Below are 70833 nucleotides of genomic sequence, written 5' to 3' on the forward strand. Positions count from 1 at the left end.
CGTCCCGCAGCCTCCTGGGGGCCGGGGGCCACTGCCGGGCCTGCAATTGCCGGGGGGTGCTGGGCTCAGGCAGCGCCCGGCGCTGAGCCCCGGCTGCCCCACAGCCCCGGCCCGGCCCCGCAGCTCCCCACAGGCCCCCAGCCCGTGCTCCCGGTGCCGCCCCTCTGCGCCCGCTCCTGCCGCTGCCCAGCACAGAGAAACCCCCTGCAATCCTGACCTCCTTGTGTGCCTGTCCTGGCAACCGGGGATACAAAGGATCTGCAGCAGCTGCCACCTTTAGAGGATAAAATCCTGCTGAAAAACATCCCCATCCTCACTATTTTTCTCTTCCCCCTCTTTACCATCCTTCATTTTTTTTCCCAGATAGATTGCTCCTGCTGCTTCTTGCCTGAACCATATTCCTGCACGCTGCCCTTCACCCAATCCCTTCCCAGCACACCAACAGCATCCATCCCCTGTTGTCTAAATCCCTTCTGAACTTCCCTTATTGCCCCCCGTGGGTGTCCATGTCCTTGATTACCTCTGGGAGAATGTGCAAACTCCCTCAACATGCTCCCAAGGGACCCTTCAGAGATATTTTGGGATCATCATCCCTTTGGCCAGGATCCCTTCCTGGCTTTCCCTTTCTACCCTCCATGTGTGCCCTGCCATGTTTAGTCCCCGAAGATGCCACTGTAGTCACTGCTGAGATTTTCAGTGCTCTCTGGCTGCCGGCTCTTCCCAGCCCCCCTGATCTGTCACTCGTCTGTCTCCTGGCCCCAGCGCCCCCCTGGAGGGGAATTTGGGGAGGTGGGAGGGGGGGAGCGCCAAGGCCGGGCCCCCCCGCGCTGTGGTGGCGGCAGCGGCTGCAGTGGCGAGCGAGTGCGGGCGGGAGCGGCCGAGAGCCCAGCGCTGCCCCAGCCCGAGCTGCCCCAGCTCCATCGCTGCCCCTGCGCTGGGATGCTGTGGGTTTGGGGGGAAGAGGGAGCCGGCAGTGGGTGCTGGGCCTGGGGGCAGCAGGAGAAGGGAAGAAGATGCAGGGTTGGAGAACAAAATGGTCAAACGATGCATGTGGGAGGGGCAGGTGGGAGTGTGCGGAAGGTGGAGGAATACTAGGAGGAGGAGGAGTGTGACAAAGACTGGGGACACAGGAGGAGGAGCAGAAACAGTAAACAGCACAATGTTCCACTCCTCCCTTTATCTGCAGCCTCTCCCCTAATGCCAGGAGTGTTGCACCTCCACATGCAGCAGGTTAGCAGAGAGAGGGATCCATGATTTTCAGAGGGGTGAATCTTGGTGTTTCTGAGCTTTTTTGGGCTAAAAGTTGGTGCTTTGGTTTTTTGCACGGGCTGAATCTTTATATTTGGGAGGGGATTTTGGCTGAATCTTGATGTTTGGGGGATTATTTAACTGTGTTGTGTTGTTTGGAGGATTTTTGGGATGAAGCTGGGTGTTTTGGAGGTTCTTACAGACACAACATGCCCAATGACTTCCATGGATGAGCTTGGGCAAGGAGGAACTCCCTGCCTAAGGCCCTCTTCTCTTGCTTTTCCCCAAACCAGGATATTTCATTCCCAAGGCGTTGGCAGATGGAGGAGGCAGAAAAGCCCCGGAGATCCCTCTCGAGGAGGGGCTGCAAACCCAGCCCAGGGAGCTGCGAGGAGGAAAGACCCTCCCTGAGCCGGGAAGGTGGCCGGACATCCAGGCAGAGCTCAGAGCTGGTGGAGAAGCCTCCTGGAGGGGAGAAGCCCCACAAGTGCTTGGAATGTGGGAAGGGTTTCAGCTACAGGTGCAGGCTGATCGAACACCAGAGGATCCACACTGGGGAAAAGCCCTACAAGTGTGGAGAATGTGGGAAGGGTTTCAGCCATAGCTCCAACCTGATCCCGCACCAGAGGATCCATGCTGGAGAACGACCCTACACCTGCTTGCAGTGTGGGAAGAGCTTTGGCGACAGCTCCAGCTTGAGACGACACCAGCGCATCCACACTGGGGAGAGGCCCTACGAGTGTCCCAAGTGTGGGAAGAGGTTTCAGACCAGCTCCAATCTCCTCCTACATCAGTGGATTCACACAGAGGAGAGGCCCTTCCGTTGCCCTGACTGCAGGAAGGGCTTCAAGGAAAATGGCACCTTCACTGACCACCGGTGCATCCACACTGGGGAGAGGCCCTACGAGTGTCCTAAGTGTGGGAAGAGCTTCTCAGACAACTCAGTCTTGACCAAACACCAACAGAGGTACCACTGAGGGAAGCCCTGTGAGTGCCCCGAGTGTGGGAAGAGCTTCGTGCTCTGCTCCAGCTCCATCCCCCATGGGAGGATCGGTGTTGGATGATCCCCAGTGACCCCCGTTGGGCAGAGCCCTGGTTATCCCCGTTGGGTGGGGGAAAGGTGTTGGAGAGATTTCTTTCCCTTCTCCTTGTCCCGCTGTGATTTGGTTGGTAATAAATTCCCTCGCTGTGCCCAGGCTGGCTCTGTTGTTCCCGTGCCGGTGCTCGGGCCGGGATCTCTCCTGTTCCTTCTCTCAACTCCCGGGCCTCTCCTCAGCCAATCAGAGAATGCGATGAAGAAGATTCAGCCAATCAGAGGGAGCAGCTGTGATTACTCACCTCTTGCCGGGCAGACCCGCAGCACCCAGTGTTCCCCACCTGGGCAGGGTCTGCAGCGGCTGCTGGGACAGGAGCTTTGTGGGCAGAGAAAAGGGGGTAACACTGAGCCAGGGTTCCCCAGGGGGAGCACACAGGCTCTGGAGGAGGGGGCCCACGACTCGCTAGGACCCCCTCTCGCCTTCTTGCACAGGTAGAAGCCGAACTTCAGTGCCAGGAAGATGAAGCCCAGCACGGAGCCCCCAATCCCCATCAGCACCTTGGTGTCGATGGTGTCTGGCAACATCTCTGGGGGTTCACAAGGGTCAGAACCCCCCCAAAATCTGTCACAGATACCCGAAACCCCTCTAAGCACCCTCCCAATTGCCTCCAGCCCACGCAGGACCCCTTAAAATCTCCTCCCAGTCTCTTTCCAGCACAACCAGCCTCATTCCAGCCTCTGATTTTCCATCCCTGATCTTCTTCCATCCCCTCCAGGCTCACTCAAATCCCTCCGAGTTACACCCAGCATCCCCAGACTCCCTCCCAGTGCCCACCAGGACCCCCGGAACCCCATCCCACCCTCCCCAACATCCTTCTGACTCCTCAGCCATTCTAGAACCCCCAGCCTTACTCCCAGTTTAAACCAGGCTATCTTAAACTCTCTCCCTGTTACTGCCAGCACACCTCAATTCCCCTACCAGTCCCCCCAATACCTCCCTCACTCCCCCCCGCTGTGGGGTCCGGGCCGTGCCCCAGTGCCGGCTCAGGGGGTGCTCCAGGCTGACGTGCTCCACCTGGAGCTGGAGCTGACCCCGTGCCGGGGGGGTTTCCAGCAGCACCAGGAGCTGGTAGAAATCCAGTCCCTATTGGGGACCAGGTCGGTGGCCACCACATGCCCTGAGAGCTCCTGCTGGAGCCACCTGGAACCAGCTCAGCTGGATCTCGACAGGGCAGAAATCCATCACGGAGCAGAGCAGACAGCCGGGGCCGGGCTGGGAGATCGAGTGCCATGGTGAGATGGATACACTAGGGGACACTGGGAGAGAGTGAGGACACACTGGGATCAGCTGGGGGGAACTGGGAGAGGGCTGGTGTGGCACTGAGAGGGACTGGGAATGAAACTGGAGAGAATGGGGAAACATCGAGAGAGAGTGGAGTGGATTGGGGCAATGGGTGATAGGGTGGTGATCGGACTAAAAAAGGACTTGGAAATGGAATGGAATGGCTGTGGACTGAGAAGAATTTGGAGGGACTCTGGTGACACTGGGAAGGACTATGAGGATACCAGGAGAGACTGGGATGGACTGGAAGAGCCACTGCAGTCACTTGGGGTGAGGGGGCAGGAGGCCCCAGGGATGGGCACAAGAAGGGCTGATGTGTCTCGGGTGATTCCCAGGGAGGTTTTGAGGGGCTCCAGGGTCATTCCCAGGGCAGGGCCCGAGGGGACACGCTCTGCCCCACGCTCACCTCTGCGCTCCACGAGGAACGGGCTGGACAACTCGTAGTCGTGCCGGCAGTGCCTGTCCAGCGCAGCCCGTCTGTACTCCATCCATTGCGGGTCGCTGTTCCAGTGCCTGACAGCCTTGTCCCCAAAGGAGGTGTCCCCACGTGCAGCCCCACATCGCTGCCCAAGTGCAGGAACTGCTCCCGCTTGGAGATGTTCCTCTCCACGAACCTCAGCTGGTCGGTGCCGTGAATGAAGTGACACTCGGCCTAAACCATCTCCTGGAACAGCGCTGTGTGTGCAGGACACAGGTCCGGGGGTGTCCCCCCAGCAGCCCCCCAGCAGCCCACAGTAGCCAAGAGCTCCGGGGCCCCCGCCACACGCCCCATGGCCAGCGCCGGGCAGGGTCTGACACTTCCCCCCTGCTGGAACCCTGGAAACTGAGGGGTTTGGGCTTTCTCTGCTGACAGGCACTGACCTCCAGGAAAACACTGCTTTTGACCTGAGGCTGTGAAGAAGGTTTCCAGAACTGAGTGATAGAACTGGGATCACTGGTGTGCGGTTTCAATAGAAGTGTGCAGTGTCACGTAGTGGAAAATTAAAATTTGTGATTTTAAAATGTAGTAATATATATTAAACAAGATGGAGATTTTAGGGTGGAGGTTTCTTTCTTCTTCACTTTCTTCACGGGTATAGGTGGTACTTTTGTAATTGGATAGAAAATTCCACATTGCAGGTCACGGGTGATTGGTTCTTGGGCTATTATGGTGTCTTTTTTTAATTGGACTCATTGGCCCTTAAAAGGCCTTGTAGAGAGAGGTACGTCACCATTTTTAGCCTGTTAGCTGTAAGTGCTGTAGAACTCACTGTAATATAGATAAGAATTAATAAATATCTGAGTCCGAACACGAAATACCGTGTCTAGAGCATTTAATCTCGACTCTAGAAAAAGAAAAAAGAAGATAACACGCAATAGCCCCCTCCCCAAATTCTCCTGGCGGGGGGCGCTGGGGGCGGGGCGCGGGTGGAGTCCAGGTGAGGAGCTCTGGGCGCTCTGGGACTGCCTGAGGAGTCATCAGCGCCGCGCGCTCTGATTGGCTCAATTATTTTGGTGCCTTCTCTGATTGGCTGAGGAGAGGCCCGGGAGTTGAGAGGAGGACCGGGAGAGATCCTGCCCCAGGCTAGCGGTGGAAGAACATCCAATTAACAAGGCATGCAGATAATTTCCCAGTGGTGCCCACACTCCTGTAGGAACTAAATGCACCGAGGATCTCACGAGGGTCACCAACTCTCTGGCGGCCAAATCCAGCCCTGCGCTCCCTCCGGGTGCGGGCACTCTGGGAAGGGCTCAGCTGCGGGTCAGATGGCCGGAGAGTGGCTTGGTGGTCACCTCGTGTGTGAGGCAGTGATGGGCTGGGGAGATGCGTGGACACTGCAGATCATCACTTCCAAGCAAAAATCATTCCAGGAAGGAGTAACAGCTTCTGACAGAGACCAAGTGTTGCCACCAGGTGCTCCTGCCAACAGCCGCCTGCAGAAAGGAGCACACACACCAATGCACGTGGGCTTTGGCTGTCCTCTGGCAGAGAAGTCCCCAGGGGACACAGGTCTCTGTGGCAGGAGCAGGCACCAGCATTGGCAGGCCTTGGGGGCGGCAGGTCTCCTTTGGCAGGGACTCTGCCACACCTGCTGATTTCACTGCTCCCAGGGCTCAGAGCAGCATTCGTGCCCTGGGCCATACGTCCCGTGTCTGTGTCACACTCCTGTGTGTGTGACGGCCACCCAGCACCGGGTCTTGTCCCAGAGCGGCCCTGGCAGCTGCTGTGGAAGGCCCCGATGCCCTTCCTGCTGCAGCTGCATCGGCAACCGTGGGGGCTCCTTCTGCTGCCCTGAGCAGGCAGAGCAGAGGAGCATCTGCTTGTTGTTTGAGCCATTCCTAAAATTCCTGTTGGGCTGTCCTCGAACCTTGGGGGAACGTCTTCCTTGCAAGCTGGGCCACTTTGGGGGGAGGGTGGGGGTCCCCAAGGCACGTGGAGGTGTGTCCTAGGGCTCTTTGTGACACAGTGCACCGTGGTCACCGTGCAATAGGAAAGGGACAGAGCGTACAAGGGTGACCCTTTGTGACACGTCGTGACATAGGTGCTGGCGGTGACACGGTCACACCACAGTGCTCGGTGCACTCGTCGGGACAGGACGGAGAGAGCGGTGCTGTGAGGAGCCCCCACACAGCCAGCTTGTTCCCTACTGACCCGGAGCTTTTCCAAAGCGTTTCCTCTGCAGGTGACCTCGAGGACAGACTGCAGGACACGGTGTCCTGTAGCCTTCCCAAGGCTTCTCTGTTGCAGCTGCCTACAAGGCACAACTGCAGCACCTGCTCATCTGGAGCTTTTCCGAGACATCTCTCCTGCAAGCAGTCCCAACTCCATACACTGACATGGAGCAGACACCACCCAGAGTGCCCAAGCTGGCCTGGGTGAAGGAGGAGGAGGAGGCTGCAGCTCCCTCAGCACAGCAGCCTGAAGAGCTGGAGCAGATCCAGCTGCTGCAGGAGGGTGAGTAGCAGAGCTGGGTCACAGGGCTGGTGCCTGCAGCCAGCTTAGCCCCATCCCATCCCATCCCATCCCATCCCATCCCATCCCATCCCATCCCATCCCATCCCATCCCATGCCATGCCATCCCATGCCATCCCATGCCATCCCATCCAACATGCCCATGGATAGGACAGAAGAGGGGCTGGGGCTGAACCCCCAGGCAGCCACACCCCATCCCTGGAGCATCCCAGGGCTGTCCCTGCCTGGGAATGCAGGGCTGGCCTGTGTTCTCCGGCCTCTCCCACAGCCCCTCAGCCCTGGCTGCGCTCGCTCTTTGCCAGGTGCCGCCATGGACCCGACACAAGAGCAGGACCCTGCCCGTGGCCGCTTCCGCAGAACAGCGCAGGTACTGCAGCCATCCCCACCTGGGCTGGGCCTGCTGTCACTGCTCAGCCCAGCACCGTGCTTGGAGCACTCCATGGATTCTCCCTCTCTTCCTGCCCTTCTCCTGCAGATGATCTATGAATTCATCATGTGTATTTGGCGGGAAGAGACCACCGGTGTGGGCACTGGGCTCTTGGCAAACTTTCCCCTCTTCACTGCTGAGACCGGGGCTGCCATGCTGGATTTGCTTGTGGAGAAGGGGGTCTCCAATCCAAAGCAAGTAAGCAGCCTGTGGCCAGGAATTGTGTGGCGCCTCAAGCCAGCTCTGCTGGGTTCCTTCAGTCTTTGAGGCCCAGCCCAATAGGGTGGGAAGGGCAGCACTTCTCAGGGGAAGCTGGGGAACCTGCTGCTCGGGCAGGTGTCCAAGTCTCCCCGGGCCTTCTGCAGGTGCCAGCCATGGTGAGGTACATCCACAAGTGGCTCACGGCCAATGAGTCTGCTGGGCACAGGCTGGACAAGGCCCTTCTGGAGCTGACCAGGGAATACCCCTGTGATGTGCTGATGACTCTCTTGCGCTGGGCCCCATCGGGTGACAGGTACGGCAGCCCCACCTGCCTTGAGGGTTTAGGGTTCCCCGGCCCGTTACCCTGTAGAGCCTGTCCCTGGTGACTGCCAGACAGGGGGACAGTTCCAGGAGCCTCTGGCTCCTCCGTTTGCCAGTGCTGCCATGTCAGCCCCTGAGTGTGCTGCCACGCTCCCTCCCTGCCCCTCAAGATGCCTGCACCCCCGTGGGCTGGCTGGGTGCTGCCAGCGAGGGCCGGTGGGCAGAGGCAGGGCTGACGGCCAGCGCGGGCCCCTGCAGCAGCCCAGGCCACAGTGATGTGGCCCAGACCCCCCTGACACAGAGCTCTGACCCCACAGAGCTGCTACGGCCATGTGGGGAGTGATCATGTCCTCCACTGGGACTGCGGAGCCGGCGCTGCAGATACTCCTCAATGTGCTGAACGCCTGGCCAGTGGACAGTGTGTACACCTCCGATGGGGACAGCACAGGAGTCTTTGCCCTGGCTGTGAGTTCCTGCAACTGACCTTGGCTTGCCCCTAGGCCACCTCTCCAGCAGCTAGCTCTCTGTCCTCCCCCCAGCTGCATCTCTCTGCCTCAGGCACTGGGCTGAAACCTGCCTTAGGGCAAAGGTTCAGGGGCACCAGGCTGGGTGACCCCGAGGTGTCTCCCCGGCCTCTCCCTGGCATGCTCGGGCCCTGCCACACGGATGTCTTGGCACTGAGTGTTGTCTCTGGGTGGTTCATTTTTTGCAGGCAACCGTGACACTGTGGAGGGTCTTCAACCTGACCTGGTGCCCACCTATAGTGTTGGAGTATTTTCCCCGTCTCCTTCTGTGTCTGCTCTTCCAAGTTTACATCAGCGCACTGGATACGCCAGAGGAGGTTGATACCTTCTGGAAGGGGTGCCAGGAGCAACTGGGCCTTGCCACCAACCCCCAAAGGTGCTCCATCCCAGTCCTCCCAGTCTCCCCATCCCTTCCAAGGCAGGAGCCAGGGCTGCCAGCATCACCTGGGCTTTGCTCTGCACACAGGTTTGCAGTGCAGACCCTGAAGGTCCTGCTCTGCCGAGTGCACTGTGAGCGTGTTGTGGTAGCCATGGAAGGCAAGGCTGGCTGGGACACGCTGCTCTGTACTGACACCCACCACTATGCAGTGGGACTCCTGGCCAGGTGAGACCCCCTTCTCCCTGCTGCCCCCGGCACTTGTGCCCAGGGTGCCCCACACAGTTCCCATGGGCAGGGGTGAGAGGGTTTTGTCACAAAGAGACGCACGAGCAGACTGGAAAAGGCTGGCAGAGGAGGGTGCCCGGGAACAGCCGCCTCCCAAAGCGCCCACGGGGTGCTTGGGAAAAGACCAGAGCTCCGTGGGTCACTCCTGGGAGAGCTTTGCCCTCTCGGCTCAGGGGCAATGATGCCTTTTCCCCCCACCAGGGAGATGCGCTGTGTCTCCATGATCTGGTGTTGCAGCTTCATCTCCTGCCTCTTGGAGCTCCCCAGCCAAGACATTTCAGACTGGCAGCTGCCTGCCATGGCGTTCCTTGTGGAGGTGAGCCCCATGGGCAGCACAGCTGAGCTGCCTCCCACCTCTCTGCCCTCTCACAGCCGCAGCTGCCTGGGACGGTGCCCGTGCCCTGTGCTGCTGCCTTGGCTCAGGCCTGTGCAGTTCTGAGCTCCTGCCAGCTGGGCACCCCGGTCACTGCTTTGTGCCTTTCAGGTCCTGGGCTTCCTGGACATCAAAGAATGGGGTGACAGCCTCCTGGAGATCATGGCAAGGCGCCTGCAGAGCACGTCCAGGGAGATGCGTCGTCTGGTGCTCAGAGGCCTCGTGCAGCTCAGCAAGGACCCCTCGATGGTGAGAAGACAGCAGCGGCTGAAGCTGTGCGGGCAGCGTGGGGCTGGGGAAAGCAGCCCCTTGGGCTTGGCTGGGCTTTGGGAGCTGTGGCAGCTGCTCCCAGCTCTCCTGCGTTGCTGTTCAGCTGCCCGAGTGCTTCAGGACAGTCCTTCGGCCCCTGGGCTCCACAGCAGCAGCAGCAGCAGCAGCGTGGGCTTGCCCTGCCTTGTCTTCCGTGCAGAACATTAGAATGTACAGCCTGACAGAAAGCCTTGTGGACCTGTTGCGGGATGCAGATGAAGACATCGTTGAGATGACCGTCGCGGTGCTCAGCTTTCTGCTCTCGCACAGACACCTCGCAATACCCAGCCCCATCGCCCTGCGGCTGGCTGGCGCGCTCTGGCCACTGCTGGACAACGTAAGGCTCTGTGCCCCCAGCCACGGCCACTGGGTGCTGTCCCCAAGTGTGGGGCCCCGTGGATTTTTGGGGCTGTGCACAGAGGGGCCTGGAGCAGCTGATGAGGAGGGCTTTTGCTTCCTTTCCAACAGGACAACCGCCATGTACAGCTGCTCTCCATTCGCCTCTTCCAAGAGGTGATGAGGTTGGTAGCGGCCAAGGGTAAAAAGCCCCTCAAGATGCTTGTGAGCAAGAGCCTGCTGCCACTCTTCTTCAACTGCCACGATGAGAACATGCGTGTGGCAGAGGTGAGGACTCCTGGGCGCTGCTGTCCTCCTGGCAGGGGGCTCAGCTGTCTCCCTGCACCCGGGCACCTCATGGGCTCCAGCCTCCTCCTGGCCTTGGCACAGGGAGGCAGGTCCTGTGCCCTGGGCTGCCGTGCCATCTCTGGGTCTCTGCTGCTCTGCAGGCCTCTTGTGAAACGCTGCTTTCTGCACTAAGCTTCCTGAAGAGGAGAGATCTTGAGCAGCTGCTGATGGCGGATCAGATGTGGAGGTTTGGCGAGTGCTTGGTAAGAACGCTGCTCCCCCTTCCCTGGGCTGCCCACGCGGGCTCTTCTCCAGGCTCCTCTGGCCCCAGGGCCGGAGCTGATGGAGCCCCGAGCTCCATCAAGCCCGCGCCTTGCCGGGCCCTCTGCCCCGCTCAGGGCTGTGCGGGCAGGGCAGGCCGGGGCCAAGGGACAGAGCCCGCGCCAACCCTTCCCTCCGTGCCCTGCCGCTCTCTCCAGCTGGCACAGGACAGGAGCCGAGCGGCCGAGCTGCTGCGCCAGGCGCTGCCGTACCTGCGGAGCCCACAGGAGCCCCTGCGAGAGGCGGCCGTCAGGTTTCTTGGTGAGCCACAAGCCCGGCTCCCTCCCCGCCCCGCCGCAGCTCGGCCCCAGCCCCGCCTGCTGCCCCGGCAGCGCCATCCGGGCCGGGGCTCTGGAGCCCCGCCTGCCCTCGGCGCCGCTGCCGCCCTCTCGCAGCCGTGTCCTTGGGCGTCAGGATGCGGCGAGGGCCGGGCCTGAGCCCTGCAGGGGAAGGCGCTGCTGTGGCCGCAGGGCTGGCAGCGCCGCTGCGGGGCAGCTGTGCGGCTGGGGCCGTGACAGGCTCTGTGTTGGCAGGGATGGCCGGGCGGTTCCTGAGAGAGCAGCAGCGAGAGTTGCAGCTCGTGCAGGGGTGAGTGAGGCCAGCGGGCTGTCAGCGGGGGCTGGCGCTGGCAGCTGCGTTCCCTGCCCCGGCTGGGAGGGCTCTGCTCCCTGCGCGCACGAGGGGCGGCGTGGGCAGAGCACAGAGACCTTCCAGGGGCCTGCGGGAGGGACATTCGTGGCCAGCGCCTTCCAGCTGATCCTTGCTGTCTCCTGCTTCCTCCAGGCTATGGCAAGGGCAGCCGTGTGGGAGGGATGGGGCAGGAGGGTCTCCCCAGGTCCCTGCAGATGCAGGCTCTGACTGTGGCTCTGTTCCTCTCTCTTCCAGCCCTTCAGGACATGACAGATGACACCAGCCCTGCCATCTCATGCCTGGCTCTTCAGACTCTGTACATCACCAGAGCTGTACAGAGCATTCCCTCCTCCCGACTCCAGCAGATGCGAGATGGATTCCGCCGCCTCTGGAAGTCACGGCCTTCCCTGTGTCGCAGGGCCTGGTTGTCCTGCGTGAGCAGTGTGGAGAACTGATCCGGGAGGCTGCGTCTGCTGGGGCCACCTGAGCCTGCAGGGAACACCTCTGCTCTGCAAGCACTTTGTTTCACCCCATTGTAGGATTAGTAAATTGCTGTTGTCATACACAGAGGTCCAGGAGCTTTCTTTTGGTGCCCCGAGTCTTCAGGCCAATGGGGAAGAGGGCAAAAAGGGTGCTTGTGCTCAGTAAGTGGGCCAAGCGTGCGGTGTGGAAAGGAAAGTGGCCAAAAGGCCCTTGGCCTTTGGTGGTTCTGTGGAAGCCTTAAGGCTTCTGACAGAGCGGGCGGGCAGAGGCCGGAGCTGCGGCGGGGATCCCTGAGAGACCGGTCCCTGGAGATGGCCAGCACCCCTCTGCCAGCCTGGAAGCGCCATCTGTGTCCTGCCCGTGTGTTGCTGGCTGGATTGCTGAGGGCTCTGAGGTGCCTCTTGATGGGGCTCCTCTGGAGCTCCTTCAGCAGCCAGGCAGGCCTGGGGGAGGCGTGGAGGGCACGGGACAGTGGGAGGCCATGAAGGGCTGCGGTGCTGCCAAGGCCTGCCCGGAGAAGGCAGTGGGAAGGCGTGAGGGGGATGCGTGTGGCGCTGGGTGGCGGGAGGCTGTGATGGGCCAGGAGGACTTGTGTGGATGGGTTGGTGGGAAGCCCTGAGGAACTGGGTGGCAGAGGCCATAAGCAGCCCCCAGACAGCCACCTTCTTCCTGCCAGCCGGCTGCTCTGGCGCTTCCCCGACGCGTCTCTGGTGCCCGTGGCAGAAGCCCTCGAGGCCTGGCCTCAGCAGGACGGTGGGGACAGCCCCGAGGTGCCCAAGCTGCTTTGGCCAGGGACAAGGAGGGGCAGGGAGGGACAAGGAGGCCCTGCTGGAGCACGGCCACTGGCTGCTGCAGGCGAGGAGCAGTGGGAAGTGGCAGCGCTGGCGATCAGCCCGGGTCCCCAGAGCTGTCCAGGCCACTGTGCTGTGTGGCCAAGACTCCCCTGACACTGAGCTCGGGACCCACAGAGCTGCTGCCACCATGGCAAGAACGATGTCTCCTGGAGCTGGCCTGTGGAGCTCCTGCTGTCAACGTGGCTCTGGACACCAGAGAAAAATGACCAGAGTGTGCACAGGAACAGCAGCACCCAGAAGGCTTGTACCTCCTCAGGAAGACATGCACACCAGACAGGATGCCAAAAGAGAGAGAGGCTGGAGAACACAGCCCAGCCCTGCATTCCCAGGCAGGGACTGCCCTGGGATGCTCCAGGGATGGGGTGTGGCTGCCTGGGGGTTCAGGCCCAGCCCCTCTTCTGTCCTATCCATGGGCATGTTGGATGGGATGGGATGGGATGGGATGGGATGGGATGGGATGGGATGGGATGGGATGGGATGGGATGGGATGGGATGGGATGGGATGGGATGGGATGGGATGGGATGGGATGGGGCTAAGCTGGCTGCAGGCACCAGCCCTGTGGCCCAGCTCTGCTACTCACCCTCCTGCAGCAGCTGGATCTGCTCCAGCTCTTCAGGCTGCTGTGCTGAGGGAGCTGCAGCCTCCTCCTCCTCCTTCACCCAGGCCAGCTTGGGCACTCTGGGTGGTGTCTGCTCCATGTCACTGTTTGGAGTTGGGACTGCTTGCAGGAGAGATGTCTCGGAAAAGCTCCAGATGAGCAAGTGCTGCAGTTGTGCCTTGTAGGCAACAGAGAAGCCTTGGGAAGGCTACAGGACACCGTGTCCTGCAGTCTGTCCTCGAGGTCACCTGCAGAGGAAACGCTTTGGAAAAGCTCTGGGTCAGTAGGGAACAAGCTGGACTGATGTGGGAGGACCTATGAATTGGGGGGGATGGGTGCAGGGTTCCCAACTTCGGAAGGAAACTGTGAGGTCACTGCTGAACTAGCGGGACATCATGTGTTGGATAACTCTAAATTTTGGTGTTTGTAGTTGAGAGAACCCCACCTTTTGGGGAGTAGACACTCCTGAATTGGGAGACTGTGGGAGATAAGACCGCAATTTTTGGGGATCAATGTGGGGAAGGCAGTGGGGGGAACCCCAATTTTAAGTGAATGACTGTGGGGGAGCCCCCATTTTACCCTGCCCCATACTGGGGCGTCCCTCTGGGGTTCTCCCTGACCCCCCTCTTCCCCAGATGATTTTGGGGGTGCGCCGGGCCGGGGGCTTCACCCGCTGGTTGGGGGTCGAGTGCTCGAGTGCGGACGAGGCGCTGGCGGCTGCTGGGGCTGGGGCTGACATCGTCCTGCTGGACAACCTGAGACCCCAGGTGAGCCCCAAAACCTGAGGGGGGCCAATAGTGGTGGGACCCCAAGTGTGGGCTGGACCCCAAAAATGGGGGGTTAGATTCTAAAAATGGGGATAAACCCCAAAAATGGGACACAGGGGACATCCCGGGGTGAGGCTACACCAGTAAAATGGGAATCTGCTGTAAATGTGGGCCACCCCAAAGATTCGAGGGATAATCCCAATTTCGGGGGAGTCAGAGGATTGGATAATCCCAGTTTGTGAGGTTTTGGGTGAAGGGACCCTTAACTTGGGGAGTTTAGGTGGGGGGACTGTAATTTGGGGGTCAGGGGTGGGCAAATGCCTGGATTGGAGGTGTTGAATAGGAGGCCACAATTTTAGGTGGTTCTGGGTGGGGGGACAGCTATTTGGATTGGAGAGCCCAAATTTGGGGTTGTTCTGGAGGTCAGTGGTGGGTGGTACCCCCAGTTGGGCAGATGTTGGGTGGGAATCTATTTTTATTGAGTTTTTATTGGGTTTAATCAGGATAACCCTTGATTTGGAGGGGTTGGAGGTGGACACCCCAATTTTGGAGCTCAGTGGGTGGAATAATCCCTGAATTGGGGGTTTCCTGTGGGGGAGGTCCCAAATTGGGCAGATTTGGGCCAATTTGGTGGGGGATTCTGCACTATGTAGCATCCAGTATACATCCATATGTCCAGTGTACCCCCAAATTTTGGGGAGGGGGTGCTCCCTGCTAACAGGGTGTCCCCCCAGGAGCTGCACTCGGCTGCGGCGCAGGTCAAGGCTGCACATCCCGGAGTGACGGTGGAGGCCAGCGGGGGCATCGTTTTGGAGACCCTCCCCCAGTTTTTGGGGCCCCACATCGACGTGGTGTCCATGGGGTGTCTGACCCACAGTGCCCCCGCCCTGGACTTTGCGCTGCGGGTGCTGGAACCCTAAAATCCATCCCCCTGACCCTGAAAACCCAGCCTAGGACCCCAAAATCCATCCTAGGATCCTAAAAACCTACTCTGGAACCCCAAAACCCAACCTGAGATGCCCAAATCCATCCTGGGGAGGGTGAAACTCACTGTGAAACTCCAAAATCCACCCTGGGAATCCTCAAACCCCAAAGGCCCCCCACTAAGGGGTCTGTGAAATCTGGCGCTGGGACCCACAAAATCCATCTTGCACCCCAAAATCTATCTTAGAAGTGCCTAAATCAACCCTGGGACCCCAAAATTCCACCCTGAGGCCCTCCAGAACCCACCCTGGGATCCCAAATCCCCCCTGAGACTCTACAAAGCCCAACCTGAGGATCCCAAATCTCCATCCTGGGCTACTCCCACTCACCTCCCCCCTCTAAGGTGGACCCAAAATTCCACCCTGAGGTCTCCCCATCCCCCTTTCATCTTTGTACCCCCAAATAAACCCCTACCTCACCTCCCCCACTTGTCCCCCCAGTTTTTTCAGGGGTCCAAACTCCAGGCGGGGTGAGGGTCCAGACCCAGTTTGAGGATTCCAGACCCCAGTTTGAGAGGCCCAGGTCCCAGGGTGGAGAGCTGAGACCTCAGTGTGAGGATCCCAGATCACGCTGGAGGGCTGCAGACCCCGGTTTGGGGGTACCAGATCTCAGTTTAAGACTCCCAGACCCAGTTTAAAGAACCCAGATTACAGTTTGAGGGCCCCTGACCCCAGTTTAGGAGTCCAGTACCTGAACCCCCAATGTGAGGGACCCAAACCCCAGTTTAGGGGTATCAGATCTCAATGTGAGGGTCCCAGACCCACCAGCAGCACACCTGGCAGCACCATAACACTGGGAATTAGGATCAGAGGAGAAGTCCTGCTGTAAATCACAAAATCAGGGTCTAATTCCTGGCCTGATCCCACCCACCCCATCACACCTGTGTGCCCACCTGCCCACAGGTACCTTTGGGATGTCTTAAAAGAAATTTGAAAAGCAATTACTTAAAACTTAAAAAAACTAACTTTATTTACAAAACTATAGTTGGCTTGGCAGCCATAATCCTTAGGACAAAGTGATCTCCAGGCTCAAGGACGCCTGTGTGACCCTTCAGACTTAAAGTGCTGCCCCAGTCTGGGGCTGGGGTTGGATCCAGCCACACCCAGAGCCTTCTCTGAGAAGAACCCTGGGAAGTCAAGGAGTCCTTTCTGCACCTTGTGAATCAGCAGGAGGGTGTCCCTGATCAGTCGAGCCTGAATGTCCCACTCTGGGCACAACAGGCCCCCAGCTCAGCAGTGCCAGCACCACAGAGCTCGCAGGGACTGTCCCGGTGTCCTCTGCTCCTTCGGCTCCTCAGGATCGAGCTGCTCTGAGCTGCCAGACAACGCGTGAGTTCACACCCATCTTTCTGCAAGGCCTGAAGTTCTGTGACCAAAACAGAGCCGAGATGAGTTCCCGTGTTTGTAGAGACCCCCCCAGTCTCCCAGCCCTCACTCCCCACTCCCCACTGAAATCCAGAGCAGGCAGCTCCTCGCTCTGGTCCTGGGGATGTCACACGATGGTCCCTGGGCACAGAGCTCTGTCAGCCCCTGCTGTTCCCCAGCACGATCCCAAAGAACCAGGGACCACCAGCAGCCTGGATGTGGCACTGGGCAGGGGCTGGGGGGGACAGGGGCTGCCCAAAGAGGGACCCCGGGCTGGGGCTCATGAACCTGATGGTCCAGTCTTGCACACATTGCTGAGGGTCCCTCAGGTACTGCAGGCTCTGATGAAGGTGCTGCTCAGCCCTGCTGCTGTCCTTTTCCATCTGGAGCGACCAGAAAGATGTGGCATTGTCACACATCTTCCAGGTGGCTGGAGCAGCCCCTCCTGGCAGCAGCCCCATTACCAAGAGCCCTCCTCCCTCCCACTGGGTGCAGGAAGGGGAGATGGGACTGGAGGAGAGCCCCTGGGGCTCTGTTCTTGAGCCAGGAACAAGGATGCAGCTCCAGGCTGTGGGGTCTCTTCCCCAGGCCCAGCTGCAGAGCCCACGGCCCAGCACAGTCCCTGGGGCACATCCTCACCAAGCAGTCAGCCATCCTCCAGCTCTGCCCTGTCTTCACCACGTGCTTCAGCTCCTTCCACTTGAGGAGCTCTGCGATAGCAAGGACGGCATTCCTGGAGGCCTGTGGGACAGCAGGAACTGGGAGATGGCTCCAGGGCCTGGGAAAGTTGACCTGGGGTGACTCTGCCTTTAGGGAGCTGCCAAAACATCCGGGAATGGCCCCCAGGTACAGGGATTGAGGCCCAAATGCCTGCTCTCCAACACCTTTGGGGACACACCTGTCCACACCTCGGTGTCCTGGCCTGGTGCTGAGCCCTGCTGGAGTGGGCAGGGCAGGTGCTGGCAATGCCAACTTGGCTCTGCAGGGACCCTTCCCTGGGCTGTGCTTGGGGAATGCTGCCCAAGGCCTGGAGCCCCAGGGGGGGTCAGCCACCCCTCTCCGTGTCAGTGCTCAGCCTTGGCAGCAGTGCCTGGCCCACCCTGGGGGCCTCGTCATTCATGGGGAGGATGAGCAGGGCCAGGACACTGCACGCAGTTCTTCATCCACTTCTTCCCCTTCCCCAGCCCTGCCCTCAGCAGCCTCTGAAGGAGCGCATGCAGCGCTCCCACACCCAGCTTTCCTCCTGGAAGGAACGAGGAAAGGGGAGCTTCAGGAGCAGCAGCTCCCTGCCCATAGTGATGTGGAAAATGAGGTTCACTTTCCTGGTAAATTTTACAAGGTTTAATTAAAAAAAAAAAAAAAAGACAAATAGGAGACTAAGACAGTAAAGCAAAGGGTTAATGTGGCTGGGTGCTGGGCATTCAGCCAAGGGCACACACTCAGAAAACACTTCCTTAAATGCATCAACATGTTGCATATTCATTGACCTTCAGTATTCAAAATCATCAACCCCAACCTACAAATCAACTTTTTTTGTAGCCATCCTGTCCTACTTCCCATCAATAAATTCCTTCCCTGGAGTTCTGGTTATCTTCATCCAGACAGGATAATCTAATGTCTTGGTTTAATTTGAATTTTTGAATTTCCTGGCCAACGCACCAAATAATGTTATAGTTTTGATTTGCCAATTTAAATATACTCATTTTCTGCTGTGAGACAGAACCAGGAGCAAAAGAGCAAGGCAGGCCTAGAACTTAAAAGGGTATAAAAGACTTTATTAACTACACAAAGAAAGAGAAAGAAAAGCAAATTCAGAATAAGATCTTCAGACCACTCTTTCCTCCCCTCTCCCAACCTTCATAACAACAAGACAAACATACAAAAAACTACTTCAGTCAGTTCCCAACTTAAATAGTCCTTTTCAGTTCACTTTGGAGAGAGAAGTTTCCTCTTGTCAGGCCATCGGGACTTCACCACAAGAAGGGAAAAAACCAGTCCTCTCATGGCTTCACTTTCACGATTCGCATCCACCTGGGAAAAGAACTTACAAATCATGAGGCTCCTCCCATTTTCACAGCTTTCCCGAAGCTGTGCTTATGGGCCATGTTAAACTCATGGGGTATTTACTTTAAAGAATTAACTGTTCCAAACCATAAATTCTCTTCATCTCTCCTTCTCTCTGTTCATGCTTCATCTCCAGGAAAAGAGATCCCCTTTTCTCCTGGGGGTGAAGGATTCTCAACACAGCTGCCTTTGATTAACAATCTATCAAATGGAACATCTCCAACCCCCCCATGTCTTTCTCCATGGTTTAGAGGAATATTCAATGTAACGTCAGTTCATCCCTACAACGTACAAAAGGATTTTCAGCCATCTTCACAGCATCTCCTCATTCTCCTTCTAAAGAAACTTAGCTCTTTCATTTTCTCTTCTCTCTCTGGGGAGGATTGGAAAGTCTGCAAGTCTTATCTGAGCACTGAAAGAGTTAAGATTTCACACAGGGAAAGCAAGGCTGCAATGCTGGAGCTGTGCCAAGATTTCGGAAACCTCAGGCCTGGCTGGAAAAGGGAAAGAGGGGGAGCGGCCGGGATCTCAGTCAGCCTCTGTGGGCCCAGCCCAGCAGTCACTGCCATGATGCTGAGCCATGGCCACCCCTCCTCCCTGCCGGGCCATGCCAGCTCCCCAGACAGGGCCCGGCCCTGCCCCCGGCCAGGCCCGCAGGCCTGCAGTGCAGCCAGGCCGGGCCCTGGGACCGCCACTGCTGCTGGGAAACAAAGAGAGCTCTTTTCCAAGTCACCCCCTTCAAAATGTGTGTTCATGGAGCGAACTGACTTGCTCCAATTGGTTATTCAGGCTGTCAATAACCAAGCCAGCCTTCAATTGGTCCCATCAACTCACAGAGGAAGTTTTCTCATAGAGAAAAACCTCTGAGTCCGTTCTTTACCAGGTGAAAGCAGCACAACCCCTGTCCCCCACGGCCACCCCACTACCAGTTGTTGTGTGGGAGGAACCCCCCATGAGCCCCCCAAGGGCTTGGGTACTGCCCCAGAGCAGATCCATCCCCAGAGCCCCAGGGAATCACTCCAGGGATTGAGTGATGAGGACACGAAGGGACCCCCATGGAACCATCCTTTTTTTGTACCAGACACGACTTTCCCTCCATCTCCCATGGTTCCCTCAACTCAAAGACCACTGCCAAGTCAATTTGGGGGTCTCAGCCCCCTCCCTCACCCTTGGGGTGTCTCAGACCCCTTTTTGCTCTTCCACTACTTCCCCATCATCCATCCCAGTCCCCACGCATGCCGGGTTTTGGGGGTTCCAGACCCCTCTTGCTACCTCTGGGGGTCCCATCCCTCCCTTCTCTCAATTCAGGCACCTCGTGGCAGCTTTTTCCTGAGAGGAGTCCCTGAGTTACAGGATTTTTGGAGGGGGACAGCTCTGTCTGGCTTTCCCCTCCATGTTGTGGCCTCTCAGCTGCCCCTGACACCCTGGGGGTGCTGGGATTTCCCTGCTGGGGACAAGGACGTTCATTCCCTTCCAGGAGCCCAATGCCCGGCTGGGGCTCCAGGGCAGGGGGTCCTTGAGCAGCTGCCCCAGAACCTCCGCCAGGGTCTCCCAGCGCAGCCGGAGCCGCTCGGCCTGGGGTCCCCAAAGGCCTCAGCGAGCCCCAAGTCCCTGCCAGGAACCCTCAACTCCCTCCAAGCCAGCATCCCCCACAGCCCCTGCAAGTTCCCCCCATGGCACCGGCCGTGGCCGTGTCCCCACATGTCACTGGCCATGTCCCACCATGTCCTCACCCATGGCTGTGTCCCCACCATGTTTCCATCCCTGTCACTGTCCCCCACATCTCCATCCACGCCTGTGTCCCCCCATGTCCCCACGAATGGCCACGTCCCCCTCCATGTCCATGTGTCCCCATGTCACTCTCCATGTCTGTGTCCCACCATGTCCCCACCCATGTTTCAGTTCAGTGTCTTTATTTTTACCCCAGTGTTGGATGTTTTAAAGGGATGAAGAGAAATGAAAAGCAAATCAAGGCCCAAAGAAAAGGATTTCTGTGTCCATGCTGGCTGACGATCCATGTGCTTGGGTGGAAGGAAGAACATTTTTCAGAGGGGTTTCCACCCCACTGCCTCCAAAATCTTGGTCTTTGCCCCAATCCATCACCATTTTGTTGCGGGAAACACCCTTGGGTAATAGGAAATCAAAATTTTGAGATCACTGAGGTTGGAAAAGACCTCCAAGACTGTTCAGTATCCCTGGATGCCACCAGAAGATAGGACTGAACAAAGAAGATTTGCTGGCGTTGAAAGTCAACAAATGTGCTCTCCCCAAGGAATTCCCAGTGTCAGTTTGGATCCTGAATGGACTTTCTGCCCTTACATTCATCCAGGTGCACACAGGAAGCCAGGAAGATGCAGAGCTCCCCCAGCCAGGTGTCTTACCAACACGGATCACCAGGGCTCTGCCCAACGGGGGTCACTGGGGATCATCCAACACCGATCCTCCCATGGGGGATGGAGCTGGAGCAGAGCACGAAGCTCTTCCCACACTCGGGGCACTCACAGGGCTTCCCTTAGTGGAGCCTCCGTTGGTGTCGGGTCAAGTGAGAGCTCTGTGAGAAGCTCTTCCCACACTCAGGACACTCGTAGGGCCTCTCCCCAGTGTGGATGCGCCGGTGGACAGTGAGGATGTCGTTGCGGTTGAATCCCTTCCCGCAGTCGGGGCAGCGGAAGGGCCTCTCCTCTGTGTGAATCCGCTCATGTAGGAGGAGATGGGAGCTGGTCTGAAACCTCTTCAAACACTTGGGACACTCGTAGAGCCTCTCCCCGGTGTGGATGCGCTGGTGGCTTCTGAGGTTGGAATTTCGCCGAAAACTCTTCCCACATTCCAAGCAGGTATAGGGCCGTTCCCCTGTGTGGATCACCTGGTGCTCCATCAGATAAGAAATAGTGCTGAAGCCCCTCCCGCATTTCCCACACTCGTAGGGCTTCTCCCCAGTGTGGATCCTCTGGTGTTGGATCAGCCTGCACCTGTAGCTGAAACCCTTCCCACATTCCAAGCACTTGTGGGGCTTCTCCCCTCCAGGAGGCTTCTCCACCAGCTCTGAGCTCTGCCTGGATCTCCGGCCGCCTTCCCGGCTCAGGGAGGGTCTTTCCTCCTCGCAGCTCCCTGGGCTGGGTTTGCAGCCCCTCCTCCTGAGAGATCCCTGGGACTTGTCCTCGTCCTCCATGCATCCACGCCTTGGGAATGACAAATCCTGGTTTGGAGGAAAAAACAAGAGAGCACCTTGGGCTGAGGGTTCCTTCTTCCCAAGTGCAACTCAGGAAGTCATTGGGCATCTTGTGTCTATAAGAACCTCCAAAACACAACGATTCAGCACAAAAATTATCCAAACATCAAGACACAGATAAAAAACTCAACAAAAAGCAAATTTCAGCCCACATCCCTTCCAAAATATAAAGATTCAGCCCCTGCAAAAAATCAAAGCACCAACATTTTATCCAATAAAGCTCACAAACACCAAGATTCACCCCTGTGAAAATCATGCATGGTCCTCCTCAGTCACCTGCTGCATGCAGGGGGAGCAACGCTCCTGGGGCTGGGGCAGAGGCTGCAGATACAGGGAGGGGTGGAACATTGTGCTGCTGCCCATTTCTGACCCTCTTGCGGTGTCCCTGCTCTTCCTCACACTCCTCTTCCTCCCATTATTCCTCTTTCTCCTGCACAATCCCACCTGCTCCTCCCACGTGCATCGTTTGACCATTTGGTTCTTCAACCCTGCTTCTCCTTCCCTTCTCCTGCTGCCCCCAGGCCCAGCACCCACTGCCGGCTCCCTCTTCCCCCCAAACCCACAGCATCCCAGCGCAGGGGCAGCCATGGAGCTGGGGCAGCTCGGGCTGGGGCAGCGCTGGGCTCTCGGCCGCTCCCGCCCGCACTCGCTCCCCACTGCAGCCGCTGCCGCCACCACAGCGCGGGGGGGCCCGGCCTTGGCGCTCCCCCCCTCCCACCTCCCCAAATTCCCCTCCAGGGGGGCGCTGGGGCCAGGAGACAGACGAGTGACAGATCAGGGGGGCTGGGAAGAGTCGGCAGTCAGAGAGCACTGAAAATCTCAGCAGAGACTACAGTGGGATCTTCGGGGACTAAACATGGCAGGGCACCCGTGGAGGGTAGAAAGGGAAAGCCAGGAAGGGCTCCGGGCCAAAGGGATGATGATCCCAAAATATCTCTGAAGGGTCCCTTGGCAGCATGTGGAGGGAGTTTGCACATTGTCCCAGAGGTAATCACGGACATGGACACCCAGGGGGGCAATAAGGGAAGTCGAGAAGGGATTTAGACAACAGGGGATGGATGCTGTTGGTGTGCTGGGAAGGGATTGGGTGAAGGGGAGTGTGCAGGAATATGGTTCAGTCAAGATGCAGCAGGAGCACTCTATCTGGGAAAAAAAAAATGAAGGACGGTAAAGAGGAGGAAGAGAAAAATACTGAGGATGGGGATGTTTTTCAGCAGGATTTGATCCTCAGAAGTTGCCAGCTGCTGCAGATCCTTTGTATCCCCGGTTGCCAGGACAGGCACACAAGGAGGTCAGGATTGCAGGGGGTTTCTCTGTGCTGGGCAGCGGCAGGAGCGGGCGCAGAGGGGCGGCACCGGGAGCACGGGCTGGGGGCCTGTGGGGAGCTGCGGGGCCGGGCCGGGGCTGTGGGGCAGCCGGGGCTCAGCGCCGGGCGCTGCCTGAGCCCAGCACCCCCCGGCAATTGCAGGCCCGGCAGTGGCCCCCGGCCCCCAGGAGGCTGCGGGACGCCCCGGCCGCTGCCCGGCCCCGTGGAGCTGCCGGCCCTGCCCGCCGGGGGGGCCGCGTTTGGACACTGCGGCAGGACAGGCACCGGCTCTGGGATACGGGCTGGCCACGGCAGCCACAGCACAAGGAGCAGCAGCACGAAGGAACAGCTGGGAAATGGGCATTGGACGGGCAAGGATCGAGATCCGCTTTTAAGCATTTTCCTTGGGTCACTGCAGAAAGGAATGATTTAGCAGAAAGCTCAGCAGCTGTCAGAGGATGAGCACCCCCAGGCACTGAGGGGGCTGCAGGAGGGGCAGAAGAAGCCCCTGGAGCACTTGGTCACAAAGGCACAGCAGGGGAATGCAAGAAGGGATGAGGAAAAGGCCAAGGGGAAGGCAAAGGCCATGGCAGAGTTTCTACAGCCCCTCAGGGATGAACCCCAGGGCCCAAGGCAGCCCCAGCACCCAGGGGCTCTCACATCCTTACACCATCTTCAACCAGGTGCCCTCCTCACACTGACATCATTCAGTCCTTGATGGCAAAGATGCTTTCTGGGGATGCCCACTGACACAGGATGGTAAACTGGATTTTGCCTTTGAGTGGGAACAAGAGGTAGAAGGGAAAATGGAAAAGACATGGACGGTCCTTCTGCAGGGATGCATGGAAGCACCAGCCTTATTGGGACAAATCTTGCAGAAAATATCACAAGAATTTACCCCACCCCCAGGGACTGGGTTAATGCAGGATGTGGATGACTTGCTGCAATCAGGAGGACAAGAAGTGGTAGAAGAAGCCTCTGTGAAATGGCTGAATGTTCAGGCTAAAAAGCATCTTTGATTATTTGAAAAAACAGCGCAAATGGTGGAGAAAAAAGTAAAATATTTCGGACATATTTTGACTCAAGGTTTGTGGTGTATTAACCCAGGGAGGGACCAGGGAATCTCAGAAGCAATATTACCCAGCACTAAAATGGAACTGGGACAATTCTGAGGATTAACAGGGATTTGCAGAACCTGCACTGAGGATTCTCTGTTCCAGCAAGAATATTGTACGACTTTTTAACCCCAGACAGCCCTAGTATTATGGTATGGACATAAGAAAAAGAACAAAACTTGAGAAAATGAAAAAACAAAGTGATTGACGCCACAGCCATGGCTCTACCCGAGTCAGAAAAGAAATTGGAATGGGATGTGGATGTTACATAGGGCCATGCCAAAGGAATTTGGAATTCCCGGCTGCAGGAGCAGCATGGGAGGGCACCACTGACCCTGCACTGAAGGCAACGCAGCAGCAGCCAGGGCTCCACATCGGGCCAAGCCCCTGGGCCTGCCCACAGATCCTCTGCTGAAATCCTCTGCCTGGGCACCCTCCTTTGGCATCTCCACACACTGGGGCCAATCCTTGCTGCCACTGCTGGAGCTTCGCTGCTTTCTGTGCCTGCACTGCCACAGCTGCTGGGGAAGACAACGGCACAATTCCACTCTGCCCCTCAGTTACACTCACACACTGGGCTGCCCGGGATTCCATGGTCAGAAAATATAGCAAGCTAAAATTATTAAAAATCTATTTCTCTACTCAGGCTTCATGTGCTTTGCATTGGGGAAACGAATTTTAAGGATATTTCTAAGGAATGTTCCTCCACTCAACAGAGATGAGTTTAACATCTCAACAGACTGGGAATAGCCCAAAAGATACTCACAAAGATAACGACCATTAAGGCCATCAGCAAACATCAAGGAACACCCACCCCAGACACTGCCCCTGGCATAGTTGGAGATGCCTGGTCTGCAAAAGGATAAGAAGGAAATCCAGGAGTGCAGACCTAATTAATATAGAGGGGAAGAAATCCGGGGCCGATAGGAAATTAAATACTTAGAATTATATAAATTGGAAGCAATGAACATAAAACCAATGGATTTCTATAGGTTTTGAATGTAAAAATTTAAGGGAAAATCTAGTAAAACTCACATCTCATGGAATGATTTTCTCTGCACACCCGGGCTATGTGTGGCTGAAATTATTTCTTTTGCACATCCTGGCCAGAATCAAGTAATGCCTTGATTCTCTAACAGTAGAAATGGTGTTGAAGAGTTTTGGGTCCTCCCGCAGTTTTGGTGACAAGATTACACCATTAGAATGTTTTTTCTTAATAATCCTACTTTTATATTTTCAGTTAAGATTGGGCCAAGGGTGTGAGAACACATTTTAGTGTTAGGGGAATAAGCAGAAAAAAATCTTTATTCCTTTGGGGATTTTTTGTGTATGTTTATGAGTGGCTGTTAGTGATGGCAAAATTTTGGTATGGAATTTGTAATGTTCACCGTTCACCTTTAGGCTGCATTTGGCAAAACCAGAAGCCCTGTAATATTTAATAGAATCTTGTTTTAAAAACAGACCAAAAAAGAAAAGCAGCGGGAGGGGGGAGGGGAGAGAGGAAGGAGAGAATATGTGAGTCACCTGATGGGCTTTCAAGAGATGCTTGAATTGGGAAAAAGGGGGTTGGATCCCCAGAGGTAGCAGGAGGGACCTGGAGCTGTCCGCTTTGAAACTACACCCCAAAAATACTGAAAATCAGGGATTCCTCACAGAAAAAAGCTGTCAGGAGTTGTCCAAAAAGAGTGAAAGAGGGGATTGGGAACCCGAGATTGAGCAGGAGAGGCCTGGAACCCCCAAAAGCAAGAACGGGGCAGGGGGTTTGATGTTGGAATGATGATTGGGAATGGGCCAAAGAATGGGGAAAAAGAGGGAGCTGGGACGCCCAAAGATTGGGGGAGGGGGCTGGGAAACCCACATTGAGTCGTGAGGGGTCAGTAGATTTGGGGAATGATGAGAAAGGGGGGGAGAGGGGAGGGAAAGGTGGAGTTGGGATGGAAGAAAGGTGGTTCCCTGTCCCTTAGCACTCGATCCCTGGAGCGATTATCTGCGGATTGGATGGGGGGGCAGATCCGCACTGGAGGGGCCCCCTGCCCATCCCAGTGTGTCCATCTCGCTGCTTCCCTCGAGCTCCCAGCCCGGCCCCGGCTGCCTGCTCTGCTCCCTGATGGATTTCTACCCTGCCCACATCCAGCTGAGCTGGTTCCAGGGCCAGCAGGAGCTCTCGGGACATGTGGTGGCCACCGACCTGGTCCCCAATGGGGACTGGATTTCTACCAGCTCCTGGTGCTGCTGGAAACCCCCCCGGCACGGGGTCAGCTCCAGCTCCAGGTGGAGCACGTCAGCCTGGAGCACCCCCTGAGCCGGCACTGGGGCACGGCCCGGACCCCACAGCGCCGGGAGGGGCTGGCAGGACACGGAGGGGATTGGGGGTCCTGGGCTTAACGTGGACACCCTCCCTGGGAACCCTCTTCCCGCTCTCCCATCTCCCTTTATACCCCCTCTCCCACCCCTTTCCCACCGCTCCCGTTCCCGCCCCGCTCACCCGAGAGAGCTCCTCGCCGGCAGCCGAGAGATGGAGGAGAAGGAGCAGGAGAAGGAGGATCAGGAGGAAGAGGAGGGGTAGAGGAGGAGCAAGAAGAGGAGGAGGAGCAGCGAGAGGAGGCAGCCCGTGCGTCCATCGCTCTCTGGATCTGCAGCCCCTTCGCGCCCGCAGTATCGGCCCCCCCGTATTGTGTAGGTGACCGGGGAGGGGGACCTCGCCCCGAATATCTTGGGCGGTCCTGGCAGGGTTTTTTTTGAACAGGAGAGGGATATTTGGAGCTCACCCGAAGTATCTTTGGGTCTCCCTGTTTCTTTTTTTCGGGAGGCGGCGGGCGGAGCGATGTTTGCATCTTGCAGGGCTCCAAAGCTGTCCCGAAATCCCCTTTTGGGTCCCCGGGTGGTTTTTTGGGGATGTCTGGGTGGTGGCTGCAGACAGAGCCCCGGCGGTGGGTGGGGGATGGAGGTCCCCGGAGCCCCGTGGGGATCGCCTGGGACTGGCAGGGCGAGGGGAGCAGCCTTGAGGGGGGAAAGCGAAAAGGGGAGAGCCCCGGGAGTGCCAGAGCCTGAAATGGGGGCCTGGAGAGGGGGGACCCCGAGAGCCGGGAGTGAGGGGAGCCTGGAGAAGGGATGAGCCTGGAGACGGGGAACCCCTGGGACACCAAAGTGGGGACCCCAAAGCCTCCCAGGGCTCTGGCCACGCCAGGGGCTACAAGGCCACGAGGCCGGGGCTGCTCCGGGCCGCTTCCAGGCTGTCCCTCTGCTCTTGGGTGCCGGGGGTGGCCCTTTGTGACACGGGCGTGTGTCAGGGCCCTCGGTGATGCAGGACATTGTGGTGCTGTCATGAATGAGAGCGTTTGAGATCGCTTAAAAATCGGTGACAAATGCATGAGCAAAAGTGAGATTTAATATTAAGCAACAAATTACAATAAGTTTGTTGGCAAGATTCACTCCACTGCCTACAGGACAGGTGAGGCACAAGAAGGCAAGAACAACACCAAATAAAATCCATGCAATCAGAACAGAAATTAACTGGGAACTCTCTAGGGGAGTGTGGGTGGGTGTGTGCTGTGTTTAGGTGCATGCAGGGATTAAAAGGAACACGGCTTAAAAATTTTACAACTCTAAACAACACTTTAACTTCTCCCTTAATTTGTCACTTAACTTATACCTTAGCCCCAGCAATCCAACAGAGGTACAACACTGAACTAATACCTAGCTTAACTTATAACTTAACAATTCCACAGAGCAATAACACTTAGTAGCATTTAACCTAACTTACAGCTATAACTTCCAAGTTGTACTTAGCAACTTAATACAAAAAACCCACTTATGAGTTACATTTAAGAACGTAGCAAAACATTTAGCATTTAACAGCATTTAAGTATGTTCATAACTATAACTGAACCTTGCTTACAGGCCTAACTTAGATATCCAAGGTACTTCCACATCTAGGAAAGCTGTATTTCTCCCAGATTTGCTATAGCATATGTGCAGGGGCACACACAGACAGGAATAGTCAATGTAGGCAATTCACCTCAGAGCTCAGTGAAATCCTCCCTTCAGATGTTTTTGCATCTCCCACTGGCCGAAGGATGGGGCCTTGAGCAGTGAGGGTATGGGCCCAGGACACGTCGTGTTTCAGCGATCCTCCAGGCACAGCAAAGCCGAGGGTTTGCTGGCTCTGAGAGGCCCCTCAGAGGGAGACTGCTGGTCACAGCCCACGGTGGCCCAGGAGAGCTCAAAGGTCTCCTTTTGGATTTCTGTTGATAGAGAGTGGGCTCCAGTCATAACAATGTTTCATCCTGGCCTCAGTTTGGGTGGGACTTTCTCTAGGAGTGGGGGAATGCATCCCCACACTGGGATCTCAGGGGTGCCCATGGCCTGGGTGACGCTGGCCCGATGCCAGGCACCCACCAAAGCCACTCTGATCCTGCTCCTCCAGCTGCAAGGGAAGAGAAAGTTTAACCAGGAACTCCAGGATCAGATTAAGACAGGACGAGCAAACACACAAAACAGCAAAACGGGCGTCACAGACACAGCCTGGGCACAGCGAGGGAATTTATTACCAATCAAATCATAGCAACAGAAGGAAAAGTGAGAGAAATCTCTCCAACAACTTCCCCCCACCCAATGGGGTTCACCAGGACCACAGATCACCAGGGCTCTGCCCAACGGGGGTCACTGGGGATCATCCAACACTGATCCTCCCATGGGGGATGGAGCTGGAGCAGAGCACAAAGCTCTTCCCACACTCGGGGCACTCACAGGGCTTCCCTTAGTGGTGACTCCGTTGGTGTCGGGTCAAGTTAGAGCTCTGTGAGAAGCTCTTCCCACACTCAGGACACTCGTAGGGCCTCTCCCCAGTGTGGATGCGCCGGTGGACAGTGAGGTTGCCATGTTGCTTGAAGCCCTTCCCGCAGTCAGGGCAGCGGAAGGGCCTCTCCTCTGTGTGAATCCGCTCGTGTAGGAGGAGATTGGAGCTTCTCTGAAACCTCTTCCCACACTTGGGACACTCGTAGGGCCTCTCCCCACTGTGGATGCGCTGGTGGTATCTCAGGGAGGACATCCACCCAAAACTCTTCCCACATTCCAAGCAGGTGTAGGGCCGTTCCCCTGTGTGGATCACCTGGTGCTGGATCAGGGTGGAGCTGTTGCTGAAGCTCTTCCTGCATTCCCCACACTCGTAGGGCTTTTCCCCAGTGTGGATCATCTGATGCTGGATCAGCCTGCACTTGTAGCTGAAACCCATCCCACATTCCGAGCACTCGTGGGGCTTCTCCCCTCCAGGAGGCTTCTCCACCAGCTCTGAGCTCTGTCTGGATCTCCGGCCGCCTTCCCGGCTCAGGGAGGGTCTTTCCTCCTCGCAGCTCCCTGGGCTGGGTTTGCAGCCCCTCCTCATGAGGGATCTATTGGGCTTTTCACCATCCTCCATCCCCCCACGCCTTGGGAATGAAAAATCTTGGTTTGGGGAAAAAACAGGAAGAGAGCTCCATAAACTCCTTGCCCAAGTTCATCTCCAGAATTCAGGAGGACTGGGCATGTCATGTCTGTAAGAACCTCCCAAACACCAGGATTCAGAACCAAAAACCTCCTGTCTTTGTTTGAAAGATAGGGGTCTGTTAAGAAAGGTTAAGGAACCTCTCTTTACAATGGTGAATGTAAACCCCCTCCCTCCAAGTTATTTTAATTTTGAAATTAAGGGGCTCTCAGGGAAAGATATGGGAATAGAAATTACAGTTCTTTACGAGGAAAAATTAAAATGGAACTACAGAATTACAAAGAACAAACCCAAAACACTGACTGAGTCAGAATACAACCTGACACTCTGTCAGTCAGGGTGTTGGTAGCAGTCCCATTAAATGGTGGCTGCAGTCCTCCTGGAGTGACAGATGTGGTTCAGGTGAAGCAGTGCTCCTGTAGACGGGTGAAGTTTTGCTCCAAAGGTTCAGTGATGATGCAGAAATCCAGTGGAAAAAGGTGCCTTGGTGTTCCAAATCTCAGATTTTATCTAGGTTGGAAAGGCTTGGCTCCTCCCCCTGGCTGGAGCATCTCCCAATGGAATGATGGAATTTTATCAGTCATGCAGTGGGACTCAATGGCCCATTAACAGAAGATATCTTCCTGGAGGAAGGATGGGTTGTGGAAAAGATAAAGAACACTGCCCCACCTGGTTTTAACAGATGGCCCATTAGCAGAGGATATCTCCCACAGAGATAAGGATCACTGTCCCACAGATGGTGATAGAATTTGTACTTTTGGTCACATCCTGTGACCTAAGACACATCCCCTGCTCGTCAGGGCCACCAACAGCTTGGGGCATCTGCTTTTTTCTACAAATAACACATGGTATCTATGGATAACATCCAGAGGCAGTTTTCATACTGTTGTGCCTTCAACAGGAAGGGCTGAAGATTCTTCCCATGCCCTGTCTCATCCTTTGCTCTTTTGATTTTCATACACCTGGGTGCTGGCTGAATCTCTTCAAAGAACATTTTTAACACTGCTTGTTTTACCCTATGTATCTAGAAGAAAATAATATTATTCAGTTCAGACTTAATTTTTGTGTGGTTGGCCACTCACATTTTGAACAATTAATATTCCATGGTACCTCTTGCCTTTTCCTTACTATCAATCTCCCTGTGTACTGCACAAGAAATATTCAGAGGAAAATACAGTGGCAGCTGAGGCTTCTGGAACTCCCAGAATACTGAGCCTGCAGAGGAGGCAAACAGCCCTGGCAGTGCCTGAGGGGACTTCTCCTCACAGACTCCTCTCAAAGTGTGTCACTTCAGCACGGGAAGGCTTTCAAACCTTTGCCTGTCCTTCCTCCTGTGATAAAATTTAAGGCTCCTCCTGAGAAAATACTGAGCTACAAACAATTCTCCATTCCTCAACAAAGCTACTCAGGTGCTCAACTTAAGAAAGAGCAAAACCAAAGGTGGTCAGAAATTTCCCATCAAGGCCTATTTGCAGAGAAACTCCATCATATGGGAGCAAATATTTATTAGCATCAGTTCACCCAAAAGAAACCCAACTCTGTATTAAGCAGAGTTTTAAACTAACTTGAATTCTTTTTCCGCTCATATCAGCTGGACTGGTTTGCTCCTTTTTTATCCTAGAGAGAATATTAGAACGATTTGCTCTTGACAGGACTCCTTGGGTGGCCCCCAGGCCTGGCTCCTCACCACGCCTTACCTGGGCTGTTAACGCAGCCTGTCAGCACCACCTGACTTTGGCAGCCTGTTCAGGCCTCGGGCACGGCTGGTGCCACGGTCCCCTCTGGTGCCACGGTCCCCTCTGGCTCCTGGCGTGTCCCTGCTGCTGGAGGAGCTCTGCTCGTGCTGCTGCCTGCGTTCAACAACGCCGGTCCTGCTCCCCAGGCAAAGAGAGACCAAAATCACTGCTTTGGGCAGCTCGTTTGAACGAGTTGAACACTTACTCATCTCTAACACAGACCTCTTAACACCCACACACCAACACCAGGAAGTCACCGCATTTACAGAGGTGAGGAAGCCTGAGCGGCATTGTAGCACATTGGGTTTTTTATTTAGTGGAATCATTCCCTCTATCACAAGCCTTACTTGTCAAACTGGATTGTGCCATGCTATTGTCTTGCTTGTCTTAGAGAGAAACCAGGGAGAAATTAGCTAAGGAATAAAACCACACTTGGGGCTCGGGCTTGGCAGACCAAGGGAGCAGGGCGGCACCTGCCCGCTTTGCCCGAGTCCCTGCTCCTGCCGGACAAAGGCGGACGCGGCTCCGTGCGGGGCGAGCCGGGCGCTCCGTGCCGGGGCCGGGGCCGAGCGCTCGGGCGGGCGGCGCTCAGGATGCTCGGGCAGCGCCGCGGGCCGGGCGGGCGCGATGGAGCCGCCTGAGGGCTGGGACCCCTCCGGGCGGCCGGCCCGGTGCACGCAGTGGCTGCTCAGCGCCCTCGCCCACCGCTACGGGCTGGAGCGCGGCGTGGAGAACGAGATGGTCGTGCTGGCCAGCGGCCCGGAGCAGTCCCTGCAGGAGATCTTCCAGCAGCGGGACTGCGCCGGGCCGGGCCGCATCCCCGGCGAGGAGTCCCGCACGCTGTGCCGGGCGCTGGCGCCGGAGGAGGCGGCGGAGCCCGAGGAGTGCGCGGGGCTGTGGGACGGGCTCTGGGCCGAGCTCACCTTCCGCCAGCTCCACGCGCGGCTCTGCGGCCACTTCAGCACCCGCGCGGGGCCGCGGCTGCCGCTGCGCCGGGAGGGCGAGCACATCGAGAGCCACATCCGCCCGCGCAGCCCCCGCCGAGCCCGAGCGGCGGCCGCCGGGGCCCTGCTCCCGAGAGCGCTGCGAGGAGATGGTGGCGCTGGAGTGGGCCGAGGAGCGCATGGCCGAGCTGCAGCAGGAGAAGGGCAGCCTGCGGCAGCTGCTGGAGGACGTGCGGGCCGCCCTGCAGAGCAGCGATGCGCGGTGCCCGGCGCTGCGGCTGAGTCCGGGCCGGCTTCTGCACCGCGCTCCCGGCGGCGGCTCGGGTGGCCCCGAGCGCTTCAGGAGAGATGCTGCTCTCGCAAAGTCAGTGTTTAGAACCCCTCCACCTCCGGACTGAGACCGAAGTTGCTCGTTCATCCTCGGCATTAACTTTCCAGCAAAGTTTAGTTACAAGGGAGGCTTTTAGGAGAAATGTAAGGCATCGGTGTGCCATTAAATATATTTGTGATGAGCACTGTTCAAAGTGTAGGGGAGTTCAGCTTAACAAACCCACGTGTACAATGCTGCTGCTGCTTCTCCTGCACGTGCAGCCAGGATGTGCTGATAGCAGATGCTGGGTATGCACTCCTGCAGGGTTTTTCCTGAAGTAAGAAAGAACTTTGGGATTCTTCCCTGCACAAGCACGTGCAGTGCCTCAGTCATAAGTGCCTCAGAAATAGCAGAAGTGTGTCTTCTTCAGAGTGTGGTCACAAGGGTTCAGAGTTGGAGCCAGTTCTGCGGGCAGGCTGATGAATAGTCTGGGGCTCCTCTGCAGAGCCCCATTCATTCTGGGGCTGCTTTCTGCTGGTTCTGCTGCACTGGCTCGAGTGAAACACACACCCAATTAACAGCAGTTAAATTACTCTGGCATGAAACAGTGGGGAACAGGGAGAGCAGTGAAGGGCAGCATGGACCAGTTGTTCTGGCAGCTCTGACGAGGTCTGGTTTGATACAGCACTCACAGAACTCTGCTCCACCTGTGACACTTCCACTTGCAGTAGATGACTGTTCCTCTGCACAATATCCAGCAAGGCAGGTCAAAGACACTTTTACCATTTTCATCTTCAAAAGGGAGAGGAAATCAGCAGCAAACATGAAGTAACCAGTCAGAGCTCCTGGGCAGAAACAAAAGAACAAAGAGTGATGGAAAAAAACAGGTGGAGCAGGGATCCTTATCTCTGTGAGAGATATCCTCTGCTAATGGGCCATCTGTTAAAACCAGGTGGGGCAGTGTTCTTTATCTTTCCCACAACCCATCCTTCCTCCAGGAAGATATCTTCTGTTAATGGGCCATTGAGTGCCACTGCATGACTGATAAAATTCCATCATCCCATTGGGAGATGCTCCAGCCAGGGGGAGGAGCCAAGCCTTTCCTACCTAGAGAAAATCTGAGATTTGGAACACCAAGGCAGCCCTTCCCCACTGGTTTCCAGAGGACAAGAGCTACCAGACCTTTCTACAGGATCACTACTACAACAAAACCACTTCATCGGGACTGCTACCACCACCCTAACTAGCGGGGAGTCAGGTTGTATTCTGATTCTGTCAGTTGTTTTCTTTTGTACTATTGCATGGATTTTTTTTCTCTTATATTTTTCTTATGAAATTCTATTTCTGACTTGGAGTCTTTCACTGGTTTTGCTTTCAAACCAGCATAATTTTGTAGGGGATTTTGGCTGAAGCTTGATATTTGGGGTGTTTTTGATCCCTGTCTTAAAGTTTGGGGGATTTTGGTTGGGAATCTTGTTGTTTGGGAGGTTATTAGAGACACAAGATGCTCAATGACTTCCAGAGATGGACTTGGGCAAGGAGGAACACCCAGTTTATGGAGCTCTTTTCTTGTTATTTCCCCCTAAACCAGGAATTTTCATTCCCCAGGTGTGTGGGGATGGAGGAGGCAGAAAAGCCCCGGAGATCTCTCACGAGGAGGGGCTGCAAACCCAGCCCAGGGAGCTGTGAGGAGGAAAGACCCTCCCTGAGCCAGGAAGGCGGCCGGAGATCCAGGCAGAGCTCAGAGCTGGTGGAGAAGCGTCCTGGAGGGGAGAAGCCCCACAAGTGCTTGGAATGTGGGAAGGGTTTCAGCTACAGGTCCAAACTGATCCTACACCAGAGGATCCACACTGGGGAAAAGCCCTACGAGTGTGGGGAATGTGGGAAGGGCTTCAGCAACAGCTCCAGCCTGATCCGGCACCAGGTGATCCACACTGGGGAACGGCCCTACACCTGCTTGGAATGTGGGAAGAACTTCGCATGGAGCTCTGACCTGAGAAAACACCAGCGCATCCACACAGGGGAGAGGCCCTACGAATGTGCAAAGTGTGGGAAGAGGTTTCAGACCAGCTCCAATCTCCTCCTACATGAGCAGATTCACACAGAGGAGAGGCCCTTCCGCTGCCCCGACTGTGGGAAGGGATTCAAACGCAACGACAACCTCATCAGGCATCGGCGCATCCACTCTGGGGAGAGGCCCTACGAGTGTCCTGAGTGTGGGAAGAGCTTCTCCAGGAGCTCTCACTTGACTCAGTACCAACGGAGTCACCACTAAGGGAAGCCCTGTGAGTGCCCCGAGTGTGGGAAGAGCTTCGTGCTGTGCTCCAGCTCCATCCCCCATGGGAGGATCGGTGTTGGATGATCCCCAGTGACCCCCGTTGGGCAGAGCCCTGGTGATCCGTGATCCTGGTTATCCCCGTTGCGTGGGGGGAATTGGTTGGAGAGATTTCTCTCTCTTTTCCTTGTGCTGCTGTGATTTGGTTGGTAATAAATTCCCTCGCTGTGCCCAGGCTGGCTCTGTTGTTCCCGTGCCGGTGCTCGGGGCGGGATCTCTCCTGTTCCTTCTCTCACTCCTGGGCCTCTCCTCGGCCAATCAGAGAATGCGATGGAGAAGATTCAGCCAATCAGAGAGGGCAGCTGTGATGACTCACCGGTTGCCGGGCAGACCCGCAGCACCCAGTGTTCCCCACCTGAACCCCACCCTCCCCGCCCAGTCACGATCCCCCCGCGGGGTCCCCCCAAGTCCTTTCCCAGTCCCGCCCCACAATAAACGGGACTGTGTCTAACTGAGAAGCTTTACTGGGAGCAGCCAGGCGGGGTCAGAGTGACAGCGGGGCTGGGGAGGACACACGACCCTCCCCCAATATCAGTGTGGGGACAAAGCAGGGTGTCCTGGCTGGGCTCGAGGCAATGGGCAGGGTCTGCCGCCACTGCTGGGTCAGGAGTTCTGTGGGTGGAGAAAAGGGGGATGTCACCGGACTGGGAGCCTCAGGGGGAGCACATGCGCGCTGGTGGAGGGAGCACACGACTCCCTAGGACCCCTCCCTCTTGCACAAGTAGAATCCGAGCCCCAGTGCTAGGAAGATTGAAGCCCAGCTCGAAGCCCCCAATTCCCATCAGCACCTTGCTCTGGACGGTGTCTGGCAACATCTCTGGGGGATCACAAGGGTCAGGACCCTCCCAAAACCTGTCACAGATAATCCAAATCCCTCTAAGTACCCTCCCAATTTCCTCCAGCCTACCCAGGACCCCTTAAAATCTCCTCCCTGTCTCTTCCCAGCCTCCCCAGCTCCCACCAAAGCCCCTCTTGTCCCTCTCCGGATCCCGTAACTCCCCTCTCAGTTTCCCCCCACTAGCACAGGACTCCCAACCCTCTCACAGTCACTTCCAAGCCCCACCAGGACACACCAAGACGCGTCTCAGTTTCTCTCCAGCACAACCAACCTCATTCCAACCCCTGCTTTTCCCTCCCTGATCTTCTTCCATCCCCTCCAGGCTCACTCAAATCCCTCCCAGTTACACCCAGTACCCCCAAACTCCCTCCCAGTGCCCAGAAGGACACCCGGAACCCCATCCCACCCTCCCCAACATCCTTCAGACTCCTTCTTACCCATTCTAGACCCCCGAGCCTTACTCCCAGTTTAAGCCAGACTATCTCAAACTCCCTCACAGTTACTCCCAGCACACCTCAATTCACCCACCAGCCCCCCAGTACTTCCCCCACTACCCCCTGCTGTGGGGTCCGGGCCGTGCCCCAGTGCCGGCTCAGGGGGTGCTCCAGGCTGACGTGCTCCACCTGGAGCTGGAGCTGACCCCGTGCCGGGGGGGGTTTCCAGCAGCACCAGGAGCTGGTACAAATCCAGTCCCCGTTGAGGAACAGGTCGGTGGCCACCACGTGTCCCGAGGGCTCCTGCTGGCCCTGGAACCAGCTCAGCTGGATGTTGGCAGGGTAGAAATCCATCAGGGAGCAGAGCAGGCAGCCGGGGCCGGGCTGGGAGCTCGAGGGCCACAGTGAGATGGATACACTGGGGGTCACTGGGAGAGAGTGAGGACACTTTGGGATCAGCGGGGGGGAGATGGGAGAGGACTGGTGTGGCACTGAGAGGGACTGGGAGTGAAGCTGGAGAGAATGGGGAAACATCGAGAGAGAGTGGAACGGATTGGGGCAATGGGTGATTGGGTGGTGGTCTGGAATTGGACTGAAAAAGGACTTGGAAAGGACAGGGAATGGACTTGGAATGGAATGGCTGTGGACTGAGAGGAATTTGGAGGGACTCTAGTGACACTGGGAGGGACTATGAGGATATTGGCAGGGCCTGGGGAGGCACTAGGAGAGACTGGGATGGACTGGAAGAGCCACCATCTCACCATTTCCCGCCCCTCCCGCTCACCCGAGAGCTCCGCGCCCCCAGCCCGGGGGGCTCCCAGTGGCACCAGTAGGGCCCCAGCTGCCCCACACGCCCCATGGCCAGCGCCGGGCAGGGTCTGACACCTCCCCCCTGTTGGAACCCTGGAAACTGAGGGGTTTGGGCTTTCTCTGCTGACAGGCATTGACCCCCAGGAAAACACTGCTTTTGACCTGAGGATGTGAAGAAGCTTTCCAGAACTGTGATAGAACTGGGATCACTGGTGTGTAGTTTGAATAGAAATGTGTAATGTCCCATGGTGGAAAATTTAGAATTTGTGGTTTTAGATTATATTAATATATATAAAACAAGATGGAGGTTTTAGGGTGGAGTTTTCTTTCTTTTTCACCTTCTTCACAGGTCTTGGTGGTACTTTTGTAATTGGATAGAAAATTCCACATTGCAGGTCACAGGTGATTGGTTGTTGGGTTAAAAGTAAAAAGAATTCAGCTGTCGGTTCTTAATTGGACAGATTGGCCCTTAAAAGGCCTTGTAGAGAGAGAGAGAGAGATACGTGTCCATTTTTGGCCTGTTAGCTAGAAGTGCTGTAGAACTCGCTGTAATATAGATAAGAATTAATAAATATCTGAGTCCAAACACAAAATTCCGTCTCTCGAGCATTTAATCCCGACTCTGGAAGAACACAAAAGAAGATAAAACGCGATACCCCCCTCCCCAAATTCTCCTGGTGGGGGGCGCTGGGGGCGGGGCGCGGGTGGAGTCCAGGTGAGGAGTTCTGGGCGCTCTGGGACTGCCTGAGGAGTCATCAGCGCCGCGCGCTCTCATTGGCTCAATTATTTTGGTGCCTTCTCTGATTGGCTGAGGAGAGGCCCTGGAGTTGAGAGGAGGACCGGGAGAGATCCTGCCCCAGGCTAGCGGTGGAAGAACATCCAATTAACAAGGCATGCAGATCATTTCCCAGCGGTGCCCACACTCCTGTAGGAACTAAATGCACCGAGGATCTCACGAGGGTCACCAACTCTCTGGCGGCCAAATCCAGCCCTGCGCTCCCTGCGGGTGCGGGCACTCTGGGAAGGGCTCAGCTGCGGGTCAGATGGCCGGAGAGTGGCTTGGTGGTCACCTCGTGTGTGAGGCAGTGATGGGCTGGGGAGATGCGTGGACACTGCACATAATCACTTCCAAGCAAAAATCATTCCGGGAAGGAGTAACAGCCTCTGACAGAGACCAAGTGTTGCCACCAGGTGCTCCTGCCAACAGCCGCCTGCAGAAAGGAGCACACACACCAATGCACGTGGGCTTTGGCTGTCCTCTGGCAGAGAAGTCCCCAGGGGACACAGGTCTCTGTGGCAGGAGCAGGCACCAGCATTGGCAGGCCTTGGGGGCGGCAGGTCTCCTTTGGCAGGGACTCTGCCACACCTGCTGATTTCACTGCTCCCAGGACTCAGAGCAGCATTCGTGCCCTGGGCCATACGTCCCTTGTCTGTGTCACACTCCTGTGTGTGTGACGGCCACCCAGCACCGGGTCTTGTCCCAGAGCGGCCCTGGCAGCTGCTGTGGAAGGCCCCGATGCCCTTCCTGCTGCAGCTGCATCGGCAACCGTGGGGGCTCCTTCTGCTGCCCTGAGCAGGCAGAGCAGAGGAGCATCTGCTTGTTGTTTGAGCCATTCCTAAAATTCCTGTTGGGCTGTCCTCGAACCTTGGGGGAACGTCTTCCTTGCAAGCTGGGCCACTTTGGGGGGGTGTGGGTGTCCTCAGGGCACGTGGAGGTGTGTCCTAGGGCTCTTTGTGACACAGTGCACCGTGGTCACCGTGCAATAGGAAAGGGACAGAGCGTACAAGGGTGACCCTTTGTGACACGTCGTGACATAGGTGCTGGCGGTGACACGGCCACACCACAGTGCTCGGTGCACTCGTCGGGACAGGACGGAGAGAGCGGTGCTGTGAGGAGCCCCCACACAGCCAGCTTGTTCCCTACTGACCCGGAGCTTTTCCAAAGCGTTTCATCTGCAGGTGACCTCGAGGACAGACTGCAGGACACGGTGTCCTGTAGCCTTCCCAAGGCTTCTCTGTTGCAGGTGCCCACAAAGCACAACTGCAGCACTTGCTCATCTGGAGCTTTTCCAAGACATCTCTCCTGCAAGCAGTCCCAACTCCATACAGTGACATGGAGCAGACACCACCCAGAGTGCCCAAGCTGGCCTGGGTGAAGGAGGAGGAGGAGGCTGCAGCTCCCTCAGCACAGCAGCCTGAAGAGCTGGAGCAGATCCAGCTGCTGCAGGAGGGTGAGTAGCAGAGCTGGGCCACAGGGCTGGTGCCTGCAGCCAGCTTAGCCCCATCCCATCCCATCCCATCCCATCCCATCCCATCCCATCCCATCCCATCCCATCCCATCCCATCCCATCCCATCCCATCCCATCCCATCCCATCCCATCCCATCCCATCCCATCCAACATGCCCATGGATAGGACAGAAGAGGGGCTGGGGCTGAACCCCCAGGCAGCCACACCCCATCCCTGGAGCATCCCAGGGCTGTCCCTGCCTGGGAATGCAGGGCTGGCCTGTGTTCTCCGGCCTCTCCCACAGCCCCTCAGCCCTGGCTGCGCTCGCTCTTTGCCAGGTGCCGCCATGGACCCGACACAAGAGCAGGACCCTGCCCGTGGCCGCTTCCGCAGAACAGCGCAGGTACTGCAGCCATCCCCACCTGGGCTGGGCCTGCTGTCACTGCTCAGCCCAGCACCGTGCTTGGAGCACTCCATGGATTCTCCCTCTTTTCCTGCCCTTCTCCTGCAGATGATCTATGAATTCATCATGTGCATTTGGCGGGAAGAGACCACCGGTGTGGGCACTGGGCTCTTGGCAAACTTTCACCTCTTCACTGCTGAGACCGGGGCTGCCATGCTGGATTTGCTTGTGGAGAAGGGTGTCTCCAATCCAAAGCAAGTAAGCAGCCTCTGGCCAGGAATTGTGTGGTGCCTCAAGCCAGTTCTGCTGGGTTCCTTCAGTCTTTGAGGCCCAGACCAATAGGGTGGGAAGGGCAGCACTTCTCAGGGGAAGCTGGGGAACCTGCTGCTCGGGCAGGTGTCCAAGTCTCCCTGGGCCTTCTGCAGGTGCCAGCCATGGTGAGGTACATCCACAAGTGGCTCACGGCCAATGAGTCTGCTGGGCACAGGCTGGACAAGGCCCTTCTGGAGCTGACCAGGGAATACCCCTGCGATGTGCTGATGACTCTCTTGCGCTGGGCCCCATCGGGTGACAGGTACGGCAGCCCCACCTGCCTTGAGGGTTTAGGGTTCCCTGGCCCGTTACCCTGTAGAGCCTGTCCCTGGTGACTGCCAGACAGGGGGACAGTTCCAGGAGCCTCTGGCTCATCCGTTTGCCAGTGCTGCCATGTCAGCCCCTGAGCGTGCTGCCACGCTCCCTCCCTGCTCCTCAAGATGCCTGCACCCCCGTGGGCTGGCTGGGTGCTGCCAGTGAGGGCTGGAGGGCAGAGGCAGGGCTGACGGCCAGCGCGGGCCCCTGCAGCAGCCCAGGCCACAGTGCTGTGGCCCAGACCCCCCTGACACAGAGCTCTGACCCCACAGAGCTGCTACGGCCATGTGGAGAGTGATCATGTCCTCCACTGGGACTGCGGAGCCGGCGCTGCAGATACTCCTCAATGTGCTGAACGCCTGGCCAGTGGACAGTGTGTACACCTCCGATGGGGACAGCACAGGAGTCTTTGCCCTGGCTGTGAGTTCCTGCAACTGACCTTGGCTTGCCCCTGGGCCACCTCTCCAGCAGCTAGCTCTCTGTCCTCCCCCCAGCTGTATCTCTCGGCCTCAGGCACTGGGCTGAAACCTGCCTTAGGGGCAAGGTTCAGGGGCACCAGGCTGGGCCCCCCCGAGGTGTCTCCCCCGGCCTCTCCCTGGCATGCTCGGGCCCTGCCACACGGATGTCTTGGCACTGAGTGTTGTCTCTGGGTGGTTCATTTTTTGCAGGCAACCGTGACACTGTGGAGGGTCTTCAACCTGACCTGGTGCCCACCTATAGTGTTGGAGTATTTTCCCCGTCTCTTTCTGTGTCTGCTCTTCCAAGTTTACATCAGCGCACTGGATACGCCAGAGGAGGTTGATACCTTCTGGAAGGGGTGCCAGGAGCAACTGGGCCTTGCCACCAACCCCCAAAGGTGCTCCATCCCAGTCCTCCCAGTCTCCCCATCCCTTCCAAGGCAGGAGCCAGGGCTGCCAGCATGACCTGGGCTTTGCTCTGCACACAGGTTTGCGGTGCAGACCCTGAAGGTCCTGCTCTGCCGAGTGCAGTGTGAGCGTGTTGTGGTAGCCATGGAAGGCAAGGCTGGCTGGGACACGCTGCTCTGTACTGACACCCACCACTATGCAGTGGGACTCCTGGCCAGGTGAGACCCCCTTCTCCCTGCTGCCCCCGGCACTTGTGCCCAGGGTGCCCCACACAGTTCCCATGGGCATGGGTGAGAGGGCTTTGTCACAAAGAGACGGACGAGCAGACTGGAAAAGGCTGGCAGAGGAGGGTGCCCGGGAACAGCCGCCTCCCAAAGTGCCCACGGGGTGCTTGGGAAAAGACCAGAGCTCCGTGGGTCACTCCTGGGAGAGCTTTGCCCTCTCGGCTCAGGGACAATGATGCCTTTTCCCCCCCACCAGGGAGATGCGCTGTGTCTCCATGATCTGGTGTTGCAGTTTCATCTCCTGCCTCTTGGAGCTCCTCAGCCAAGACATTTCAGACTGGCAGCTGCCCGCCATGGCGTTCCTTGTGGAGGTGAGCCCCATGGGCAGCACAGCTGAGCTGCCTCCCACCTCTCTGCCCTCTCACAGCCGCAGCTGCCTGGGACGGTGCCCGTGCCCTGTGCTGCTGCCTTGGCTCAGGCCTGTGCAGTTCTGAGCTCCTGCCAGCTGGGCACCCCGGTCACTGCTTTGTGCCTTTCAGGTCCTGGACTTCCTGGACATCAAAGAATGGGGTGACAGCCTCCTGGAGATCATGGCAAGGCGCCTGCAGAGCACGTCCAGGGAGATGCGTCGCCTGGTGCTCAGAGGCCTCGTGCAGCTCAGCAAGGACCCCTCGATGGTGAGAAGACAGCAGCGGCTGAAGCTGTGCTGGCAGTGTGGGGCTGGGGAAAGCAGCCCCTTGGGCTTGGCTGGGCTTTGGGAGCTGTGGCAGCTGCTCCCAGCTCTCCTGCGTTGCTGTTCAGCTGCCCGAGTGCTTCAGGACAGGCCTTCGGCCCCTGGGCTCCACGGCAGCAGCAGCAGCGTGGGCTTGCCCTGCCTTGTCTTCCCTGCAGAACATTAGAATGTACAGCCTGACAGAAAGCCTTGTGGACCTGTTGCGGGATGCAGATGAAGACATCGTTGAGATGACCGTCGCGGTGCTCAGCTTTCTGCTCTCGCACAGACACCTCGCAATACCCAGCCCCATCGCCCTGCGGCTGGCTGGCGCGCTCTGGCCACTGCTGGACAACGTAAGGCTCTGTGCCCCCAGCCACGGCCACTGGGTGCTGTCCCCAAGTGTGGTGCCCCGTGGATTTTTGGGCCTGTGCACAGAGGGGCCTGGAGCAGCTGATGAGGAGGGCTTTTGCTTCCTTTCCAACAGGACAACCGCCATGTGCAGCTGCTCTCCATTCGCCTCTTCCAAGAGGTGATGAGGTTGGTAGCGGCCAAGGGTAAAAAGCCCCTCAAGATGCTTGTGAGCAAGAGCCTGCTGCCACTCTTCTTCAACTGCCACGATGAGAACATGCGTGTGGCAGAGGTGAGGGCTCCTGGGCGCTGCTGTCCTCCTGGCAGGGGGCTCAGCTGTCTCCCTGCACCCGGGCACCTCATGGGCTCCAGCCTCCTCCTGGCCTTGGCACAGGGAGGCAGCTCCTGTGCCCTGGGCTGCGGTGCCATCTCTGGGTCTCTGCTGTTCTGCAGGCCTCTTGTGAAACGCTGCTTTCTGCACTAAGCTTCCTGAAGAGGAGAGATCTTGAGCACCTGCTGATGGCGGATCAGATGTGGAGGTTTGGCGAGTGCTTGGTAAGAACGCTGCTCCCTTCCCTGGGCTGCCCACGCGGGCTCTTCTCCAGGCTCCTCTGGCGCCAGGGCCGGAGCTGATGGAGCCCCGAGCTCCATCAAGCCCGCGCCTTGCCGGGCCCTCTGCCCCGCTCAGGGCTGTGCGGGCAGGGCAGGCCGGGGCCAAGGGACAGAGCCCGCGCCAACCCTTCCCTCCGTGCCCTGCCGCTCTCTCCAGCTGGCACAGGACAGGAGCCGAGCGGCCGAGCTGCTGCGCCAGGCGCTGCCGTACCTGCGGAGCCCACAGGAGCCCCTGCGAGAGGCGGCCCTCAGGTTTCTTGGTGAGCCACAAGCCCGGCTCCCTCCCCGCCCCGCCGCAGCTCGGCCCCAGCCCCGCCTGCTGCCCCGGCAGCGCCATCCGGGCCGGGGCTCTGGAGCCCCGCCTGCCCTCGGCGCCGCTGCCGCCCTCTCGCAGCCGTGTCCTTGGGCGTCAGGATGCGGCGAGGGCCGGGCCCGAGCCCTGCAGGGGAACGCGCTGCTGTGGCCGCAGGGCTGGCAGCGCCGCTGCGGGGCAGCTGTGCGGCTGGGGCCGTGACAGGCTCTGTGTTGGCAGGGATGGCCGGGCGGTTCCTGAGAGAGCAGCAGCGAGAGTTGCAGCTCATGTGCAGGGGTGAGTGAGGCCAGCGGGCTGTCAGCGGGGGCTGGCGCTGGCAGCTGCGTTCCCTGCCCCGGCTGGGAGGGCTCTGCTCCCTGCGCGCACGAGGGGCGGCGTGGGCAGAGCACAGAGACCTTCCAGGGGCCTGCGGGAGGGACATTCGTGGCCAGCGCCTTCCAGCTGATCCTTGCTGTCTCCTGCTTCCTCCAGGCTATGGCAAGAGCTGCCGTGTGGGAGGGATGGGGCAGGAGGGTCTCCCCAGGTCCCTGCAGATGCAGGCTCTGACTGTGGCTCTGTTCCTCTCTCTTCCAGCCCTTCAGGACATGACAGATGACACCAGCCCTGCCATCTCATGCCTGGCTCTTCAGACTCTGTACATCAACAGAGTTGTACAGAGCATTCCCTCCTCCCGACTCCAGCAGGTGCGAGATGGATTCCGCCGGCTCTGGAAGTCACGGCCTTCCCTGTGTCGCGGGGGCTGGTTGTCCTGTGTGAGCAGTGTGGAGAACTGATCTGGGAGGCTGCGTCTGCTGGGGCCACCTGAGCCTGCAGGGAACACCTCTGCACTTCAAGGACTTTATTTCACCCCACTGTAGGATTAGTAAATTGCTGTTGTCATACACAGAGGTCCAGGAGCTTTCTTTTGGTGCCCAGAGTCTTCAGGCCAATGGGGAAGAGGGCAAAAAGGGTGCTTGTGCTCGCCAAGTTGGCCAAGTGTGCGGAGTGGAAGGGAAAGTGGCCAAAAGGACCTTGGCCTTTGGTGGTTCTGTGGAAGCCTTAAGGCTTCTGACAGAGCGGGCGGGCAGAGGCCGGAGCTGCGGCGGGGATCCCTGAGAGACCGGTCCCTGGAGATGGCCAGCACCCCTCTGCCAGCCTGGAAGCGCCATCTGTGTCCTGCCCGTGTGTTGCTGGCTGGATTGCTGAGGGCTCTGAGGTGCCTCTTGATGCGGCTCCTCTGGAGCTCCTTCAGCAGCCAGGCAGGCCTGGGGGAGGCGTGGAGGGCACGGGACAGTGGGAGGCCATGAAGGGCTGCGGTGCTGCCAAGGCCTGCCCGGAGAAGGCAGTGGGAAGGCGTGAGGGGGATGCGTGTGGCGCTGGGTGGCGGGAGGCTGTGATGGGCCAGGAGGACTTGTGTGGATGGGTTGGTGGGAAGCCCTGAGGAACTGGGTGGCAGAGGCCACAAGCAGCCCCCAGACAGCCACCTTCTTCCTGCCAGCCGGCTGCTCTGGCACTTCCCCGACGCGTCTCTGCTGCCTGTGGCAGAAGCCCTCGAGGCCTGGCCTCAGCAGGACGGTGGGGACAGCCCCGAGGTGCCCAGTCTGGTTTGGCCAGGGACAAGGAGGGACAAGGACCCCAAGCAGGCCCTGCTGGAGCACGGCCACTGGCTGCTGCCGGCGAGGAGCAGTGGGAAGTGGCAGCGCTGGCGATCAGCCCAGGTCCCCAGAGCTGTCCAGGCCACTGTGCTGTGTGGCCAAGACTCGCCTGACACTGAGCTCGGGACCCACAGAGCTGCTGCCACCATGGCAAGAACGATGTCTCCTGGAGCTGGCCTGCGGAGCTCCTGCTGTCAGCGTGGCTCTGGACACCAGAGAAAAATGACCAGAGTGTGCACAGGAACAGCAGCACCCAGAAGGCTTGTACCTCCTCAGGAAGACATGCACACCAGACAGGATGCCAAAAGAGGGGATGCTGTGTGCACAATTTTTCGTGGCTTGGCAAAGGGTTTAAGGGAAAGTGGTCACCATGGTTTTCTCTTGCCTTGCCAGAATCACAGCAACGCTTGGCAGCTTCAGCTGCAGCCTGTCCCCCTGACTGACCTCAGCGGCTCTGCTCGAGGGCACACTCGCCTTCCAGAGTCGGCTGTTGCAAGGCAGCAGCGTTGGTGCCATCGTTAGAGACTCTGATGGGACACGAGCCCTTAGCTGCAGCTGCTGACACTCTCCTCCATTGTTATAGTTTTGCCAATTTAAATATACTAATTTTTCTGCTGTGAGACAGAACTAGGAGCAAAAGAGCAAGGCAGGCCTAAAACTTAAAAAGGGTATGAAAAACTTTATTAACTACACAAAGAAAGAGAAAGAAAAGCAAATTCAGAATAAGATCTCTAGAGCACTCCTTCCTTCCCTCTCCCAACCTTCAAAACAACAAAACAAACATACAAAAAACTACTTCAGCCAGTTCCCAAGTTAAATAGTCCTTTTCAGTTCACTTTGGAGAGAGAAGTTTCCTCTTGTCAGGCCATAGTGACTTCACCACAAGAAGGGAAAAAACCAGTCCTCTCATGGCTTCACTTTCACGATTTACATCTGCCTGGGAAAAAACTTGCAAAGTAGTGAAGTTCCTCCCATCTTCACAGCTTTCCCAAAGCTGTGCTTATGGGCCATACTCACGGGGTATTTACTTTTAAGAATTAACTGTTCCAAACCAAACATTTTCTTCATCACTCTTTCTCTCTGTTCATGCTCCATCTCCAGAAAAAGAGATCCCCTTTTCTCCTCGGGGTGAAGGATTCTCAACACAGATGCCTTTGATTAACAATCTACCAAATGGAACATCTCCAACCTCCCCGTGTATTTCTCCACGGTTTATAGGAATATTCAGTACATCAGTTCATCCCTACAATCTTACAAAAGGATTTTCAGCCATCTTCAAAGCATCTCCTCATTCTCCTTCCATCTAAAGAAACTTAGCTCTTGCTTCACTGACTTTGGAGCATCTCCTTTCCCCCTCTCATATTCAAAGGAAAGCCGGAGGTCTGCAAAATCTTACCTGAGCACTAAAGAGTTAAAGTTTCACCCAGAAGTCACGGCGCTGGGTGTGGGGGCGGCTGAGATGTTAATCAGCTTTTCTGGAGCTTGCTGCAGCCCCGCACTGCCCATGGCCACCCCTGCTTCCAGACAGGGCCCGGCTGCCTCCCCCAGGCCGTGCGGGGGCTGGGCGGGCTCGGCCCCTCCAAAGCTGCTCCGAGCCAGCAGCAGGAGCCGGGCCCCCCCAGAGCCGCGGGCTCGTAGGGGAGGAAGCCGGGCTAAGGTCTCATCAATGAGCCTTTCCTCCCCCCGGCCATCGGGTTCCCTGGTTTGCAAACGGGGCCCAGCGGCCTCCCGAGCTCCCCCCACATGGGAGGGAGCCCGGGCTGGGCCGTTGTTACCTGCTCAGCCACCGGAAATAAATGAGAGTTTTTTCCCGGGTTACCGCCTTCAAAATGTGTGCTCACCGAGCGAACTAACTTTCTGCAATTGGTTGTTCAGGCTATCAATAACCAAACCAGCCTCCAATTGGTCCCATCAACTCCCAGAGGGAGTTCTCACACAGAGAATTTCTCTCTTGAGTTTCTTCTCCCCAGGTGTAACTAGCACAGAAGTTGATATTAGGGAAGATCCTGGTGCTTTCCACCAGTTTTAGAGGGTCATAAACGCTTTGGGGGATTTCCCGGTTAGTTTATGGGCAGATGTGACCCCTTTTTTGGGAGAATCCTGATGGTTTCCGCCAATTTTGGGGGTTCTAAACGCCTTGTGGTGGACTCAGTTCCGTGGGTTCTGGTGCCGCCCGCCCACGCTTCCAACTGGTCCGGACTGGTGCTCCCAGTGCCGCGTGGGGCGGGGCCGCGGGGACCCCCCCAGGGCACAGCGCGGCTGCTTTGGGGCTGGCGGCACCGCCCGGCGCTGGGCATGGGGCGTGTCGGGGGAGCTGGGGCCCTACTGGTGCTACTGGTGCTGCTGGGAGCTCACCTGTCTGGGGGCCAGCGGGACTCGGGTGAACGTGTGTGCTCCCCCCGGGGACCCCCAGCCCGGTGTCACTCTACCCCCGAACAGCTGCTCCCAGTATTCCCAATAAAGCTTCCCAGTTTGCCTGGTCCTGTTTATTGCGGGCCAGTGGGGAAGGACTTGGAGGGACCCCGCAGGGGGAGCCATGACTGGGGGGGTCGCAGAACTGGCCCCAGCATGGATCAGGAATGGGGACCCCCAGGAATGGTGGTGTCCCCCCATTCTCACCCTACCCTGGGGGACCTTGGGGGGACCCTGAACCCCAACACGACACCGTGCCAAACCCAAAGGTGCCAGGACCCCAATAAACAAACAGGGGAATTTGGGGAGGGGGTGCATGGGGGGGTGCCCAGGCTGGCCCAAGAGCCCAGCGCTGCCCCAGCCCGACCTGCCCTGGCTCCATCCCAGCTCCTACCACAGGATGTGATGGTGTTGGGAAAACCGGGGGATGAAGGGTGGGTGCTGGGCCCAGGGGGAGCAAGAAAAGGGATGGAGTGGGGCTGAGGAAGGAGCAGGAGAAGGACTGGAGAGGAGGCAGGACTAGAAAGGAGGAGGAGTGGGACATCTCTCAGTGCAATTTGGTGGTCCCAGGGCCCTGACCAATTCTTTAGGGGTACCAGCCACCTCTTTTCCCATGCTCTTCCAGCCCTTTTCCACTGTCCCCCACTCAACCACCCCGACCTCATGCTTCTTTTTGAGGTTTCCAGGCCCCTCCTGCTATCTCTGGGAGTCCCATTCCCCTTTCCTTCAATTCATGCACCTCTTGAAATCTTCTTTCTGGTGGAATCCCGAAGTATTGCGATTTACAGTGTGCAGTTTTGGAGAAGGACAGCTGTGTCTGGCTTTCCTCTCCCTGTTGTGGCCTCTCACCTGCCCCTGACACCCTGGGGGTGCTGGGATTTCCCTGCTGGGGACAAGGACGTTCATTCCCTTCCAGGAGCCCAATGCCCGGCTGGGGCTCCAGGGCAGGGGGTCCTTGAGCAGCTGCCCCAGAACCTCCGCCAGGGTCTCCCAGCGCAGCCGGAGCCGCTCGGCCTGGGGTCCCCAAAGGCCTCAGCGAGCCCCAAGTCCCTGCCAGGAACCCTCAACTCCCTCCAAGCCAGCATCCCCCACAGCCCCTGCAAGTTCCCCCCATGGCACCGGCCGTGGCCGTGTCCCCACATGTCACTGGCCATGTCCCACCATGTCCTCACCCATGGCTGTGTCCCCACCATGTTTCCATCCCTGTCACTGTCCCCCACATCTCCATCCACGCCCGTGTCCCCCCATGTCCCCAGGAATGGCCACGTCCCTCTCCATGTCCATGTGTCCCCATGTCACTCTCCATGTCTGTGTACTACCATGTCTTTCTCCCTACCCAAGTCTCAGTTCAGTGTCTTTATTTTTATCCCAAGATTGGATGTTTTACAGAGATGAAGAGAAATGAAAAGCAAATCCAGCCCAAAATAAAAGGATTTCTGTGTCCATGCTGGCTGAGAATCCAGCAGGGAAGGAGTGAGGGAAGAATACTTTTGGAGGTGTTTCCACCCCACTGTCTCCAAAATCTTGGTCTTTGCCCCAGTTCATCACCATTTTGCTGTGGAAAACACCCTTGGACAATCAAAAAATCAAAAATCAAAATCCTGGAATCTCTGAGGATGGAAAAGACCACCAAGACCATTCAGTATTCCTTGAAGCCACCAGAAGATAGGACTGAAAACAGAAGATTTTCTGGGGTTGAACATCAACAAATTCACTCTCCCCAAGGAATTCCCAATGTTGGTTTCCATCCCAATGGACGTTCCTGTCCCTGCATTCATCCAGGGAGACAGGATGATGCAGAGCTCCCCCAGCCGGGTGTCTTCCCAACACGGATCACCAGGACCACGGATCACCAGGGCCCTGCCCAACGGGGGTCACTGGGGATCATCCAACACCGATCCTCCCATGGGGGATGGAGCTGGAGCAGAGCACGAAGCTCTTCCCACACTCGGGGCACTCACAGGGCTTCCCTTAGTGGAGCCTCCGTTGGTGTCGGGTCAAGTCGGAGCTCCTGGAGAAGCTCTTCCCACACTCAGGACACTCGTAGGGCCTCTCCCCAGTGTGGATGCGCCGGTGCCTGATGAGGTTGGAGTTCTGCTGGAAGCCCTTCCCGCAGTCGGGGCAGCGGAAGGGCCTCTCCTCTGTGTGAATCTGCTCATGTACAAGGAGATTGGAGCTTCTCTGAAACCTCTTCCCACACTTGGGACACTCGTAGGGCCTCTCCCCGGTGTGGATGCGCTGGTGGTATCTCAGGTTGGAGATCTGTCCAAAGCTCTTCCCACATTCCAAGCAGGTGTAAGGCCGTTCCCCTGTGTGAACCACCTGGTGCTGCATTAGACCAGAGATGTCTCTGAAGCTCTTCCCACATTTCCCACACTCGTAGGGCTTTTCCCCAGTGTGGATCATCTGGTGCCGGATCAGATGGGAGCTGTCTCTGAATCCCTTCCCACATTCCTCACACTCATAGGGCTTCTCCCCAGTGTGGATCACCCGGTGCCGGATCAGATGGGAGCTCCACCTGAAACCCTTCCCACATTCCAAGCACTTGTGGGGCTTGTGCCTTCCAGGAGACTTCTCCACCAGCTCTGAGCTCTGCCTGGATCTCCGGCCGCCTTCCCGGCTCAGGGAGGGTCTTTCCTCCTCACAGCTCACTGGGCTGGGTTTCCAGCCCCTCCTCCTGAGGGATCCCAGGAAATTTTCCTCCTCCGCCATCTGCCCACCCCATGGGAATGAAGAATCCTGGTTTGGGGAAAAAACAAGAGGGGACTGCCTTGAGCTAGAGGTTCTTCCAACCGATGTGCAGCTGAGGAAGACACTGGGCATCCTGTGTTTGTAAGGACCTCCCAAACACCCAGACTGATCAAAAAAATCCTCCAAATATCAAGACGCAGATCAAAAACTCCCAAAAAACCAAGATTCAGCCAAAACCCCCTGCAAAATATAAAGATTCAGGCCCAGCAAAAAAACAAAGCACCACGTCTTAGCCCAATAAAGCTCAGAAACAACAAGGTTCACCCCTCTGAAAATGGTGGATCCCCCTCTCCAGTCACCTGCTGAATGTGGAGGGGGGGGCCAACACGCTGGGACTGGAGGGACGCTGTAGGTTTGGAATCTTGTGCTGCTTCCCATTTCTGCTCCTCCTGTGTCTCTGCTTTTCTTCACATTCCTCTTCCTCCTACTATTCCTCCTTCTCCTGCACAATCCCACCTTCTCCTCCGATATGCATCGTTTGATCATTTTGTTCTTCAACTCTGCTTGTCCCTCCCTCCTCCTGCTGCCCCCAGGCCCAGCACCCACTGCCGGCTCCCTCTTCCCCCCAAACCCACAGCATCCCAGCGCAGGGGCAGCGATGGAGCTGGGGCAGCTCGGGCTGGGGCAGCGCTGGGCTCTCGGCCGCTCCCGCCCGCACTCGCTCCCCACTGCAGCCGCTGCCGCCACCACAGCGCGGGGGGGCCCGGCCTTGGCGCTCCCCCCCTCCCACCTCCCCAAATTCCCATCCAGGGGGGCGCTGGGGCCAGGAGACAGACGAGTGACAGATCAGGGGGGCTGGGAAGAGTCGGCAGCCAGAGAGCAATGAAAATCTCAGCAGTGACTACAGTGGCATCTTCGGGGACTGAACATGGCAGGGCACCCGTGGAGGGTACAAAGGAAAAGCCAGGAAGGGCTCCTGGCCAGAGGGATGAGGATCCCAAAATATCTCTGAAGGGTCCCTTGGGAGCATGTTGAGGGAGTTTGCACATTCTACCAGAGGTAATCAAGGACAGAGAAACCCAGCAGCACAATAAGGGAAGTCCAGAAGGGATTTAGACAACAGGGGATGGAGGTTGTTGGTGTGCTGGGAAGGGATTGGGTGAAGGGGAGTGTGCAGGAATATGGTTCAGGCAAGAAGAAGCAGGAAGAATCTTATGGTAAGAAAATGGAAGATGGAAAAGAGGAGGAAAGGAAAACACTGAGGATGGGGTTGTTTTTCAGCAGGGTTTGATTCTCAGAATTTCCCAGCTGCTGCAGATCCTTTGTATCCCCGGTTGCCAGGACAGGCACACAAGGAGGTCAGGATTGCAGGGGGTTTCTCTGTGCTGGGCAGCGGCAGGAGCGGGCGCAGAGGGGCGGCACCGGGAGCACGGGCTGGGGGCCTGTGGGGAGCTGCGGGGCCGGGCCGGGGCTGTGGGGCAGCCGGGGCTCAGCGCCGGGCGCTGCCTGAGCCCAGCACCCCCCGGCAATTGCAGGCCCGGCAGTGGCCCCCGGCCCCCAGGAGGCTGCGGGACGCCCCGGCCGCTGCCCGGCCCCGTGGAGCTGCCGGCCCTGCCCGCCGGGGGGGCCGCGTTTGGACACTGCGGCAGGACAGGCACCGGCTCTGGGATACGGGCTGGCCACGGCAGCCACAGCACAAGGAGCAGCAGGACAAAGGAACAGCTGGGAAATGGGCATTGGACGTGCAAGCATCCAGATTAGCTTTTAAGCATTTTCCTTGGGTCAGTGCAGAAAGGAATGATTTAGCAGAAAGCTCAGCAGCTGTCAGAGGATGAGCACCCCCAGGCACTGAGGGGGCTGCAGGAGGGGCAGAAGAAGCCCCTGGAGCACTTGGTCACAAAGGCACAGCAGGGGAATGCAAGAAGGGATGAGGAAAAGGCCAAGGGGAAGGCAAAGGCCATGGCAGAGTTTCTACAGCCCCTGAGGGATGAACCCCAGGGCTCAAGGGGGCCCCAGCACCCAGGGGCTCTCACATCCTTACACCATCTTCAACCAGGTGCCCTCCTCACACTGACACCATTCAGTCCTTGATGGCAAAGATGCTTTCTGGGGATGCCCACTTACACAGGATGGTAAACTGGATTTTGCCTTTGAGTGGGAACAAGAGGTAGAAGGGAAAATGGGAAAGACATGGACGGTCCTTCTGCAGGGATGCACAGAAGCACCAGCCTTATTGGGGCAAGCCTTGCAGAAAATATCACAAGAATTTACCCCACCCCCAGGGATTGGGTTAATGCAGGATGTGGATGACTTGCTGCAATCAGTAGGACAAGAAGTGGTAGAAGAAGCCCCTGGGAAATGGCTGAACGTTCAGGCGAAAAAGCATCTTTGAGTATTTGAAAAAAAAAACGCAAATGCTGGAGAAAAAGGTGAAATATTTGGGACATAGTTTGACTGAAGGTTTGTGGTGTATTGACCCAGAGAGGGTCTGGAGAATCTCAGAAGTAATCCAGGACAGAAAAGGAGGTGCAAGAATTCTGAGCATTAATAGGAAACTGCAGGACCTGAATTGAGAGTTCTCTGTTCTATCCATAACATTGTATCACTTTCTAAACCCCAAAAACCTCAATGTTGTGGTATGGACAGAAGAAAAGCAACAAATAAAATGAAAATGAAAAAAAACAGAGAAAATGAAAAATAACAAAATGATTGGTGCCCCAGCTATAGCTCTTCCATACTCAGAAAATAAATTTGAATCCTAGGTGTGTTATAAGTACATATTATATTATTGGCTTTTTGCAAATATTAAAATGAATGCTCTCTGTTGGAAAACTTTCCTGTATGAACATAGTTTATTTTAGATCTGCGATTAACACAACTTAGAAATACTAGTGGTAAATATATTTCTTTGAACTACAACATTTTGATGTAAAAAGCTTTTGTTCATGTAACTAACTCAGAGAATGGTAAAAAAGATAATCAGGAAATTCTTCACATTCTTGGATTATGGGACACCAGAACCCCAGGGAGGGAAAAAATAATGATTTACAGGTTGGGGACAGTGATTCTGAATAATGCATGAAGGTCTATGAATATGCAATATGTTGCTGCATTTAGGAAGTGTTTTCTGAGTCAGTGTGTGCCCTTGGCTGAAGGCCAAGCATCCGGCCATTATAACCTTTGGCCAGAGCCAGGGCAGATATTCAATTCTCTCCCTTGGAATTGATCTTTGCAATTCCTTACCCTGGGAATTCTCCACCTAGTGCGGGCTGGAGATAAGGGATGTATATTTCAAGCAGTCTGTGGCCAGAATCCTGTCTCTTGTGAAATCTCTGCCACAGGAAGCTGGGCTGGCACAGAGCCTGCCTTGGCACTTTGCTGTTCACAGCATCCACCCAGGACTCTGCCTCTCAATTACACTCACACACTGGGATGCCTGCGATTCCACTGTTGGAAAGTCTACCAAATTTAAAATTTTTTACATTCCATTTTACTAGTGAGGCTCGGTTTGCCTTTCTCTCAGGAAAGAAATTTTAAAAGGTTTTTTTTAAGGGATGTTGCACCACTCAACAGAGATGAGTTTAACATCTCAACAGACTGAGAATAGCCCAAAAGATTCCCACAAAGATAACAACATTCAACAAAACATCAAGGAAACATCAGCAAACATCAAGGAAAACCCACCCCAGACACTGCCCCGGCATAGATGGAGACACCTGGTCTGGAAAAGGCTGAGAAGGAAATCCAGGCGTGGGACCTCATTAACATCAGAGGAGGAGAAATCCAGGTCCAATATGAAACCAAAAACTAAGAACTACACAACCTGGAAGCAATGAACATTAAACCAATGGATTTCAATCGGTTCAGACTGTAAAATTTCAGGAAAAATCTAGCAAAATTCACATCTCATGGAATGATTTTCTCTGCACGCCCGGGCTATGTGTGGATGAAATGATTTCTGTTGCACATCCTGACCAGAATCAAGTAATGCCTTAACTCTCTAACACTAAAGATATTGCTGGAGAGTTTTTTATTGTCCCTGCAGTTTCAGTGACAAGATTACACCAGGAGAAAAAATTTTCACATTAATCCTACTTTTAGATTGTCAGGTTTGGGCCAGGGGTGTGACAAGCAATTTTTACTCCTAGGAGAAGAGGCAGAAAAGACTTGATTGCATTGGAATATTTTTCTATATATTTGTGATGGCTCTTAATGACGGCAGGATTTCGGAATGGATCTTTAGAAGCTCACCTTTAAGTTGCATTTTGCAAACCTAGAAGAGTATTAATGGTGAGGCTTTAACGCATAAACTGTTAATAAAAAATCGTTAAAAAAAATAAAAAAGAAAAATAAAGCAGATTGTGAGGGTGAATGTGTGAATCACCTAAAGGCTGCTCTGGAAGAAAATCCTAGTTCCAGGCAGCCAGGAGAGGAGTTTTAGAAATGCAAATTAACATTGCTCTGGAAAAGTGTGGACAATGCCCAAGGGCCTTCTTGCCAGGGGGAGGAATTTCCCTGAGTCCATCTGCCCCTCACCCCCAGCTCTGCCTGCTTGCACAGATGGAATTTGCACAACTAAAGGCAGAGCCCAGAGTGAGGATATCTGACTGCAACAGAAATTGGTTAAGCTGCAAAGGGAAACAGCAAACGGAGAATATTCAGCAAATTTCATGAAAAAAAGAGTGTGTTGGGGGGGGATCATCCCTCTCCCCAAAGCAATGAGGTGTTTTTGCTAGTCCAGAGAAATCACTTGAGAATCCAAACATTTTATCATTTCATAAGATAAAAGTGTTCAATTGATGCAGCCCTGGCTGGAGGGAGCACCCAAAAAAGGGAAAAAGATGAACGGCCACCAGAACAAATGCTACAACACCATGGACCAGCGCCTGGGATCCCTAACGAATTCATATCAGGACACAGAAAATCCATCCATAATTTGAGTGGCATAATTAGGTTTAAAAGTATCCTTGAAATAATAACCAAGGAGACAGCTCCAGCTCCTGATCTTCCTGCTGACCAAGCCGCTGAAATGAGGAACGAGACATTTCACCATGGGATGGAATCAGATTATCTACTTACAGAAGAAGGAGGAGTTTGTGGAAAATTAAATCATTCAAATTGCTGTTTGCAAACAGATGATAACCGAAAAGTGGTAAAACAGATAACAAAGGAAATATGAAAATATCTGGTATTCCGGAGAAAGGATGGGAATGGGACAAATTTTCGTGGTTCCCTGGCAGACCATGGCTTAAACGAATGCTGCTGCTCCTCTGACGTGCTGCAGCAACTCTCAGCTTTTACCATGCACTACACCTTGCGCCAAAGAGGATGCGGGAAAAGAAATTGAGTCAATGGAAATTAAAAGTTTGTAAAGGCAATTCTTGAGAATATGAGAAAAGGAAGGATTGAAAGCAGTAAGATTAATATCGTAGTAGGGGTGAATATTAAGAGGGACATGCAGTAGGCGGATCGGGAATTCTGAACCTTCCAAGTATCTCAGCCAGTGGGTAAAGGAAGAGGGAGATGCAGCAGGGAAAATGAGGATAAAAAGGAGGCTGCGCTTTAGAGACCGCATGGCAAATGCCGCATGGCCTCTCTCTTTGTTCATCAATAAAGTCACTTTTACAGGACTCCTCTGTCTCCTTTGGGCACACAAACCTCTGGCCACGGGAATTTTCCCGCACAGCCCCGGGCACAGGGCAGACACCTCTGTGCCACCCACAGCAACCGGGACGAGCCAGCGCTGCTCCGGCACTGGCTCCTGCCGAGGCCCCAGCGGGAAGGAGACCGCGGGCAGCCGCTCCCGCAGCGCCCTCAGCCCAGCGCCAACACGGGCCGGCACCGGCACAACCAACCCGCCAGAGCCCCCTGCCGCCCCCGAGGCCCGCAGCGAGCCCCGAGCCCCCGCACAACCGAGCGCGGCTCCCACCTGCGCTGGGGCCGCCTCCGAGCTCCGCCACCGCCTCCCCGGGCTCCGGCCGCTGCCGCCGCTGCCGGGCCCGCACAGACGCTGCCACAATGGCGCCTTTGCTGCTCTGCCCAATCAGCGCGCGACAACCAGGAGTGACATTGGCACAATCAGCCAATGGCAGCGAGGGCCGGGCTCTGCACACGGCCCAGCCTCGGCCCGCGCTCTCAGGGCCCCCCGGGCTGTGGGAGGGCAAAGGCGGAGATGAGGAACAGCCCTGGAACGGGCCCGGGCCCGAGCCGCCATTGGCCTGGAAACACAAACAAAGTTCTCCGCAGCTCCCGGCACGCCTTTCCCAGCCGTGCCTGTTCGCTGCCTCCGGCTCAGCGGGCAGCCCTGGAGCCTCACTGCCGCTACCCCTAATTAGAAGCATCAGTGTATGGCTTTGTTTTCCCCCAAAAAGGGAAAACTGCCCCAAACCCCAGTGGATGAGTGGGAGAGGGGAGAGATTTCTGGCAGAAAACTCCAAAAACTCAGAGCAGTGTAATGAGAATAAATGAAGACCCTTTAAACCAGCTTTCCTCTACCCATCCCTCCTTCCAGCTTCATCTCCTACCCCGGCAGTGCAGAAACGACGCTCACTTTTTAAAATATTAATGGTTTCTGAAACCTTAACAAAATATAATAAAGGTCTTATGACAAACGACGCTGTTGTTTTTGGGGTTTTTAAAAGTCTCATAGGTTTATTAAACTTTAGCATAATAATACACTAAAAGACTGAATTAGGAGAAAAATCAGCGCTAGTAGCACAGGACTAAAGCAGCAGACCCGGGTGTGATTTGGGGACCCAGGGGTGTCCCCGGTCGCCCCCCGCCCCCCCCCCCCCCGATCTCGGCCAACGGGTGCGAGCGGCGCGGCCCCGCTGCTGAGCACTGACCCCGCCCCGGGGGCCGCCGGGACCCCCCCGGAAAAAACCCGCACCTGCACCCCCCCTTCAGTCCCTCCGACCTTCCCAGTCCTGGGGGAAAAGTGGGAAAGGGGAGGACCTGGGGCGGGATCACCCGAAGACCCCCGGGGTGACGAGCGGGGAGGGAGGGTTGGGCTCGCGCTGAGTGGGGGGTCCCGCGTGAGGATTTCGAGGGGGTTCGCTCGAGGAATTTTGGGGGTCCCCTTGCGCCGGATCCTCGTTCATAGGGCTCCTCTCGTGCCACCGTCTCCTCGTGTCACCCAGACCAGTTTGGGGAGCTCTTTGTGTCACCCAGAGGAATCTGGGGGCTCCTCGTGTCACTGAGAGCCCCGCGAGTGTCACCAAGAGCTCCTCGAGTGCCACCAGGAGGAACGGGGGGATTCCTCGTGTCACCGAGAGGCCTGCGAGTGACACTGAGAGCCCTGTGTCACCAAGAGCCCTTCAAGTGCCCCCAGCTCCTTGTGCCACCAGGAGCCCCTGGAGTGCCACCAGCTCCTCGTATCACCGAGAGCCCCTCGTGCCACCAGGACCTCGTGCCAGAGAATTTGGGGAGAGTGTCTGTGCCACCCGGAGCCCCTGAGTGTCACCAGCCCCGTGCCAGGGTCCCCAGTGTCACCGGAGTCTCTCTCTGTGTCACACACCAGGAACCGACCCCCCCTCCGAGCACCAGGACCCCCGAATTTAACCGTCCTCGTGCACCGGGACCCCCTCAGGACCCTCGAGTTTCCTCTCTCCCCTCCTCGTGCACCGGCATCACCGGACCGCCCCCCTTTTCCCGAGGAATCGCCGGAGACCCCCTCCATCAATCACCGGGCACCGGGACCACCAGAGGACCTCCCCCATCAATCAGCACCGTCACCGTGCACCGGGACTCCCCCCCACCATCGAGCAGTGACACCCCCTCATCGTGCACCGGGACCGCCGGACCCCCCTCAAACATCGCCAGCCTCGGGCACCGAGATCACCGGAGACCCCTCCATGAGTCACCGGGACCCCCCCGTCATGCACCAGGACCAGCGGAGACCTCCCCAGGAATCACCGGACACCCCCTCACGAATCACCGGGCACCGGGACGCCCCCTCGGGCACCGGGACTGGAACCCCCCTCGTGTACCGACCACCCTCCGGTGCACAGGGCCCGGACCCCCCTTTGTGCCACCCCTGCCCATCCCGGGGATTCCGCCCCTCCCCTTTGACTTCCCCCGGGAACAGGAGCGGGAATGGGGGGGGGACGCCGTCCGCTGGGGGGGCACCGGGGTGTCCCCAGCACCGGGGGGCGTCCCTTGGGGCTCGCTCCGTTCCCCCCCCCCCTCCGTCCTCCGGTTATCACCAGGGACCCCCCCCAATTTACCGGGGCTCCCCCTATTCACTGCCCCCCCGTTCACCGACCGCCCCAAAGCGCTGGGACCCCCCCGGATACTTGGGACCACCCCAGGGCGCCAGGACCCTCCCCCCCCCTCCACTCATCAAGACTCCCCCCAAATCCATGGGACCCCTCCCTCCCCCCCACTCACCACCCCCTTCTCAGCACTCCCCGGGCCCTCCCCATTGATCGAACGCTCCCATGGCTCCCCCGGGGCCTGACTGGCTCCGCCCCCCGGGGCCGCCACTGCGCGGAGCCTTTCAGTAAACGCCCACCGGTCTTTTAGCCACGCCCAGTGAGGGGCAGGGCCGAGCGTGGCGGCCAATGGGAGGCGGCGGGAGCGTAGCGGGGATGGAGAGGGCGCAGGAAATAATGGTGTGTGGAGCAGTGGGCCGGGCCCTGGGAGAGACGGCCAATGGGGAGAGGAGGGGGCGGGGACTGGGTGTGGCGGGAAGGGGAGCGCGGGAAGGAGCGGGCAAGAAATGGGGCGGGGGAGAGGGGGTGGGGCCATCAATGGGGCGTGGTAAGGGGCGGAGCGATCAATGGGGGCTAAAATGGGACCCCTTGGGGACATGGCGGGGGGGATTAGGGACACCTGGGGTCCCAAATGATCCCAAATCCTGCTGGATCCCAAGGAATAATCCCAAATGATCTCAAATCTGGGATCCGATCCAGTTCTAAAATTACCCCAAATTATTCCAAATCTTGCTGGATCCAGGAAATGATCCCAAATGATCTCAAATCCCGAATCCTGGATCCCAAAAAATCCTGCATCCCAAAAAATCCCAGATCTCAAATGCTATTGGATCCCCAAAATCCAATTCTAAATGATCTCAAATCCCAGATCCCCCCAAAATCCCAAATCCCAGACCCCAAATCCTGCTGGATCCCCAAAAGCAATCCTAAATTCGATTCCAAATCAGGGTCCTGGCAGGGTAAAGAGATCCCTGGTTGGGGAAAATGGGCTCCAAGGGGGTGCTGTCAGGGTAAATCAGAGCCCTCAGGGGAGGATCTGGGCCCCGGGGGGTTAAACTCCACTCCGAAAGTGTCACCCAGGTCCTGGCAGGGTAAACAAAGCCCTCGGGGGAGGATCAGGGCCCTCCCTCCTCCGAGCCTCAACACCCTCGTCCCACACAGCTCCAGGCAGAGCCTCCGTATGGAGACCGGGATGGAGCCACAGGTGGGAACCCCAAAATCCCGCGGGGTTACTATCCTGAGAGAGGGAGTCGGGGGGGATTTCTGGGGGGATTTTGGGGCGTTTGGGGCAAGTCTGGGACCCCCCAGCGCCGAGGGAGGGAAAAGGGGAAGTGGAAAGTTCCAGAGTCTGTGGAGTTCAGAGGGGCCAGGGAAAGGGAAAAGGGGGGGGACCCCCTAGATTCCTGGGGAGATTCAGGTGGGACCCCCAAAATCTCACCTGGGTACCTAGGAACCCCAAACTCCCCCTGGACCCTCACCTGGGAAACTCCAAACCCTTGGGGGGACCCTGGGGGACGAGGACGAGCAGGAGCTGTGGCTCCAAGGGGTCCTGGCTGAGGCAGCAGTGGTGATGATGCTGGAGCGGGAGGAGGAAGGGGCCCAGCAGTGCCAGAGCTGGCTATGGGCTGGGCACAGGCTGGCCATGGGGCTGATGGTGCTGTGCGCTGCTGTGTGTGAGTAAAAACCAGTATGGACCAGTATAAACCAGTATGGACCAGTATAAACCAGTATGGACCAGTATAAACCAGTATGGACCAGTATAGAGCAGTTTGGGTGAACTGGGCTCTGGGCCAGGCACAGGCTGGCCATAGGGCTGATGACTGTGTGTCAGTGAAAACCAGTATAAACCAGTACAGACCACTATAGACCAGTAAAATCCAGTATAGACCACTATAAACCAGTATGGACCAGTATAGAGCAGTACAGACCAGTAGAGACCAGTTTGCGTGAGCTGAGCTCCAGGCTGGGCATGGGCTGGCCATAGGGCTGATGGTGCTGTGTGTGAGTAAAACCCTGTATAAACCAGTATAGACCAGTATAAACCAGTATAGAGCAGTATGGACCAGTATAGAGCAGTATGGGCCAGTACAGACCTGTACAGACCAGTACGGACCAGTAGAGACCTTCCCCTGTCCCAGGATGGGGACACTGGGCTGGCACTGGGAGCACTGGGAGGGAACTGGTTTGGTGACATTGAGATGGTGACATTGGTATGGGGACAATGAGTTGGTGACACTGGGATGGGACTGGGATGGAACTGGTGGCAGTGGGACACAACTGGGTGCACTGGGACAGGATGGGGGATATTGGGATGGGACAGGGACACTGGAATGGAACTGGGAGCACTGGGCTGGTGACACTGGGACAGGACTGAGGACACTGAGATTGAACTGGGGACACTGGGGTGGTGCCATGGGTGGCACTGGTGATGCTGAGATGGCACTGGGGACATTGGGACAGGACCAGTGACACTGGATTAGTGACACTGGGACAGAACTGGTGGCACTGTGATGGAACTGGGGACACTGGGATGGTGACACTGAGCAGACACTTGGAGCACTGGGCTAGTGACACTGGGACAGGACTGGTGGCACTGGGCTCGTGACACTGGTATGGGTCAAGGAGGGAGTGGCACTGGGCTGGCACGGGGACACAGCTGGGAGCACTGGGACAAGAACACTGGGACAGGACTGGTGGCACTGGGATAGGACTGGGGACACTGGGCTGGAACTGGGTTAGTGACACCAGGCTGGTGGCACTTGGGTGGTGACAGACAGAACTGGTGGCACTGGGTTGGTGACACTGGTATGGTGACAATGGGGGGTGGCACTGGGATGGGACTGGGAGCACTGGGATGGTGATACTGAGAGGGAACTGGTGGCACTGGGACACAACTGGGAGCACTGGGACAAGAACACTGGAACAGGATGGGGGACACTGGGATGGCACTGGGAGCACTGGGAGGGAACTGGATTGGTGACATTGGTCTGGTGGCACTGGGCTGGCACGGGGGACACTGGGATGGTGACATTGGGATGGTGACACTGGGCTGGCACTGGGAGCACTGGGAGGGAACTGGTTTGGTGACATTGAGATGGTGACATTGGTACGGGGACAACGGGGTGGTGGCACTGGGAGGGAACTGGAGACAGATTGAACTGGGAGCACTGAATGGTGACACTGGGACACAACTGGTGGCATTGGGATGGAACTGGTGACACTGGGACACAACGAGGAGCACTGGGACAGGGACACTGGGACAGGATGGGGGACACTGGGATGGGACTGGAGACACTGGGAGGGACTGGAAGCACTGGGATGGTGAAATTGGTATGGTGGCAATGGGGCAGTGACACTGGGCTGGCACTGGGACCACTGGGAAAGAACTGGGAACACTGAGCTGGTGACACTGGGACAGGCCTGGGGACACTGGAATGGGAGTGGCTTGGTGGCACTAGCTTGGTGACACTGGGCTGGTGACAGTGGGATAGAACTGGTGGCACTGGGATGGAACTAGGGACACTGGGTTGGTGATACATGGGTAGCCCTGGTGCCACTGGGCGGATGACACTGGGACAGGGCTGAGGACACTGGGATGGCCCTGGGTTGGTGACATTGGGCTGCTGACACTGAGACTGAACGGGTGACACTGGGGCAGCCCTGGGGACACTGGGCTGGTGGCTCTGGGGTGTCTCTGGTGCCACTGCTCAGGTGCCACTGTGCTGGTTGCCCTGCTGCTGTGTCCCCAGTGCCACCTGTGCGGTGTCCCCATGTCCCCACAGTGTACCTGGATTTGGCGTGCGCTGCCCTGGGGGTGGCCAAGGACAGTCACCTGCTGCTGGCCCTGGGCACGGTGACTGTGTCCTGCCAGGTGATCCTGCAGGCCTCGGTGACATCGCAGTGACACCTGGCCACCACCGCCTGTGAGCACCGGGCCATGGCCCAGCATCTGCGAGACCGCACCCAGCAGGTGGTGACCACCAGGGCCAGTGCCGAGGCCACCGTGGCCACCAGCAAGGTCACCACAATGTCCAGGGGCAGCTGGACACGATGACATGGCACGTGGGGTACTTGGTAGACCCTGTTAACAGGGACATGATGGTGACACATGTGGAACATGGCACCAGGGGTTCCCCAGAGCTGCCCAGGCCCTCAGGGACATCATGGTGGCCTTGGGGACCTCGGTGGAGGGACACAAGGAAGTGATGCGAAAGCTGGAGGCGGCCCGGGATGCAGGGACAGGGTGGGGACATGGAAGTGACACTGTCACCCCGAGGGACACTGAGGACCTTGGTGCCTTGCCTTGGGGACATCAGGGCCACCCTGAGGTCGCCTGTCCTGTTTTGGGTCACTACGATGTCCCTGCAGTGTCCCCACGTGACCGCAGTTTGTCCCCCTGAATCGTTAAAAACCGGAATAATCACGGACAAAGGCGCTGTAACTAATTAAAGTTACAAAGTGGTGTGTTTATTCACCAGCACGGGAGTCACCTCCCAAAGGCGTGACTGCCCCAAACAAGGTTCTTTGCCCTCTATTTATTGCCCAAGATCTTACATACAATACATGTGCATAACCCCAGCACCTCCCATCCCCATCCCATATTAAAATGAGCCCATTCGTCCTTCACGTGTGCGCAGTTCTTCTCTTGAATTGGGTCGGTGCTCTCGAAATGGGTCAGTGGTCTCGATGGATGAAGTCAGGAGAGTCTTCATAAGGTCTCCGTGATCCTCTGGCACGATCCAAGGCCTCGTGCTTCATGATTAACGCATTATTATTTTATTTATTATTTAGGTTCTTCTATACCTAAGTTCATAATAGCAGACCATTATACCAATTAGCTCTTGCCTAAGCATCAAGTAATTACCTACCTAACTTACATCTTGGCCATGGAAACTCCTTCTACCCTTAGCAAAAATCTTAACTCTTTAAAACCATGATTCAACTCTCCATGTCTGTGCCCCACCATGTCTTTGTCCCTCCGTATCCCCACCCATGTCTCAGTTCAGTGTCTTTATTTTCAACTGTGTTACTTGTTTTAAAAGGATGAAGAGAAATGAAAAGCAAATCGAGGCTAAAAGAAAAGGATTGCCTTGTCTGTGTGAGCTGAGGTCCTATGTGCTTGAGTGGGAGGGAAAAATAATTTTTGGAGGACTTTCCACCCCACTGTCTCTAAAATCTTGATTTTTGCCTCAGTTCATCACCATTTGGCTGTAGAAGACAACCTTGGGCAATAGGAATTAAAAATCCGGGAATTAGTGAGGTTGGAAAAGATCTCCAAGACCATTCCTGGATATTCCTGGATACCACCAGGAGATAGGATTGAACACAGAATATTTTCTGAGCTTGAAAGTCAACAAATCTGCTCTCCTCAAAGAATTCCCAATGTCAGTTTGGGCCCTGATGGACGTTCCTGCCCCTGTGTTCATCCAGGTGCCCACAGGGAGACAGGATGATGCAGAAACCCCTCAGCCAGGTGTCTTCCCAACACGGATCACCAGGACCAAAGATCACCAGGGCTCTGCCCAACGGGGGTCACTGGGGATCATCCAACACAAATCCTCCCATTGGGGATGGAGCTGGAGCAGAGCACGAAGCTCTTCCCACACTCGGGGCACTCACAGGGCTTCCATTAGTGGTGACTCCGTTGGTGTCGGGTCAAGTGAGAGATCCTGGAGAAGCTCTTCCCACACTCAGGACACTCGTAGGGCCTCTCCCCAGTGTGGATGCGCCGGTGCCTGATGAGGGTGGAGTTGCGGTTGAATCCCTTCCCGCAGTCGGGGCAGCGGAAGGGCCTCTCCTCTGTGTGAATCCGCTCATGTAGGAGGAGATTGGAGCTGGTGTGAAACCTCTTCCCACACTTGGGACACTCGTAGGGCCTCTCCCCAGTGTGGATGCGCTGGTGTTTTCTCAGGTCAGAGCTCCATGCAAAGCTCTTCCCACATTCCGAGCAGGTGTAGGGCCGTTCCCCTGTGTGGATCACCTGGTGCTGGATCAGGTTGGAGCTGTTGCTGAAGCCCTTCCCACATTCCCCACACTCATAGGGCTTCTCCCCAGTGTGGATCCTCTGGTGTAGGATCAGCTGGGACCTGTAGCTGAAACCCTTCCCACATTCCAAGCACTTGTGGGGCTTCTCCCCTCCAGGAGGCTTCTCCACCAGCTCTGAGCTCTGCCTGGATCTCCGGCCGCCTTCCCGGCTCAGGGAGGGTCTTTCCTCCTCGCAGCTCCCTGGGCTGGGTTTGCAGCCCCTCCTCGTGAGAGATATCCAGGGCTTTTCTGCCTCCTCCATCCCTGCACACCTGAGGAATGAAAATTCCTGGATTAGGGGGAAATAACAAGAAGAGAGCTCCATAAACTCGGTGTTCCTCCTTGCCCAAGTTCATCTCTGGTAGTCATTGAGCATCTTGTGTCTGTAATAACCTCCCAAACACCAAGATTCCTGCTTCAAATCCTCCAAACTTTAACACACGGATCAAAAACTCCCCAAATAACAAGCTTCAGCCAAAATCCCCTCCAGACATGTGCTGGTTTGAAAGCAAAACCAATGAGAGAATCAGTCAGAAATACAATTCTATAGGAAAAAAGATAAGAGAAAAAAAATCCATGCAATAGTACAAAAGAAAACAACTGACAGAATCAGAATACAACCTGACACCCCGCTAGTTAGGGCGGTGGGAGCAGTCCAGATGAAGTGGTCTTGTTGTAGTAGTGATGCTGTAGAAAGGTCTGGTAGCTCTTGTCCTCTGGAAACCAGTGGATGAGGGCTGCCTTGGTGTTCCAAATCTCAGATTTTATCTAGGTAGGAAAGGCTTGGCTCCTCCCCCTGGCTGGAGCATCTCCCAATGGGATGATGGAATTTTATCAGTCATGCAGTGGCACTCAATAGCCCATTAACAGAAGATATCTTCCTGGAGGAAGGATGGGTTGTGGAAAAGATAAAGAACACTGCCCCACCTGCTTTTAACAGATGGCCCATTAGCAGAGGATATCTCCCACAGAGATAAGGATCAGTGCTCCACCTGGTTTTATCCACCACTCTTTGTTCTTTTGTTTCTGCCCAGGACCTCCAACTAGTTACTCAATGTTTGCTGCTGATTTCTTCTTCCTTTTGAAGATGAAAATGGTAAAAGTGTCTTTGACCTGCCTTGCTGGATATTGTGAAGAGGAACAGTCATCTACTGCAAGTGGAAGTGTCACAGGTGGAGCAGAGTTCTGTGAGTGCTGTATCAAACCAGACCTCGTCAGAGCTGCCAGAACAACTGGTCCATGCTGCCCTTCACTGCTCTGCCTGTTCCCCACTGTTTCATGCCAGAGTAATTTAACTGCTGTTAATTGGGTGTGTGTTTCACTCGAGCCAGTCCAGCAGAACCAGCAGAAAGCAGCCCCAGAATGAATGGGGCTCTGCAGAGGAGCCCCAGACTATTCATCAGCCTGCCTGCAGAACTGGCTCCAACTCTGAACCCTTGTGACCACACTCTGAAGAAGACACACTTCTGATATTTCTGAGGCACTTATGACTGAGGCACTGCACGTGCTTGTGCAGGTAAGAATCCCAAAGTTCTTTCTGTCAGGAAAATTAATCCACCAACACCACAGGTTTATGTCCAAAAAGGAGACAGAGGAGTCCTTTTTGCTTTATTCCAATAAAGGGAGAGGCCATGGGACATTCCCCTGGCATCTCTCCAATTTTTGGAGGACGCAGCCTCCTTTTTATCCTATTTTCCCGGCCGCATTTCCCTCTCTCTTTCCCCATTGGCTGAGGTACTTGAGAGGCACAGACTTCCCAGAACGCCTGACACCTGAAATTCCCCTCTAATGTATAACCCTCCCTTTTAATTTTTAATTCTTATAGATTTCATAGTTTTCCCCCCGTTGCTTCTTTCATCTTTCGATATCCAATTTCATTTATCAGCAGCCCTACAGTTTGTTTGTAAAGGCAAATATCTCTTTCCATTCATCAATCAGTAGAATCCATCCCATTGTTTCTTTTATCTCTCAGTGCTAGCCTTATCTACAAGCAGATCCACAGCTCATTTGTAAAGACAAATTCAACATTCCTCTCAGCTTTGATTTCCCCCAAAATGGGAAAACTGCCCCAAACCCCAGGGGATGACTGGACGGGAGAGATTTCTGGCAGAAAACTCCAAAAACTCAGAGCAGGATAATGAGAAGTAAATGAAGACCCTTCAAACCAGGTTTCCACACGCCTCCCTCCTTCCAGCTGCATCTCCTACCCCTGTAGTGCAGGGTGTGAGAAACGGCGCTTGCTCTTTTAAAACTTTCAGCAATTTCTTAAACCTTAGAAAAATACAGCAAAAGACTGAATTAGGAGAAAAATCAGCACTGGGAGCACAGGACTAAAACACCAAGTGCTCCCCTACAGAATGGATGTTCTGCCTTTTATGCCCCTGGGCCCTCCCAAAGTCTTGTCGCTGAACTCCTTCTCTGCCGTCCATTGCTGGAGACTCCTTTCTTACACCTGCACTGGAGGTCAGGTGTAGGAACAAGCCGGCCCTCCCCAAATGCCCCGACTGCCTGAGCCATGTCGTGACAACAATGCAAGGGGGAGGGGAAAGAGAACTATGGGAGGATATATTACAAGAACATCATTATACATCCACAAAACTTATTTTAACATACACACACTGTTCATCCTTTAATTGTGAGAGCCAACCACCACATTGCTCATCTGTAACAACAGCGACTGCACTGGCCCCCCTAGATCAGAGGGGGATGGAGCCAGTGCCAGTCCCCCCGAATCGGTGAGGGCAGAGACTACCCCCTGCCCACCTGGGTATTGCATCAGCCCAATACATATTTACAAAAGGCTATACATATTCAAACACTTAAACAGAGTTTCTCCCCTGTCCTACCTTTTTCAAGCATTTGCAGTTTTCCCAGTCCTCATCATTTGTTACTTTTCAATACATTCAACAGGTGTGAATTCCTTCATTGGTTAAATGTTAACATTACAACAACTCTTCACCAACATTCACAACACAACATTCGCATTAAAAGATCTCTACACTTTAGGAAAACTTCTTTTACAAACGGCAACCTTAGAAAACACATAGTATTCACTCTAACAATTGCTAAAGCTGACAGTGTAATATATTAATCACAGTGGCCTTGAGATTAGAGCCAGTCTTGGGCTAGGGAGTGTGACTGGGCTGCCATTGGGCTTAGGACTAAGAACGGTGTTGGCCTTAGGGCAGGAACTGGGGCTGAGTTTGGGAGTTCAAGCTAAAGCTGGCATTGGAGTGTGGGCTGGCACTCAAAGCTGCCCTTAGGGCTTGAGACTGCCATTGGGATTGGGCTTAGAGTTGCTATTGGGGCTGGTTTTGCCTTAGGGCTAAACGTGGCATTTGGTTTAGGGCTGAACATTTGGCAAGGGGCTGGAATTGGGGCTGGGCTTTGCAGTTAGAGCTGGGGTTTAGATTAGAGCTGGGACTGGGGTTAAGGCTAAATGTGCCATTTGCCTTAGGCCTGGCCTTGAGATTGGCTCTGGGGCTGCACGAGTCTGGCAGTGGGATGAGATTAAATCCAGGAGAGTGAGTGTGTCTCAACATGGAGTGAGATTGAGATCAGGATCAGGGTGAGCTTTGGGACCGAGCGCACGCCCAGACGGACAGGGGAGATGTCCCTGCAGGATGTCCCTGGCATCGTCACAGCCCTGCTCAGGCACCACCAAAAGGCAGCAGGAGCTGGCTGGTCCAACATCCAGGTGCTCCCAGCACCGAGAATATCCCTCTGTCCAGTCCCTTTGGCTGTCCTGGACAGGCTCCCTCCGGGCTCTTTGTCACCTCCTCGATGGCAGAGCATGGGATATTGAGTGGCTTCTAGGACCCTGCAGAGTCCTTGAGGAGGGCAAGCCTTGCTTAGCCACAACCAAATTCTCTCCCTGTCATACACAGCATTCCCATCCTGCATCCAATCCCATCCCTGTGCCACTTTCTGGGAAGAAAGGAAGCCCAGTCAAATCCAGAACAGTGGGAATATTCTGACAGTTCTTGAGAAAATCCTCATTTATTTAACACTAATGCTCCTAAGAAATCAGTTCTTGATCTGTAAAAACATTCCTGGTAGTCCAGCTTTGCTTTCAAGGACCTGTAATTGTCTGTCGGGAAGGCGGCTTTTGTTGTGAGAACCGGTGATTGGCGGGAAGAATGGGACTAAGAGCAAGGAAGGAATTCACTAGGGGAAAAAGAAATGGAAATATGTCAACAGATAGACCCTTAAATACCCCCCCGGGAAGAAAACTAGCCCGGTGGAAATATGACTCCAACACCAAAGAACTTAAGATGATACAGAGTTGTGTAATAGAACAGACTAAGAGAGTAATTAAGTCCAGCTAGGTTTACTGGTCGTGGGATGAGTCAAATGAGGAATGGATATGTCAGGTTTTAAACATCCATGTAAAAGCTAAAGAACAGCTCTTGTACAGATCTGGGAGAGGGGATTTCTCACTGAACAACCTTTCTAGCTCTGGCCCCTCAGTCCTGAATCTCAAGGGAAAGCTACTCTGCACCCCATTCCCTACAAACAGAAAACCCTGGATTTGGGAAAAACACTGGCTTGGGGCGTGCTTTCTTTTCCTCTTCTCTTTTGCTACCTCCTGACTTTTCTCTCTCTCTGTGAACACTAATTTTGCTGTACACTTTCCCTCTGATAATTGAACTGCTTATCATATGAAGTGTAACAGTTGTTCTTCACCCAAATTAAACACAAGAAGGTGCTACTTCCCTTTCAGGTTAAAATAAGAGCCTGAATGCAGTGATTTCCAAGTGAATAAATTACCTTTCCCTCGTTCAGTCTGAAATGAGCTATTGCCACCTGCACTTGCCCTTCCCTTCCTCTCCTGAACCACCGAACAGCCCCACTGGGATGGCAGGAGCTGGGCCTGGGAACTGCTGCCTTTGGAGTTGCATCTCCTCCTCCCGTGGCCGCTGCTCAGAGCCCAGAAGTGCTCTGAGAACTTGAAGTTCTGGCAGCTGGGTTAGAGCCTACATGGGAGGAGGAGAAGGTTCACCAGAGCCCTTCTCCTGCCGTGCCAGCTCCAGGGCAAGGAGTGCAATGGAAGCCAGCCAATGTCCAAACCCCATCTGCTCTGCCAGTTCCTGTGGGAATGAGCTGCTGCAGAGGGGAAGATTTGGGTGGGAATGTGGTTCTCTAAGAAGGCCATAACTAAATGCTTGCATGGGGGTTTTGGCTTCTGGAGCAGTGGGGTAGGGCTGTTGTTGGTTCCTACCCCTCCATGCCATGATGATGTAAGGGGTGAGGGATGCCATGTGTGCTGTGCACTGGCAGTGATCCTCAAGAAATCCTTCTAATCCTCTCCTTCGAGCTAGTCAGGCTCCTGGAAATGACAGGACCGAAAAGAAAAAAAGCATTCTCAGTTTTGTGCCCTTGTGTGGTGAGGGGCAGGAGGCAGAGGTCCAGCTTGGTCTCTCTCTGACCTTTCCTTTGAGACAACACTGTCTGCTCCCACCACAAAGGCACAGAGGGTGCTCTTTGCCCCCACCAGTGGGAAGTGGCTCTGCTGACCCCACTAAGAGTGCTGGAAGATGAGTCCGTGAACTAAACAGTTGAATATTGCCTAGAGGGGGGTAGCAGGCAGTAGATGTGCCACCATTCTCTTTCCAGGACCCCACTGGGAGTACTTGAACTATCGACGATGAGAGAGAGAAGGGGACACTGAATGGTGATCAAAATCCAATTTTTACTGAGCACTACATGTGCTTATATACCATTTACAGGAAGGCTGGTAATATTTTACTGCAATCACATAGACAAACTTTACATAGACAAACTCTCACACAGACAAACTTTACATTTGGACTTAGTAAAATCTTATTTCCCATAACCCAGACGTGATCCAGTCCTCTTGCAGTCAGATCTCTGTTTGCTCTTGCCAGGCATCCTCGTTGTCAGGCTGCATTTGCTGATTCAATCTGCAGTACTATCAGTCTCATTTGCATTACCCATATCCACACCTCCCCCGTTTCTTTTAACTAAAAATACACTCTTAAGCGATTTGTCTATTAAATTCTTATCACACTGTAGAATACAAGGAATAACTACTACAATGCATAATATGATGCCTAATACATACAAACCTATTTTAACTAAATTCCTAACCCAGCCAGTGAGTCCCCAGTGCCCTAAGAGCCAGTTCAGCCAGTCGTACCCATGATCTACCCGAAGTTTATTCACACCTTCTTTGAGGGCTTGAGTGCTGGCATAGATGGGCTGGGAGTGGTCAGAAAGGTTAAGGCAACACATCCCATCGAATTCCTCAGCCACAGGCGGCGGCGGAGCTCGGAGGCGGCCCCAGCGCAGGTGGGAGCCGCGCTCGGTTGTGCGGGGGCTCGGGGCTCGCTGCGGGCCGAGGGGGCGGCAGGGGGCTCTGGCGGGTTGGTTGTGCCGGTGCCGGCCCGTGTTGGCGCTGGGCTGAGGGCGCTGCGGGAGCGGCTGCCCGCGGTCTCCTTCCCGCTGGGGCCTCGGCAGGAGCCGGTGCCGGAGCAGCGCTGGCTCGTCCCGGTTGCTGTGGGTGGCACAGAGGTGTCTGCCCTGTGCCCGGGGCTGTGCGGGAAAATTCCCGTGGCCAGAGGTTTGTGTGCCCGCAGGAGACAGAGGAGTCCTGTAAAAGTGACTTTATTGATGAACAAAGAGAGAGGCCATGCGGCATTTGCCATGCGGTCTCTAAAACGCCGCCTCCTTTTTATCCTCATTTTCCCGGCTGCGTCTCCCTGTCCCTTTCCCCACTGGCTGAGATACTTGGAAGGTTCAGAGTTCCCGATCCGCCTACTGCATGTCCCTCTCAATATTCACTCCTACTACGATATTAATATTACTGCTTGCAATCCCTCCTCTCATTTTCTCAAGAATAGCGCTTACAAACTTTTAATTTCCATTGACTCAAT

At 56.0% G+C, this 70833-nt stretch overlaps 1 pseudogene; it reads left to right on the plus strand.

Moving 5' to 3' along the window:
• Nucleotides 1–1048: 1048 nt before the first annotated feature.
• On the plus strand, nucleotides 1049–34485 carry LOC148218040 (uncharacterized; annotated as a pseudogene).
• Nucleotides 34486–70833: the final 36348 nt, after the last annotated feature.

Source organism: Sturnus vulgaris, unplaced genomic scaffold, assembly GCF_052056855.1.
Source record: "Sturnus vulgaris isolate bStuVul1 unplaced genomic scaffold, bStuVul1.hap1 Scaffold_195, whole genome shotgun sequence".
Taxonomy (NCBI): domain Eukaryota; kingdom Metazoa; phylum Chordata; class Aves; order Passeriformes; family Sturnidae; genus Sturnus; species Sturnus vulgaris.